The sequence below is a fragment of the Geotrypetes seraphini genome, chromosome 4, assembly GCF_902459505.1.
Source record: "Geotrypetes seraphini chromosome 4, aGeoSer1.1, whole genome shotgun sequence".
Classification (NCBI taxonomy): domain Eukaryota; kingdom Metazoa; phylum Chordata; class Amphibia; order Gymnophiona; family Dermophiidae; genus Geotrypetes; species Geotrypetes seraphini.
This window is the reverse complement of record NC_047087.1, coordinates 269,187,274-269,259,362: the sequence shown is the minus strand read 5'-3', so window position 1 is coordinate 269,259,362 and position 72,089 is coordinate 269,187,274.

Here is a 72,089-nt window from a genome sequence, read left to right as displayed (position 1 = left end):
TCGATGCTCCCAGCATTATACAGAACAATTTGCTACACTTGCAGGTCAGGGCTTTTTTTACAGAAAAACCGCAAATAACATACAAAAAGTTTTTCTAGGTTTTTCGGTATTCGCTGCCATGCTGTTCCCCTATCACCGCTAATGTGGAGGGTGAAGTGTATGTCGAGTTAGGATAAAAACTTGAATTGAAAAACCTTGCACTGTAACTATGGCAAATTGTAACCTGTTAACTGCATATTATGGCCCTCTTTTACAAAGGTGCGCTAAGCATTTTAGCGTGCGTTTAGCATGCGCTAAATCAATGTGTGCGCTAACTGCTAACGTGTACATAGGATAACATGCACGCATTAGCGTTTAGTGCGTGATTAGCGCACGCTAATATTTACCGCGCGCTAAAAAGCATAGCGGGGTTTGTATGTCAACCTGTAACCCATTCTGAGCCCTTTGGGAAAAATGGAATAGAAAAGGAATTAAATAAATAAATGGTATAGTATTAAATAAATAAAACAAACACTAAAGACACCCATAGGAATATAATGGGCATCTATAGCATTTAGCATGTTCTAATGTGGTTAGCGCACACTGATGTGGTAACGCCCATTGATAAGTTCCCCCCTAAATTGCATCCACCTAGACGGATAAATTGTATCTATTTGGCAACTTAAATGGAAAAATGTTTCAGGCTGTGATTTTTAGCATGAAGGACTTGTACAATCGATACCCATTGCTGACTGCGTATGACCTTGTGAAAATTGACCTCCCTATATCTGAAACCCAGGATTTGGAAATGACTCCTTTATACAATAAAACAGAGACTTTAGAAAATGCAGTCACATGAATGTGTCTTATTAATTTCCTAGAATATCTTTGTCTCTTAAATGCTGTGATTGAAGGTTAGAAAATGTCTTCTAACTCTATACTGCCTTTTTGGTTGTTGTTGTTTTTTTTTTTTTTTAAATCCCTAGCCGTCAGCTTTCAAAAAGAAAGAATTGGAGCAGAAGCAAACAGAGGTTGCCCAGAATATGGACTAATTCAATTTGGCTGCTGCTCTGACGTCTCTATTTTACCTGCCTCGGTGGTCTGTTTGAGCTTATTGCATATTTTATTTAAGCATCATGACATTCCTTGTCTTAATAAGAAAGACAGGATGTTTCCTGATGTTGACAAAAGTGCTGAAAAGAAGTGGTAAGTGTTTCTATTTTTGAATACAAGGGTTCTTCATTTTTGAGAGTTCCATGCAATTGTATAGTGAACTGTCATTCTTGCATTTACAGTGGTACCTTGGATTACGAGCATAATCCGTTCCAGGAGCATGCTCGTAATCCAAAATGCTCGTTTATCAAAGCGAGTTTCCCCATAGGAAATAATGGAAACTCGCTTTGATACGTTCCTCCCCCATGAGAACCAGCTTTGCTCCCCCCCCCCCCGAAGGCCCCCCTGCGATCCAGCACCTCCCCCCGCGATCCGGCACCCCCTCGATGCGATAAGGCACACACCCCCACGACACGATTGTGCACCCCCCCACCACGATTCAGAGCATGAACTCGCAGGCCTTGAGCATGCGCAGATGCTCAAGGCCCAGCAGAGGAGGAGAACGATCTTCGGGCACCGGCACCAAGCACAGGACATGCCGGTGCCTAGATGACTGTAAGAAGCGGCGGAGGGGTGCCCAATCACGTCGGGGGGGGGGGTGCCAGATCACGTCGGGGGGGGGCTGGATCACGGGAGGGGGTGTGCTCATAAATCGAGCCACGCTCAGTTTCCGAGGCGCCGATTTTGCAAATTTTTGCTCGTCTTGCAAAACACTTGCAAACCGGTGCACTCGTAAACCGAGGTACCACTGTAATCATCTCTGAGCTTTCCTAGCTAACCACTTTCCTAAGCAGGAAAAATATAGGACCAGATTTTATAAACGACACTGAACAGTACCTACATTTAGGGATCCTTTTACTAAGCTGCGTTAGGGCATTAATGCGTGGAGTAGCACGCGCTACAATGCAGTGCGCACTAGAGGCTAACACCAGCATTGAGCTGGCATTAGTTCTAGCCACGTAGTGCAGGGTTAGCGCACGCCAATCTGCTGCTTGCGCAAAAAATTCTAGCGCACCTTAGGGCTCCTTTTGCGAAGATGCGCTAGCGTTTTTAGTGCACGCTAGCCAAAAAACTACCACCTGCTCAAGAGGAGGCGGTAGCGGCTAGCGCGCGTGGCATTTTAGAGCACGCTATTCCGCACGTTACCAAAGTGGTAACAGCTCAGATGCTCATACGAATTTCATGAGCGTCAGAGCTGTTACCGTGGCGGCCTTCGGTAAAAATGCTAGTGCGGTTTTGTAAAGGAGGGGGGTAAAGCGATGCTAATTTTTACCATTCATGATAACTTTTTTAACTTCCCTATCTAATAATATTCTTTGTATTCTTTGAGCCAAATCAATTAGCAATTTAACATTCAATAATATAATTGAATATTTGGAGGGAAATTTTAAGAAAAAAGTAGCCCCAAAGGCTAAAAACCTTGGTTTTAACTGAAGAAATTGTCTATGTCCCTCTTTTACTAAGGTGCGCTAACCGATTATCACACGCTAAATGCTAACGCGTGCATGTTAGTCTATGGATGTGTTAGTGTTTAGCACGCGTTAATTTGTTAGCGCGCGCTAATCTGTTAGCACACCTTAGTAAAAGAGGGGATATGTGTCAATCATGTAATCCTAGACACATCTGGGAAAATCTGGATCTTCTTCCCACAAAAGAGGAAATCTTTCTTTCTAAAATAATTAAGAACTGTAAATTTGTTTAGCTCTGAAGATAAAGAGACCAAGAAAGTGCAACATCTTGATACTCGTATATCATCCTGAGAAGTTTCTAAAAAGGCAGTTAAATTTTGCATCTCATTCTCTCTCTCCAGAGGTTAATATATCTGGTGTCGAGTCCTACTAGCCCTTCTTCAGAACTTTCCCCCTCTTTTACGAATGCATAGCATGGGTTTTAGCGCCGGCAGCGGCGGTAACTGCTCTGACGCTCGTGGAAATTCTATGAGCATCGGAGCAGTTGCCACTAAAACCCATGCTATGTGTTCGCAAAAGAGGGGGGGTTTCTTTGGCATGTAGTAATAATTATAATATCTGTATGAAGTAAATATAAAACTTCTTTGAAAAATTTCCTCAATGATATGTCAGCAAACAATAGACCCACAGGAAAAATTAAGAATCTCAAATTAGCAGCCCCTAGATTGATTTTCCATCCTGTCCATCTCATACAGGCTGCCTTTAATCCCAGATGTTCCAGCCCATGTAGCACTCCTATTTGAGACTCAAATCTCTTAGGGCTCCTTTTACGAAGGTGTGCTACCGTTTTTAGCGCACGCACCGGGTTAGCGCACATTATACCGCGCGCTAGCTGAAAAACTACCGCCTGCTCAAGAGGAGGCAGTAGCAGCTAGCGCGCGTGGCATTTTAGCGCTCTATTCCGCGCGTTAAGGCCTTCGTAAAAGGAGCCCTTAGAGGTAACACCTATTTGTTGAATTCTAGAATCCATACTGTCCACCTTTGAATCAATTTGTTGAGAGAAAAACACAGAATTTATACTCTGGACCATTTAACATTATTTCAGTTCTTTTAACCACTTTCAGTGCATCAGATAAACTTGTGAAGCTTTCCTCCTAATTTCCTGCTACTGTATATTTAATAATGACCTCTTGTATCTAGGTTAATGACTCTTGTGCTACACATTGTTCCCTCTCCTGCTGTTCTTGTGTCATCTGTTTGTTTTTTTATTGTTATGTGTTTTTACCCACTCATAGATTAATTATAAACTACTGGGAGACCTCTTTCAATTAACGGTGTAACAAATGACCCAAATAAATACATAAAATGAAATAGCAAACGGAGACAACACCTGAGGCAAATTCAAAATTCTTAGGCTGAGGTACCCCCACATTACAGACTATGTTTTTGATTTTATTTTTATTTTTCTTTCCAGTTTATGAATTATTTTAATCTCATTTATTGTTTTGCCAATTGTTTTGTTTTATTTTTATCATTTGAATTTCCCCAGAATTCTATTGTTTAACAGTTCCTGCATCTTTTCCTGTCTCTCCTCTCTTCAACCTGTCAGAATGTTTATTTTCTTATCTTTTTCTCTATCTCTATCTTTCTCTTATTTATTACTCTCAAGGTGCTTTAGTTAGATTGTGAGCCTTCGGGACAGTAAGGGAATTTCTAAGTACCTAATTAACTTATAATTTTAATGCACACTAATGTATATTTTCTGTGAACCGCTTAGAACCTAACGGATTAGCGGTATATAAGAAATAAATTACATTACATTACATTACTCTCCATATTCTTCAATTTTCTATGCATCATCATCTTATCCATAACCCAAGATGACCAGATCTTTTTCTTGTTTCATTTCATTCTCAAGCTCATTAACCTTTTTAGATATTTAGCTCCTGTTTTGATTATCAATGAGTATGATGATCTCTCTGGCTGAATTAATGTGTCAATGATTGTAATATGCCTGAAATGGCCGGCATATCTGATTGTGAATCTGCGATAAACCAAAATGTTGATAACGGCAGCATAGACGTAACCATATTGTATTGTACCAGAAGTAAACTTCAGTCATTGAAATTTCAATCATTGAAAGAATCTGTGTTTAAAACTTTATTTAGTTTTCTGTACTATTCTCCCAAGGGAGCTCAGAATGGTTTACATGAATTTATTCAGGTTCTCAAGCATTTTTACTTGTCTGTCCTAAGAGGCTCACAATCTGTCTAATGTACCTGGGGCAAGGGGAGGGGATTAAGTGACTTGCCCAGGGTCACAAGGAGCAGTGTGCGTTTGAACCCAATGTGGGCGAAGCCACTGCTATCCCTGTGATTAGTAGCATGGAATGTTGCTACTATTTGGGGGTTTTTTTTGCCAGATACTTGTGATTCAGGGTGCTGAGGTTGTTGCTTTAACCACTGTTCCGCTCTAGAAATCAAAATATAGCAGAAGTGAGCCAAGTATAGAACAGTGAAGCCATTGTGACATCACTGATGAAGTTGGCTCTTAGGCATTGGTGGAATGAGGCATTGTGATGTCACAATACCAGCTCTGGTTATCAGAGGTTAAAACTTTTCACACTATTTATTTATTCTATTTTTTATACTTTTCTCCCAGTGGAGCTCAGAACAGTTTACATGAATTTATTCGGGTACTCAAGCATTTTTCCCTATCTGTCCTGTTGGGCTCACAATCTATCTAATGTACCTGGGGCAAAGGGGGAATTGAGTGAGTTGCCCAGGGTCACAAAGAGCAGCGTGGGTTTGAAACTACAACTTTAGGGTGTTAGACTGTAGCTCTAACCACTGTGCCACACTCTCCCTTGAGCAAAAAGTATACACCAGGTACATGGACTCCGCTGCCATTCGTAAAAGTTCTAGGGAGACCTCGGTAGGTCTAACCAGAGGAAAGATGACAATATCTCCAGCTGCTATCTCACCATCTCAAAATCTTCCTGTAGAACTTCTGTGTTATTATTTTCAGTCCTCTCTCTCATGGAATCCTCCCGGACTAGTGTCCCCTCCCTCTTCTGATATTGGTGCAGTGACTCCAATTTCTCAAGATGTCAAAAATTCTAAATTACCAGAGCACAGGGTAGATTTGGGCTAATGGGACTAAGCAATATTGTTTACTAGTAATCTAAAGCCTCCATTGGCCCCAAGGAAGCAAGTACATTCTGAATTTTACAGGGATGAATGATGCTTCATATAGAAAGTTGTGCAGAGTCAAGTGATGCAAATGGCCTGGATGGGGGAAATGGAGCCATGCCCTTCATTTTGGTATCATGAAGAACACAGATAAATGTTAAAAAGACAAAATTAAGCAGGAACAACTCCCAGCAGAGCTGCCTACTTCATGTACTAACACAAGCTTCTGTGAAAGGTTATGGCAGCCATTTTGAACAGGAGCTTCAAGAGGCAGGAGTGAGGGGGCTCTGCTCTTGCTTCCAGTAACTTCCACTGGACCACCAGGGAGAGAGGTAAGCCCAGGAGCCATACCTAGACATTGGAGGGGTGGGGGGGGGGGGGGGGGCAGGGGGTATTTTGAGGTGGGAAGCGGGAAAGTCTTGTGACCATGAGCAGAGGGAGGGCGAGAGAGAGAGATGCCATCAGAGGTTTGGGGGAGCTCAAATTAAAAAAAACAATTTATGTGGGTACTAGCCCTGATATTCAGATGATACCCACATAACTTTCACCAAAATTGCTGGCTTTCTCAAGGGTTCACAGAAGCTGCTGCATTCAGCAGCATTCAGTCTCTGAGCTTCATGCTGAGCAGTGGGATCTTTTTGTTTTTTGGGGGTTGTTCCAGTGGGTCTCGCTCACCATCTTTAGTGCATATCAATTTAACTAACTACTTCAGAGTGCTGAGGCAGCTGCTCTAACCATTATACCACTCTTTCATGAATTTACCATGACTTAAAATGGCTTATCATGGGATTCCATGATAAGTTCCAAAACTGTGGATACTAATTAGGGTGCTAGTAATTTTATTTATTTTTTTTTTTAATTTGTTGGAGGGGCATGTTAGGAGCAGAGATCTGCGAATCAGTTAATGTAGTTTTATTACTTCACATTAACTAGGTAATACGGGATTACTTCCTGAGTCCTGAGGTCCTGATTCTATAAAAGACACTTAGAGCCAAATTCTATAAGCAGCGTCCCGATTGTAGACAGCCAACTGCTGCCTAACCAGCCAATCATGATGCATGTGGTTTGTTTGTTTTTAAAAAAACCTCCCAAGGCAGGCCTACATTGGAGGCGCCTCCGGGAGCCTAGGGAGACGCATAAGTCCGCCTAAGCTCGTCCAAGGCTAGGTGCGGGCATGGCTTGGCCCATAAGTAGCCTTAGGCTGATCTAGGCGGCCATACATGCCTCCCTAGACTCACAGTAGACGCATACAATGTAGGCCAGCAAAATGTTGGCCTACATTATAAGCAGACGCGGCCGCTGAGCTTATCGCGATAAGTTTAGCAGTGGCCCGTCCCCCTGTACATTGCCTGCAGGAGGGATGCCCAGTCCCTCCTGCCAGAACCCCCTCCCCCATACATTGCCGGCAGGAGGGATGCCCAGTTCCTCCTGTCGGAACCTCCAACCCCCCAAACATAGCGGGCATCCCCCTCCCACCAAAGGCATGTATATGTGCTCACATCTAACTGTTGGCAGGTAGGTGCATAATTCCTATTATCTTATATGATGAATGTTATAAGATGAAGAATATTATAATGCCTCTGTACCACTCCATGGTGCGACTTCACTTTGAGTATTGTATGCAATTCTGGTCTCCATATATCAAAAAAGATATTGAGGAATTAGAAAAGGTTCAAAAAAAGGGGAATCAAAATAGAATACGTCTCATATGAAGAAAGACTAAAGAGATTAGGGTTCTTCAATTTGGAAAACTGATGGCTCAGTGGGGATAAGATAGAGATCTACGAAATCCTGAGTTGTGTAGAATGTTTTACCCTTTAAAAAATACATAGCCTAGGTGTCACTCATTGAAGTTACATGGTAATATTACTTTAGTCAATGAAGAGTTAAGCTCTGGAACTTATGCATATCTAGGTTTAAAAAAAGGTTTGTACAGGTTCCTGTAGGAAAAGTCCATAGTCTGTTATTGAGATTGATATGGGCAAAGTCACTGCTATCCCTGTGATTAGTAGCATGGAATGTTGTTACTATTTGGGATTTTTTTGCCAGGTACATGTAACTTGTATTGGCCACTATTGGAAAAAAGATACTGGGCTAAATGGACTATCGGTCTGACCCAGTATGACTATTCTTACTGTATGTTTTTATATTTTCCTAGTATTCTATAACCTGTGTGTATGACTCCTTGACCTTTCCCGACCCACCCAAGCACACACCCTAGATATTGCATGCAATGGAATCTCACCCACAACTTCTAGAATAGCAACTAAAAGCAGTTTCTCACACAAATGATAATCAATGCCAATTGCTCTTATTTTCAAATCTGGCACTAGGCACTCTTTGCTTCTTAATAATACAAAAAACACCAGCCTCATACTTCTTCAACAAGTGTGGATTTAAGGTCACAGCCACAAATGACATTACAACACATTTTTTCAAGAAACAATTACAAAACATCTTTCCATTCATTAACTATGTACTATCACACATCAATGATAACAATTAATTCCTCCAAAACTGCTCACCTAATCTATATCAACTGGGCCTCCTGAGGTTACACAGCAGATCTGGCCTCACTATCATTCCTATCTTTAGGGGTGCCATCTAAGCTACCCCTTGCCATTAATCCAAGATTATTTCTTGACTAGCTTTTGTCCATCCCATTTAAGGATGGCCCAATTCAATTTTAGTTAATCTGGCAATGTCAAAGGTCTCCCCGCTATCCAAGCAGGGAGACGTGCCTCTTTCACTGTATTTATTTATTAAATTTTCTATACCGTTCTCCCAAGGGAGTTCAGAACGGTTTACATTAATTTATTCAGGTACTCAAGCATTTTTCATGTCTGTCCTGGTGGGCTCACAATCTAGCCAATGTACCTAGGGCAATGGGGGGATTAAGTGACTTGCCCAGGGTCACAAGGAGCAGTGTGGGTTTGAACCCACAATCTCAGGGGGCTGAAGCTGTAACTTTAACCACTGCACCACACATTCCTCTTATCACTTGCTTATGCAATGTCATAAGTTATAACTTTTCTGTTAGCAGCAGTATGACTCATTTCTGGCCAGATGAGGTGTACTGCCCCACTGTGATTCCCACCACTGCCCGTGATAGAGACACCTTGCTTATCATGGGTTCTTCCTGATGGCTTATAGCTGTGGCCCTACACACAATATAACTGCTTCTATGAAATCCTGTAATGTACTGTTGAATATATCTAAACTGATGTCATACAGGTAGGTACCATCTGAGTGGTTAAAACTCAATATATTTTTAGCTAGTCTCAGTTGTCCAGTCAAATTATCCCATAGCCTCACTCCTGCAAAAGAAATAGCCATAGTTCTAGTATTAGAATATTTCACTCTATGAAACTCATCTGTGGATAGTCATTTTATAACCTCTGATCTCAAAGGCCTATGTGGCGGATATCATGCAATAATATTAGAGAGATACCATGGTGTCCTTTGTTGAATCACATGAACGATGAATAGAACTCAAAATTTAATAGGTAACCAATGCAAGGGGTCACATGTTCAAACTTGCTTGTGCCAAAAATCAGCGGCCGTGTCTGCTTATAATGTAGGCCAACATTTTGCTGGCCTACATTGTATGCGTCTACTGTGGGCCTAGGGAGGCATGTATGGCCGCCTATGTATTTAGTAATATTATGACAATTTTTATGTAATCCGCCTTGAACCGCAAGGTAATGGCGGAATAGAAATCACAAATGTAATGTAATGTAATGTAATGTACTTATGTCATTTGGAAAGTGTCATGATCACTCACTGCTTCATTTATTTATCCTTAAAACAGTTTGATACAGAAGGGAAAAGGCTGATGGTCAAAAGGGGTTTTCTTTTTCTCTCTCACCAACAGTCCCTTTGGTTAGAACCTATTATATTGTTGAAACAGTTTAATATCTAAAGCAACCTGCACTATGAGCTAATACAAATGAAATTACTCTCTCCTGTTTAGTCTTAAGTAATTAATGACTTGACACCTACCTAGTCTCCTACTCAGTCATATGTTATGCAAAGCAGAGAAGTAAATTTGATGGATTCTGGGAAGACCATACAATGCTGGTTTAAGCCAGACCATCCTTCACTTTTTTTTCCCCTGCCGGAGAAAAATGTGTGTGGCATTAAAAAGCATTTTCAAGTGACTGATAATGAAGATATACGACTGTTCTGCATATAATGTTAGCCTTGTTATGGAAGATGTTCTCATAAAGCACAGGCAAGTTTGTGGTTATATATCTTAGCTACTTTTTTGAGATCCTTGAATTATAATGACTATGCAAATGTTTCTGTATGGATAAAAATATATTTGAATACCACTTAGACTTTCAAATACAATTAGCTACAGAATATAAGAGCTAATAAATAAAATAGAAGCACTTGTATATCTATATCCTATATCTATGTTAAAGTAGAGATAGATAGAAAGATGTACATATACTTAGAATTTAATTTAAATTTAACATTTATTAAGGTGGTTTGAAAGTTTGGTAAAAAAAAGCAAGTCAAACAATGTAGTCTGTCCATTGAGGGCTGTACACTTTGGCCCATATTCTATAAACAGTGCCTTAACTTGGGCATTGAAATCCAAAATAAATACACCAGTGCACACAGTTCTCATGCAAGACTTATAGTAAGGTTTTCTTCTGTGCTCAGAGATCCTTTTGTGAGTGAGATCGTTGAGAGAGCATGTGTCTCACTAACAAAAGGATCTCTGAGCACAAAAGAAAAACTTATTATATGTCTTGCATGAGAACTGTGTGCACTGGTGTATTAATTTTGGATTTCTATGTAGAAGACTCGCACTCCAGAGATTAATATTAGCGTCTTATTTATTAGGTGCCAGTAAATTTAAACCCAAAATGCCATTTAAAAACAGACTTAAGATAAATTACAAGGCGCCTACCAGTACCTAAAAATACCTTGTCAGCAACACAGCTAATGCCACTGTATGCATGGCTAATGCCAAAAGTGATGCATAGGGTGCATAGGGAGAGGTATGGCCAGTAGGAAAAAGACTCTGTATAAGACTCTGGTGAGACCTCATTTAGAATATTGTGTGCAATTCTAGAGACTACACTTTCAAAAAGTTATAAAAAGGATGGAATCAATCCAGAGGAAGGCTACTAAAATGGTGCATGGTCTTCGTCATAAGGTGTATGGGGACAGACTTAAAGATCTCAATATGTATACTTTGGAGGAAATATAGGAGAGGGAAGATACGATAGAAATATTTAAATCCCTACCTGATGTAAATGTGCATGAGTTGAGTCTTTCATTTCAAAGGACGCTCTGAAATGAGAGGGCATAGGATGAAGTTAAGAGGTGATAGGCTCAGGAGTAATCTAAGTAAGAGTTTTCTACAGAAAGGGTGGTAGATACGTGGAACAGTCTCCAAGAAGAGATGGTGGAGACTGTGTCTGAATTCAAGAAAGCGTGGGATAGGCACGTGGGATATCTTAGAGAGAGGAAGAGATAATGGTTACTGCAGATGGGCAGACTGGATGGGCCATTTGTCCTTTATCGGTCATCGTGTTTCTATGATTCTATGTTTAAGTTTGCAAAGGTTTTGAGCTGTTTACAATAAGAGATCTTTAAATGGTTTTTATGTTTCACAGAGAGAAGTTTAACCAACCTGTAGTGAGTGTGTAGAGGTTGTGTGTAGGTAATTATATGTATGTTGGGATACATTTTGCTATTTTCAAGAAGAATGAATATCTTAATATTTCAATATAAATTAGCTTTGATTAAAGTGAATGACCGTGTTACAGACCTTTACAAAGTTATATTACATTAATCCAAAACGTGTTATTGATGATTGTAAGGAGACACACCAGACTAATATGGTGTGCTAATAACATTAGCTGAGCTGAGCAGCTGCAGGTGTGATTTGTGTGAATGGTTTGGAGGTGGGGGAGGGATATAGGGAGGTTAGGTGGGCAGTGAAGGCTATGCAGAAAATGTATATGGAAGAGATATGATAAATGCCAGCAATTACATGTGCAGGTTGCAAAATCTATCACCTACATGTGAAGTGTCAACATTTATATGCACAGAGCCTCAAGTCATGCAACTCTTCAGTTTGCCTTTTGCTGTATGTGCTGCCAAATACATATTCTATCAAAGACTCCGTATTTAACGAGCCTTTTGCAAAATAGATAACAAATTGTAAATGCTTGACTTAGATGCCTTTATCTAGCCTAGATGACCTATGAAAAACAGGACTTCACATCTCACCTATAGCAAGATCATTGTAATTCGAGAACCATGCTAGATTAGATATGAAAAATAATAATTAAAAAAAAGAGTTAAAGCTACTCTGTAAATATGGTTCTGTGATGAATCTTGTTCAGAGGTGTTTTGTGCTGGAGAGGCTGATTTTTCCCTTCACACTTTCTTTTCAAAGAAGCCCTTTCTAACATTTAGCCATTTTAAGGGAAGGTGATTTGTAGTCAGCCAATCTGAACATGTAAATCACAATTTCCTTTCTGCAAATTGCTTGAAAATTGTTCTCGTCAAGTGATTTTGAATGCGGTGCTCCTGGTGTTTGTAAATGTGCAGTAAATTCCTATTAATAGTCTTTAGTCCTTCTCGATAATCAATTCAGTGCTGAATGTCCAGTTTAATAATATGCATTTTAGTTTGAATTTAACAGATCGTGAAGTTTAATAAATAATTTCCATTTCTTAAACATATTAGCATCTGGATTGCTTTTGAACAAATGAATAGGAAATGATTTGATATTTGTATATTAAAGAAGTGCTAACTGGAGCTGAAAAGATAGAGAGCAGTTTGAATAATTTTGTTAAAAGAAAGATAAAGTTGGGCATTTTGAGGTGAATTCTATAAGGAAGGGCCTAAATTTAGGTTCTAGGAATGTACCTATTAGAGGCATTTTCTATGCTATGCCATATTTTGTATTGTAATCTGAATTTTTATTTACTGCTGTAATTACCTATTTCATATGTTTGACATTCTTGATATACTCCATCTTGAGTCGACGCCTTATAAAAGGCAGTAAATAAATCCTAATAAATAAAGGCCCTGTTTTACTAAGCTGCGGTAGAGGTTTCTATCGCTGCCTGGGATGCTAAATGCTCTGGCGCTACTCTGATGCTCATAGGAATTCTACGAGTGTCAGAGCGGCATTGGTTTTCCCTCTGATATCACTTCCTGGCCCCTTGACCAGGAAGTGACTTCAGCGGGGATCCAAGCTAGCACGAGCAACAGACCGGAGAAGTTGCTCGCGCTGGCGAAGATTTAAAGAGGTATGGAGGGAAGAGAGGGCGTGAGTGTGGTGTAGGATGATTGATTATGGTATAAATGTGTCTGTATTGAAAACCATCTCAAAAAAAACGCTAACTCTGTATTGTAACACCTTTACAGAAGCTCATGTAAACCGCTGTGAATTTGATTCCCTTCATTAGTAGTGATATAGAAGCTTTCGATAAACATAAATATTGGGGAGGGGTGGGGCAGAGAAGTGCCAGTGGATCCATCAAGATGGCACACATGGCGGTGTGCCCCTCCCTATCCCCCCTTATTATGCCATGGCATGTAGGTACATACTTAAGAGAATATCACTTAACCAGAAACTGCTCATTTGCTTGCAAATATATTCAATTAATGCACACAAATGACTGGAATGTAATTATCTCCTTTATATCAATGTTTTTATTTTATATTATTAGTATTATGTTAAGCACAAGGAAATTTAACAATAATAGGCAACTCTATAACTAGTAGCCTCCATTTAGACGCCCTGAAGAGGTATAGCAGGAGCCTATTCTATAATGGTACCTGGGCATTCAATGTTCTGTTACAGAATGTTAACATAACCTATTATCAGCGTGCTTAACACTTATATGATTGCAGTTATACCAGCCCTAGACCCAGTGTAACTATGGATGCCTACATTCAGCAGGGACATGCATAACTTATCCTCTAAGTTATGCAAATAAATGGGAGCCCCACACATATTCTACCCATGTGTATGTCCAGCTTGCATTTATAGAATAGTGCTTAGATGCTTTGCTGTCACCTTTATGGATAAGTGTGCACTTATTTTTATTTTTTTAAAATTCTTTATTGATTTTTAAATAATAACAGTGCACTACAATAAATTATCACAATCAAATCAGAAAAAGCACTTTAAACATATAAATATTTTAAAACATATCACTTTCTCCCCCCTTTCCTTTAACTGGTAATAATTAAAAATAAATATTTATAAATATAATTCAAAAAATACAATAACCACTAATATTATTATTATCTCCCCTTCCTCCCACCCTGGATGTGCAAGGAATGAATCTAATAAGAAAAAGTACATTTCGGTTAATATGACCCTATATATGTAGTCAATGGACTCCACACCTTCTTGAATGTATTACTAAACCCCCAAAATTCCACATTTATTCTCTCATACTTATAAATGGAACATATATTTGCCCACCAAAATGTGTAATTAAGTCTGTCATAATTTTTCCAGTTACGTGTAATCATGTGGATGGCAATTCTCATCATAATCACTTATGACCATAACTGGTACAATTCTATACATTTACATTTGTAAGGGTCAGGCAAATATGGGTGACTAGATTATAGAATTGCCCTTCATATGTTAAACAAGAGCACACAAAAATCTATATGGGAAATATAATAAGAGAAAAAATATATAACCTCATAAACAAATTGATCAAATTGATGTCAGTGTTCAATGGATTTAGGGCTCCTTTTACTAAACCACGTTTAATGTGAGCAAGTGCAAAGTGATGCATGTGGGAAAGAGGAACCCAAACTATAGCCATGTGATGTTGGGTTCTAGATTAGGAGTCACTGCCCAGGAAAAGGATCTAGCTGTCACTGTTGAGGATATGTTGAAACCCTCAGCTCAATGTGCAGTAGTGGCTATGAAAGTAAATAGAACATTAGGAATTATTTAATTTTAATTTAATTTAATTTAATACCCCCTGTCTTTAAATACTGCAAAGTCTTGTATGTCCAAACATTTAAACCTATTGTACATCTTATTTGTCTAATTACTTCCATTGTTTGTGTATGTTTACTTGTAGACCGTTCTGAGCTACTGGGAGGACGGGATATAAATCTAAATAAATAAATAAATAAATAAATAATTTAATTCTTATATACCGCTAATAACCGTGAGGTTTCTAAGCGGTTTACAAAAATGATGCATTAAAGATACAATAAATAAAAACTAAATAAATAAGATAGGTACTTGGAAATTCCCAAACTGTCCCAAAGGCTCACAATCTAACTAAAGTACCTGAAGAAACAGTATGAAAAATAAAAATAAAAAGACAGAGGTAGAGATAGAGATAGAAATGAAATATTCCAATAAGTAATGAATAAATAATTTAAAGATAGAATTAAAATAATAAGTAAAGTAAACAAAATAGAGATAAAAATAAGCATAGAGAGAAAGAGAAACAAACTCCAAAAAAGCATCAAGATCTTTGACTTGTAATTATTATGATCATTTAACACCAGATCTTAAATGCCTTTCCGGAATACATCATATCCCTATCCCTCTCCATACCCACTTCCATCTCCACCCCAATTCACTTCAACCACCATTCCCATTCTATTCTTTAACTGCCGTCAACCCCAGTTCCGATGGCTATCATCTGGGTCCCGAGTTTCTTCCAAGAACAGGTGACATCTCTGGCAAGGTAATCTCCACCGCTGCCGCACAGGATGCGAGATCCTCAGAGGTAGACCCTTCGGAATGGGGGAGAAAGTGAAGATAGTGTCGGGTACCCTGCTGGAACGGGCTCCCGAACCGACCGTTGGTCTGAGCGTCGGACTGCAGCTCTCCTCTGTCGGCTCTCCCCTGCTGGAATGGGGGAGGAGTGAAGATGGTGTCGGGTGCCCTGCTGGAACGGGCTCCTGATCTGGCCACTAGTGAAACTGGCAGTTGTTGCCGAGCACCGTCAGCGCTGTTCCTCCTGTAGTTCTCTCCCCTGTTGGAACGGGGGAGGGGTGTAAATGATGCTAGGTGCCCTGCTGGAAAGGGCTCCCGATCTGGCCACTAGTGAAACTGGCAGTTGGTGCCGAGCACCGTCAGCGCTGCTCCTCCTGTAGTTCTCTCGCCTGCTGGAACGGGGGAGGGGTGTAGATGATGCTAGGTGCCCTGCTGGAAAGGGCTCCCGATCTGGCCACCGTCAGCGCTGCTCCTCCTGTAGTAAATTATCAGGAAAGGACTGGAAAATAAATATGAAAATGTTATAATGCCTTTGTATCGCTCTATGGCATGGCTTCACCTTGAACACTGTGCACAATTCTGGTCACCATATCTTAAAAAAGATATAGCGGAATTAGAAAAGGTACATAAAAACGGAATTGGATGACTTTCCTATGAGGAAAGGCTAAAGCAGTTAGGGCTCTTCAGGGGTGATAAAATACTGGTCTATAAAATACTGAGTGAAGTGGAAAGGGTAGCTGGTAATCGCTTGTTTACACTTTCCAAAAATTCTAGGACTAGGGGGGCATGTGATGAAACTACTAAGTAGTAGATTTAAAACAAATCAGCGAAAATATTTCTTCACACAATATGTAATCAAACTCTGGAAAAGAGAATGAAATGGGGACAAATTTTTCCCCGTTCCCGCAGGAACTCAATTTCCCTGTCCTGTCTCCGTGAGGTTTGTTGCTGTTCCTGTCCTTGTCCTATTCCTGTAAGCTCTGCCTTAACCGCACAAGTCTTGGACACTTATGATTTTAAAGTGCTTGAGGCTTGTGCAGATGAAGACACAGCTTGCAGGAATGGGGCAGGCACAGGAAAAAACATGCCGGGATGGGAAAATGAGTTCCTGCGGGGATAGAGAAAAATTTGCCCCTGTGTCATTCTCTACTCTGGAATTTGTTGCAAGAGAATGTGGTGAAATCAGTTAGCTTAGCAGGGTTTAAAATAGGTTTGGATAATTTCTTAAAAGAGGTCCATGAGCCATTATTGAGATGGCTTCAGGATAAGCAGCATAAAATCTTTTTTTCTACTTGGGATCTAGCTAGGTTCTTGGGACCTGGGTTGTCTACTGTTGGATACTGGGCTTGATGGACCTTTGGTCTGTCCCAGTATGGCAATTTGTTTGTTCTTTTGAGTAGTCAGGAAAGCAATGATGGAAATATAAAAAAATAGCCAACATGGTAAAAAGGAGGGGGGGGGAAGGCATTTTACAGATATACATTATTAGTGATAAGAAGAAGAGCAAAAGTGGTATTGTGAGATTCAAAGATAAAGAGGAGAAATATGTAGAAGTTGATAAAGATAAGGCTGAATTGCGCAACAAATATTTCTGTTCTGTGCTCATAGCTGAAGATCCAGGAGTGGGACTGCAGAAGAAAGATGGAAATAGGAATGGAGCTGGTAGACCCTAAAAGATTTTCAGAGGATTGTGTACATGATGAGCTAGCTAAATTAAAGATGGACAAAGCAATGGGGCTGGATGGTGTACATCTGAGGTACCAAAGGAACTTAGAGAAGTTACAGCGGCTCTGCTAGCTGAACTCTTCAATGTTTTCTAGAGTCGGGAGTGGTACAGTAGGATTGGAGAAGGGCAGAGGAAGGCTACTAAAATGGTTGATGGTCTTCATCATAAGGCATATAAGGACAGACTTAAAGATCTCAATATATATATAGTTTGGAGGAAAGGTGGGAGAGGGGAGATATGATAGAGAAGTTTAAATATCTACATGGCTTAAATGCGCATGAGGCGAGTCTTTCAGGTCATAGGGTGAAGTTAAAAGGTGAAAGGCTCAGGAGTAATCTAAGGAAATGCTTTTTTTTTTTTTTAAGAAATGGTGGTAGAAGTGTGGAATAGTCTCCTGATAGAGCTGGTGTCAACAAAAACTGTGTTGAATTCAAGAAGTGTTGGACAGGCATGTGGAATCTCCTAGGGATAGTAGGCGATAGTGGATGCTGCGAATGGGCCATGTTTCAATGTTTCTCTGTTTCTAGTAGGACTTGTATAGCAAGACTGAGTAGGCAAAAAAATATTATGGCACTGATAAAGCATCTTGTTGAGGTTTTACTAAATACATTAGCCCCTTTTACAAAGCAGCTGTAGCGATTCCCTTGTAGCAAACACACTGAAGCCCATAGGAACTGAATGAGCTTCGGTGCATTTGCCACAGGGGAATCAATACAGCAGCATTGTAAAGGGAACCCATAATGGTGTAATATCTAAGTGGCCATCCATAAATTCTCCACTCGACCTTTAAAATCTAATAATTTGTTTATAAAATCTGAGGAATATCTAATGTAAGAGAAAGCTTTCTTAACCATGGATCAAAAAAAAACAATTCACATAGACTGACAATGTTTCTATCAAGGAGCCTGTACTTGAGAAAATCAGGTTACTAGGTGGATTATTTAAAGTTTTATGTACTTTGGGGAGCATACGAGTAACACTGGGGGTTACTGGATGTGATACATTCAAAAGTCCTAGTCTTTCTTGTTATATATGCAGATATCATCTCTTTCTTAATTTGAACACACTGTTCCTTTTATTTGCAGCATGAAGTCTATTGATAATTCTGTGTAATCTCCTTCTTGTAATAATTGACTGTAAACTTCATTATCATAGGCACTTCGATCTTTTACAACAGTAACGCATCCCTTATCCACTCTCTTTATGACAATCTCCACATTCTTATTCAATTGCCGTAACAACTCCCATTCTTGATTAGTGCAATTAAATTACCTTTTCATAATGATGTTCCAGCTTTCCTAAATTCTTGAAAACCAATTTCTTAAAAGCCAATAAAGCTGAATCCAATGGCCCTAGTGGTTGCCATTTTGATTTATTACAAAGCAGAGAACTATCTCCTTCTAGTGATTCCCACACACACACAAAAAAAATCTTAATTTGCAGCAATCCCAAACTTCATGCAAAATCTATCTGACATTGAAAGGGATAACGGAATTGCATAGGTATACTACTAATAATAATTTCTATAGCATTAGTAAACGTATACAGTATTGTACACATTATGGCTCAGATTCTTTAAACGTGCCATAAGTTTACCATCAGTAGGCGCTGCACCACCGCTTAACATAATTGCTCTAATTGGTTTAAATCGGTATGGTAATAAAAATCAATTAAAAAGACATTTTAAAAAATGTAGGTGCTGGTATTGCATCTAACAAAAAATAACTCCAAAAAGCCTATTAACTATCAAAGAAACTTAACAAGATACCAACAAGGAGGCAGTAAAGATCATATGGTTCTCGGAGAGATTGTTTGCTGACCAAACTTTTGTAAGCACATAAATAATAAGAAATCAAGCTGTAATTAATATAATTTAATAGTGGAGTACCCTCAGTGTGATAAAGCAGCGAAGGGAGCAATACTCCTACGCTTCACATATGAGACAAGGACCAACCAGTCCCTGCCCCCTCACCATCATGGGGTACTACCGTGGTGTGTGAAATAAATCAAAACGTGAAAAGTGCAAAATAAAGCACAAAGCAATAACACAAGTGAGGTCAATCAAGCAGTCTCTCAGAGAACCTCCCCCAGAGAACTCCCAATAGAATCAAAAAGCCGACTTAGCTGAAGCTGAAAACAGATGATAAGGCGGTCTCCCGAAGACAGGGAGATCCGCAGGACACCAGGTCCAACCAAGCCTGGTTTCGGGAAAAATCCCTTCTTCAGGAACCCAAATTATGGAACACAAGAACCATCGAGCCGGCTGGGGGAGGGCCATGCATCTAAGCATGGCGCCTAGCATCAAAGTGGGCATGGCTAGGGGCAGAGATGACCTTAGGTGCCACTATGGGCTCCTTTTACTAAGCTGAAGTAGCGTTTTTAGCGCGCGCTGAAGATTAACACGCGCTAACCCCCTACACTACGTGGAAAAACTAACACCAGCGCTATGGAGGCATTAGCGTCTAGCGTGTGCTAAAACCGCTAGCGCAGCTTAGTAAAAGGAGCCCTATGCGTGATTCTCCATTAAATGTAGTCACTGGTAATGTACGTCTTTGAAACCCTGGCGCCTAAGTTTTTCGGTAGCGGTAATTCTATTAACAGTGCCTATGCAAGACTGACATGTGGCCCGTACTGTTTTTGAAGGCTCCAGCCGATGTAGGTGCTGTTTACAGAACCCAGGTATTTTCTCTGTCCCTAGTAGGCAGCTTAGCAATTTTCCTAAACCTTTTGAAAATTCAGCTCTCTTAAAAGCGAATGTCAATCCAAAATATTGCATTACATTAGTGATTTCTATTCCGCCGTTACCTTGCGGTTCAAGGCGGATTACATAAAGGATCTATCTGGCCATTTCCAGAGGAATTATAGAATAGACTAGTCTTTAAGCCCATTACATTAACGGGTGCTAGAGTAGATGTCTGTCTGTCTGGGTATTTTTTTTCTTTGTCTCTCTCTCCTTGCATGCTGCCTGTCTGTCATTTTTTCTGTCTGTGAATCTCCCTGTGCCTCCTTCCTATGTCCATAGTGCCCCTTTCTATGTCCTTAGTGCCCCCAGTGCCTCCTTCCTCTCCCCCCTCCGATGCCAGCCTGCCTTCCATTGAAAACCCCCCACCCCCTCCGTTGCCTCCCGCGTCCCTGATGGCAGAGGAAATTAGGCCAGTAGAAGACTCGAAGCAGCGTTTAGTGTGCCTGCGACGCTGCTGCTCCTGCCGGGTTTGTCAGCCTTGTAGCGGTGGGAAGGTCAACAGGGGGTCCAGCTCCGATGCGTCGCTAGCAGCGGCTTGAAAAAAGGAGACTGAGAGTCAACGGGGGTCCAGCTCTGGCGCGTCGCTAGCAGCGGCTTGAAAAAAAGGAGACTATGACGTTAAGCATGTATGCGCACTCGTGCCGTCACGACGGAACAGGGAACACGACTTTCGAATGCGCATGCGCGCTTAACATTTTATTATTGTTGATAGGTTGGTTTGTAGATATGAGATGGTTCTTGTGGCGTTAGGTTGTTTTAGAGAGTAATTGGAAGAACCATGATAGAATAATTTACACTTTTTGGTGGGTGAATGTGTGCACTTCATATAGATATGAATGAATTAACGCAGAGTGTAGGGGACTTAGTGAGGTATTCAATAAAATTTGGAGCCCATTGACTAAATTTGTAAAAACATAATAATGTATTTTTATCATCATATCCTTCTTTTGGTTTATTTATCTTTACACATCCAGGGAGGGTTGGAGGGAGGGGAGTAAATATTGATAGTGATATTTGGGTAACTTTATTCTTCTTTTGTATTATATATTAGGTAATATTCTGATATTATTAGATGCAAGAATCTGAAATTAATGAATGATATTTAATGTTACCTGAACAAGAATTAGTGTAAAGTATGTAATACCTACTGTTCTTTTATTTGTATGACACTGTTTTTGATTAAAAATCAATAAAGAATTAAAAAAAAAAAGAGAGAGTAGAGAGGCTTTAGGTTGGTTTCGATTGTTGGGTATCAGGGTTTTTTAAAATAGTATGGTTGAAATGTTGAAACCAACGCAATGACTTTTTGCTGCGCAGGGGTACAATTGTGGAACTCACTTGTAAGGAAATATGGAAATGTGGTAATAGAAGTACATTTAGGAAACTACTTAAAACGCAATTGTTTGTAAATGCCTTTTTTTAGACATTAATTTTTCCTGATTGCTGATTTTCTGAGGATTTGATTATTTATGTTTATTTGTCTTTCATTTTGTTTTAAACCGATCTATGTAATATTTTGTAAACCGTTTAGGCTTTAGGCAGTATAGAAATTTTTAAAATAAATAAAAAATAAATAAACTTTTAGGAGTACAATGCAGGTGTTATCTTGTGTTGAACCTTATCAGTACCCTATGGAAACATTGCATCAGCCTGATATAAACTTAAACATGTCATGAATAGAGAAGAATGGAATAGAGAAAAAGATTTAGCGCTCCTTTTACTAAGGTGCGCTAGCATTTTTAGCGCAAGCTACACATTAGCATGCGCTGCCCACACGCTACACATAAAAACTAACACCAGCTCAATGGTGGCGTTAGCGTCTTGGGCGCGCGGCAATGCAGCGCGCGCTAAAACCGTTAGCGCAGCTTAGGGCTCCTTTTATCAAGCCACGCTAGCGGGGTTAACGCGCGCGACGTTTCATCATGGCTAGCGCGGCCGGCGGTTTAACGCATTGTGTTACGCACGTTAAACCGCTAGCTCGGCTTGATAAAAGAAGCCCTTAGGAAAAGGAGCCCTTAATTTAAAACAAAAACAGAGTTATGATTAAATCAAAACCATACACTGTGAAGGATGCTCTGCAGAGGAACCCAGAAGGGCATGTGTACAAGTCCTGTATCCCATCGTTGAGGGAGGTGATACGACGCTCCCCATCTGACTGGGCTGCGGAACCCACCGATGTATCATGCGGCCGGGTGGTGCTGACATTGAGGAACTTTCCATTGCCTGCCTCTTCAGGTTGCCAATGATTCTTGTGCTCCTCCTTAGCCTCTGGCCCTCTCCTGCCTCGGCGACTGCCTGTCTCTCTCACTCACTCCCCATGGGGGGTCCTGTTTTAACATGCAGGGGGAGGTTGCTCTCTGTCATCTGCTGCTTTGTGACGTAGCCAACAATCCCTTCTGCTAGCGATCAGGGCAACACCAAGTCCTATTACTTCTCCGTAAAAGTCGTCTCCCTCATCTGGTGGAGACCCAGTGGCCACTTGGGCTGAAAAGTCTGTGTGGAGACTGACTGGCATCGTGCTTTCTAGTGCTGGTTGCTCCTTGGATTCCACCTATCCCCCCGCTCTGCCAGAAATGAGATCGAAACAAAGCTTGGACATGAACTTATTTTATTTCATTTATAACATTTCCTGAGTTTGCTTAATTTCTCCTTTTTTTTCTGTTATATTTTCTTTAATTTTCAGTTTTTCTCCTTGGCCCGCTTGGGACACTGAGGGAAGTTAATGTGCCTAAGGTTTTAGTTTTGCAAACTGCTTAATACTTATGTACAAGCGGTATAGCAAATACAATACAGTATAATAATCATATCTAGGCTTAGGCCTTCTTTTACAAAGGTGCACTAAGCGTTTTAGCGTGCGTTTAGTGTACGCTAAATCACGTGCGCTAACCGCTAACGCATCCATAGAATAACATGTTAGCGTTTAGCGTGTGATTAGCGCGCGCTAATATTTACTGCGTGCTAAAAAGGCATATTGTACCTTTGTAAAAGAGGGGGTTAGCTTAATGTATTTTTTTGCTATTGTTTTAAGATAAATGTTATGTTTGCACTAGTGAGCTGAGAAAGAATAATTCCCTTTTTTTCTAGTTTCTCTCTTTTCAGCATCACTAAGTCTCCATCCACATCCCAATGAAGCAAAAGTTTTCACAGTAACAGGAACATTCTCCATCATTGTTTGACTTGATTTTCATTTCACATCTGCTTAATAAGTAGTTAAAAAAAAAAAAAAAAAAGGAATCAGCAAGCCATATGCTTGTTTATGCAAATATATGTGGGAGATCTGCTTATTATGTCATTGTACATCTGTTACTATTCCTTTGGTTCCTTATATATTTTAAAGTTGTGATCAACTGATAGAATAGTGAAGTTGGGTTACTAATCGCAGGAAAGAAGGGATAAAAGATGGATTAGAATATACTCTTAAATACCTACAAGGCAATTCTACTGTACACTTTCCCCTCCATATTCAAGTATTTCATGTTTATTAAAATTTTGATAAAACACTAATCATGAATTCTAACGTTTTACAATTTATATTTAAAAAAGGGGGAAACAATTAAACAGATAAGTACCAACTAAACAATACTTGACAAACATAAAAACAATAGGAAAGTGGGGAGAACTATGATATAATATGGAAGCTAGGGAATTAAGATTATTAAACAACCCTGGCAGTCACCAAGTCTATTCAGCAATCATATGCATCTTGGAAGAGTTAGCATTTTAGATTTCCCTTAAATTTATCTAAGTTTTGTTCAGCCCTGATATGAAGTGGCAAGGAATTCTATACTGTAGGGGCCGAAATTGCAAATGAAGAGGCCCGACGCATGCTAATGATTTTCAAAGACGGTATATGAAGAAGATGTTGCGAGGAAGATCTTAAGACTCTTAAAGGTTTCAGTTATTCGTGGTTTTTTCATTCGGAGGCTCCGCCCCCTAAATTGCACAGAGAAAATCGCTGCATTTTCTTCACAGGAACAGGTCAGGTTATTCGCGGTTTTGTGTCTTTTCTAGGTGTTTTGTTTTTTTTTTTACAGAAAAACCGCGAATAACATACAGAAAATTAGTTGCGTTTTTTTCTGTATTTGCTACCATGCTGTTCCCCTATCACCACGAATATGGAGGGGGAAGTGTATTAGCTGGTGCCTAGAGGTACGTACCACTTATGTCAAAGGTACCATTAATTGACAGTTGGGTGCCTCTGGGGTCCTTTAACTAAGCTACAGTAAATAGTGGCCTTAGCACATCCTATCTTTCCCGCATTCAAAAGCCATTTTTAACATAGCCCTAAATATGGCCTCTTAGCATTTTTTTCTTAATGCAGCTTAATAAAAGGGCCTCTATGTGCACTAGGTGTTATTCTCTAATGAAGTGCCTAAGCATCATAGCAGCTAACTTCAAGCAGGGATGCATAAGTGGGTGGAACGTGCTTTTCCCCCAATTAAACACATAGGGCCATATTCTATGCTTAAAAAATAGGCGACAAAAAGGATGATGCTGTAGTGTGACTCTATAAAATGCCTTCAAAGCTAGGGACTGTTTATAGAGTCACGCATAGCGACACTTGATGGTTTGTTTTGCACTGTTCCTATTTGATTCCCCTTTGGTTGTACGTTCCCTTTTGTAATTGCTAATAAATATAATTGAAAAAGAAAAAAAAGTATCCATCCGAATGACTGACATTTAACGACAACTGTTTATGCCAATTAAAACTAGGCCTAAATACCTGCACCTAAGTTGGGTACGGCATTTCAGGCGTATCCTATAACAGTGCACCTAATTTTTCGGAATGCTCACGGCCCACCCATGCTCCTCCCCTGGCCACATCCTCTAGAATTTATGCATACCACTTTATAGAATAGGCTCAGAAAGCTGTGTATGCAAATTTGAATTAGTGACAATTAGTATCAATTATTACTTATTAATTGCAAATGATCAGCACTGATTGGCTTGTTAAGCAATCAATTTGTGCATCCAAATTGGCAATGCACAGATTTGCATGTACAACTTTAGTTACGCTATACATTATCTGGCTAATAGTATATATAATACTATAAATTACATTCATTAACTTTCACTTCCTATTGACATAGCAGTGATTCTTAACCTTTTTTGAGTCACGGACCCCTTTAAGAATCTGATAAAAACTATGGACCCTCTTCACCAGAAATATTCACATAAACACAACTTTGCGTGCAATGAATATAAAGTACGGTATTTGTCAAGATTTGATTGTCTCGTACATACACTTCTCCCTCCATATTCGCTGTGATAGGGGATTAACAGAACCGCAAATACAGAAAAACCGTGAATAACTTTTTCATATGTTATTCGCTGTTTTCTATTAAAAACCATCGTGAATATGGTGAAACCACGAATAACATAATGGGAGACCTGGCCTGTTCCTGAAGGAGAGGCAAAACATGGTGAAGAAAGTGCTGGGAATCAGCGATTTTCTCTGTAAACACTTGGAATCAGCAATTTCTCTATGCAAGCTGATGTAATTTGGGGGAGGAGCCAGCAAGCTAAAAACCATGAATAATTGAAACCACAAATGCTGAAACCGTGAATACAGAGGGAGAAGTGTATATGATGTACATAAAGTATTATTAAACTTTAAAATAAACAATCTAAAAAAAACACTCCTTTTTATGCAAAAAGTAATGACCACTCATAAGTATGATATACAATCCGCTTGTGCAAATTAACACCCACCCCTCCACCCCTTTTTGCAAAACTGAAGTGCGGTTTTTAGCACCGGCTATGGCAGTAACAGCTCCAACATTCATAGGATGCAAACAAACCGGGATATAATCTTTTTAGGAAGGACAGTGATGGTCAAAAAGGTGAAGAAGTAGCTCTCTATGTAAAGATCAATATCCAAGTGACCGAAATGCAAGAGAAGTTCTGGCGCATCCTATTAAAGACTTGTTCAACAAATCTCTGGAGACAGGAGTGGTTCCTGGGAATTGGAGGAGAGCGGATGTGGTCCCTATTCACAAAAGTGGTCAAAGAGATGAATCGGGAAACTACAGGCCAGTAAGCCTCACTTCAGTTGTTGTAAAAATAATGGAAGTGGTGCTGAAAGAAAGGATAGTGTACTTCCTTGAATCTAATGGGTTACAGGATCCGAGGTAACATGCCTTTACAAAAGGTAAATTGTGCCAAACGAACCTTGATTGGGTGACTGGCGAGCTGGATCGAGGACACATGCTACATGTAATTTACTTAGATTTCAGCAAAGCCTTTGACAGGTTCCTCATAGGAGACTCTTTAACAAACTTGAAGGGCTGAAGTTAGGACCCAAAGTGGTGAACTGGGTTAGAAACTGGCTGTCAGACAGACGCTAGAGGGTGGTGGTTAATGGAAGTTTCTCGGAGGAAGGAAAGGTGAGTAGTGGAGTCCGTCAGGGTTCGGTGTTGGGCCGATCTTGTTCAATATGTTTGTGAGTGACATTGCTGAAGGGTTAGAAGGTGATGCCAAGATTTGTAACAGAGTAGACACCGAAGAGGGAGTGGAAAATATGAAAAAGGATCTGCAAAAGTTAGAGGAATGGTCTAATGCCTGGCAACTAAAATTAAATGCAGAGGAATGCATTTGGGGATTAATAATCGGAAGGAACCATATATGCTGGGAGGTGAGGAGCTGATATGCATGGATGGGGAGAGGGACCTTGGGGTGATAGTGTCCGAAGATCTAAAGGCGAAAAAACAGTGTGACAAGGCAGTGGCTGCTGCCAGAAGAATGCTGGGCTGGATAAAGAGATGTGTAGCCAGTAGAAGGAAGGAAGGTGTTGATGCCCCAGTACAGGTCGTTGGTGAGGCCCCACTTGGAGTATTGTGTTCAGTTTTGGAGACCGTATCTGGGAAAGGACATAAGAAGACTTGAAGCGGTCCAGAGGAGGGTGACGAAAATGATAGGAGGTTTGCACCAGAAGACATATGAGGAGAGACTGAAAGCCTTGAATATGTATACCTTAGAGCAGGGCTGCTCAAGTCTGGTCCTCGAGATCTACTGGCAGGCCAGGTTTTCAGGATATTCGCAATGAATATGCATGAGAGAGATTTGCCTGCACTGCCTTCTTGGTATACAAATCTCTCTCATGCATGTTCATTGTGGATATCCTGAAAACCTGGCCTGCCAGTAGATCTCGAGGCAGCCCTGCCTTAGAGGAAAGGAGGGACAGGGGAGATATGATTCAGACGTTCAAATACTTGAAGGGTATTAACGTAGAACAAAATCTTTTCCAGAGAAAAGAAAATGGTAAAACCAGAGGACATAATTTGAGGTTAAGGGGTGATAGATTCAAGATCAATGTTAGGAAATTCTACTTCATGGAGAGGGTGGTGGATGCCTGGAATGTGCTCCCAAGAGAGGTGGTGGAGAAGAAAACTGTGTCGGAGTTCAAAGAAGCGTGGGATGAACACAGAGGATCTAGAATCAAAAAAATAATAATAAATATTGAACTAAGGCCAGTACTGGGCAGACTTGTATGCTATGTGTCTGTATATGGCCTTTTGATTGAGGATGGGCTGGGGAGGGCTTCAAATGGCTTGGAGGGTGTAGATCAGTGGTCTCAATGGCAATATAGTCGTTAGTATGGTATAACACAATAATGTTCCTAATGAGGCCTAAGCGGAATAGAGATATCATGTACAAGGTTGAAAAATACATATAGGACACATGATAACAATTACCACAATATAGCGGTAATAGTAAAGAAATCCTGTAAATTTAACTACACCTGTGAGGGACCCATATATAAAAGAAACCACCATCCTAGTCAGGATGAGGCAATGCGAAATCAAGCTGGAGTATCTGGGTAGTACAATAGCTAGATAGTGGCTCCCATATGCAAAGGAACTTGTGATACCTGTTTGACGTTTTGGCAGTAATACCCTCGCATTGCATAATTGTACAGAATGAATTCCACCAAGTTGCATATGAAAGATTAGTGGGATGTTTCCAGTTAGTCAGTTTGGATTTGATAGTAATCATAGTTAAGGAACTTAACAATGATGGTTGGTCCATCGTAAGTATATCGCCCAACGCCAAGTTACCGAAGAGAATAATGGTCAATGACAGATTACGCTTCAGATGTAGGATGGGATAGTTCAAAGGTGTGGAGGAGCTCTGCGAAGTCTGGGTCTGAGAGGTAGTGTCAAACTCTCCGTAGCTGGCGTAGATAATAAAATAAGGTAGAGAAGATCTGTGATAAGTGGCAGGTGATAGAAAAAGCTGATGGAAATGGTCTTACACAAGTGAATAGTAATTTTAGAAATGCAGCAATTTGCATATGCATACCCAGGGCCGGCTCAAGGAGTTATGATACCCCGAGCCAACTTTTCCTTTTATACCCCTATCTAGAGGGGGCCAGTCTTCTGGTATTAACTATGCAGATGTCAGCATTCACCCTGTGAGAATGGCCCCACACTTTGAAAAAGGGCATAATTTTATGGAGGACTTGTTTGCATAAACCCTGTTTAATGCATATAAAAGGCCTCTCATAAGATTATCTCACAGTAAAATGCATAACAGTATACACAGTGACAAGAATATTAATACATTTATATAACTCGGGTATAGGCATGTTCAAGCATGGAGTTTGGGAAGGGCATGGGCAGAATTATGATTTATGTGAATGATTTATAAAATACTATAAAAAGTTTTCTCAGAGGATGGGAGTAACAATTGATGAAGAGGAGAAGTTGAATATTTTATTGTACAGCTCAGAATATAATTAAAAAGATTGTATCCCAAATGCTTCCTAGACTTCCACATTGATAGGGCTCAAACTCTGGTGCAAGTCTTATGAGACTTATACTGAATGATCTGCAGTTGCAGCTTAAACCTAATGAAAGCTGTAATGGATACAAGTTAGATGAAGCCTGCCTTTCTTCAGCAGCAGTGGCAGCAACAGCGGCATGAAATCTTGGGTGACAGGATTCTATTTTTAGGTACTGTGTCAACTGCCCACCAACCCAGCCAGCAGATTAACCTTTCCCCTTAACTGTATCCGTGACATCCTGTTTGTCTGTCTGTCTGTCTTGGCTGTTTAGATTGTAAGCTGATTTCTTCTTTGTGACTCTGTACAGTGCTGCATACATCTGGTAACACAATATAAATAATAGTAGTAGTAATGTGAAGAGTTTCAGTCTTTGGGAAGCAGATTGTGATGTCTTAATGCCTCATTCCACCAATGCTTAAGAGCCAACCTCATCAGTGATATCACAATGACTTGATTGTCCTGTACTCCCCTCTGCTTTCCAACCCAGCCTGCTGATTAACCGTTCCCCTTCACTGTATCCATGACATCCTGTTTCTCTTTGGGAAGCAGAGCTGAGATTGTGATGTCATAATGCCTCCTTCCACCAATAAGAGACAATAAGAGGCTTCATTGTCCTGTACTCCCCTCTGCCTTCCAACCCAGCCTGCTGATTAACCGTTCCCCTTAACTGTATCCATGACATCCTGTTTCTCTGTCTTGTCTGTTTAGATTGTAAGCTCTTTCAAGCAGGGACTGTCTTCCATGTGACTCTGTACAGTGTTGCGTACGTCTGGTAGCGCTAAAGAAATAATTAATAATAGAAGTATTCAAATTTTGGTGTCTCATCAGTGATAGCAACACAAACTCTCTTCTGGCCACAGACGGTGTGCTAAATAACATAACATAAAGCCTCACTTTTATACCACAATACTGTTAAGTTCTATGCGGTTTACAACATAAAAAAGTGGATACAATAGATGGGAATATGTCAGTTACCAAAGGATCTAATGAACAGATATGTTTTTAGATGTCACTTAAATTGTTGATAAGTATTAGAGGTCATGATTAAATGATTCAAATCCTTGTCCCAGGTTGCCACTTGATAGGATAAAAGACGTTGATGATATCTTTTAAATTTCTCACCTGCTCTTGGATTAGGCCCTATCTATCGACAGGTTTTTCTAACTAGTGAATCCTGGTACAATGTGAGAAAGTGTAATGGTTGAATTTTTTTATTTCATTGTTTGCTCATTTCACCACATCTACCTGTCCAGGTAAACAAGCTGGCCCTCCACAGGACAATCTCACCTTGCAAATGTAAATGAGTCCATGAGATAATTAGGTACAAGACCTACTAGCACCTTAAAACAAAAACACAATAACACAGAATTTTACTATGCCATACTCAAACTAGCCAGGAACAAACAAAAAAAGAACTGCAGATGTGTACAAGATGCAGGCAAAATTAATTGTGACAAATATAAATATATAAAAACCTTTTTACCGAACAATGGACCCGACACGGTCCGTGTTTCGGACAAACCTTCGTCGGGGGTCCAAGATGAAAACAGGTTTTGAAAAATAGGCCACAAAAAAATTGTAGAAATAAAAATGTCATAAACCAAAAGGTCCGATGCGCCGAGAATCACCAACTGACATTTTTATTTCTACAATTTTTTGTGGCCTATTTTTCAAAACCTTTTTTCATCTTGGACCCCCGACGAAGGTTTGTCCGAAACATGGACCGTGTCGGGTCCATTGTTCGGTAAAAAGGTTTTTATATATTTATATTTGTCACAATAAATTTCGCCTGCATCTTGTACACATCTGCAGTTCTTTTTTTGTTTGTTCCTGGTTGGGTTTTTTTCTGCAGACAAAATTGGACCTTTCCTCCCTTTTTGTTGCTCTATACTCAAACTAGCACCGAAACTCAAACTGCACCGATCCTACCTATAAAAAGTCAGCATTCCCAAAGTTCTAGAATACTAGCAAACTACAGGTTTGGAAAAGAGATCATGCTGGATTATTTTGTCAGTCCTCCCATTGCTCATCTTTGCTTCATTCTTCCCCGGCCTCCTATTTCCTCTTTCACCTAATTTCTACTCCTCCATTTTCATGCCCTTCTCCAGCTTACTCTGCCTTCCTCTTACCAGTTTCAGCCTCTTCTGGCTCATAAGAACCTAAGAATAGCCATACTGGGTCAGACTAATGGTCTATCTAGCCCAGCATCCCATTTCCACAGTGGCCAAATCAAGGCACAAGTATTGACAAAAACCCAAATAAAAGCAACATTCCATGCTTCCGATACCACTTGTATTTCAACCCTTCCCAATACAGGTTCCTATTCTTTCTGTTGTCTTCTCCATTTCTACCTTCTCACACTTCTTTCAAAGACCTGTCTCCTTCCTTCATCCCATATCTTCTCAATATCCTACTATCTCTTTCAAATGTCTCCCAATCTTACCATATTTTATAGGTCCTTCAAACATAGAGTTTCCAAATGGATTCAAATTCATAGTATAGGGTCCATCCAGTCCTGTGTTTACCACATGGCATGCTGGGGCTTGTAGTCCTGCTTTTCTTAGGAAAAATACTAGAAAACATGAAGATCATAAATATAAAGATATAAAATTAAAAAAAAATAATTTTATTGCTGCAAACTGTAGGAGAATCAGAAAAAAGAAGCTAAACAAAGTGGCCATGTACAGGCTGTGCCTGCTGGGGCATGCTGTGAAATAGATAACAGAATCACTAGGGAGCCAGGCTGCAGAAGGAGTGAGAAGAGACCACATGAGAAAGGCACAGTAAAACCAGTATATGACAAGGTCACATGATGTTAACAGTGGTCCTCATTGAACCAGCTTATCCATGGACTGTGAGAGAGTCAGAGCCAGGTGTTCTGTGGCTGCAGAAGAGACCACTGGAGACGGGCACAGTAACACTAGCCTAGGACAAGAGTCCCTGATGTCAGCTGTGATCCTCATTGAACTAGTTTATCCATGGGCTGTGCCTGTGGCATGCAGCTGTAGATGCATAGCCTTAAGGGACATGGCCGAAGGGGCACACCCCTCTGGAGCTCTTCTGCATCCCTTAGGACAGGGGTAGGCAATTCTGGTCCTCGAGAGCCGGAGCCAGGTCAGGTTTTCAGGATATCCACAATAAATATGCATGAGATAGATTTGCATCTCAAGGAGGCAGTGCATGCAAATCCATCTCATACATATTCATTGTGGATATCCTGAAAACCTGACCTGGCTCCGGCTCTCGAGAACCGGAATTGCCTACCCCTGCCTTAGGAAGTCAGGGAAGCTGTAGAACATGGACAATGAACCGACAAATTGTTTCCTTCTTTTCAGTTTGTGAATACTTTTTCCTTTATATTATGGGAAAGAAAATGAAAAACAAGGAAGGTTCTGTACCTTCAGCCTCTAAAGCAGTGGTTCTTAACCTGGGTTCGACCGAACCCCAGGGGTTCGGTGAGTCAGTCTCGCGGGTTCGGCGGAGGTCAAAACACACCTCCGACTCATATAGCGCTTCGGTCACGTTCTTCATCTATCAGTTATTCAGTGATTTTGATCAAGACTGATCATGTACTCGGTTTCTTGATCTATCAATCTGTAATTAACGCCTTATATACATCAATCAATTCCTGATCAAAATTTGTGATTTAACTGATAGATGATTGAACGTGACCGAAGCGCTTATGATTCGTGATGATACGCCCCGCTTGTCCATAATTGGCTGCAGGTGATCACGCAACATCACTTGGCCTATCTGTGCTGCAGGGGATTTGATGCGCACAGTAGTCGAATTGTAACTGTTGTGATGGTACGTCGTGTGATACCTATCTTAATATTTTAATCCCTTACTAACTATGTCGAGCAAAATACGAAAGTGGTCGGACGAATATATACAATATGGATTCACATGTATAACGGAACGTGATGGGAGTCAGCGTCCTAATTGCATGGTTTGCAATGCCAAGTTGAGTAATTCTAGTCTAGCTCCGGCAAAACTAGGGTACTTGCCAAGGTAAAGCCGCACATTTCTGAACTGGTCTCTGAGAGGCAACAGCAGAAGTCACACTGATTTGCAGTAAATTTCATTATTATGTTATTATTCAAAATATAGGAGAACTTTTTTGTTTTCAAAATTGATATTATTTTTTCCCTCACTGTATACCTATGTTTTGAATTTGTAAAAATCATATTTTATTTTTCCAATAAAGAAGGGTTCGGTGAACACGCATATGAAACTGGTGGGATTCAGTACCTCCAACAAGGTTAAGAACCACTGCTCTAAAGTAAATGTTTGTCCTGTAATCAGGCATATTCAACCTGCAGTTGCCACACAAAGCTCTGAGTTTCTAGTGCTGATACCCAAATCCAACTTGGGTGTATTCCTGAACCTTGGGGCCTCTAACTGTTACCTATGACATTTGTATGCCCCAAGGGTGGGTTTCCTAGTATGGTTCCTGGACCTTTGGGAGCTGGAGTCAATTCAGTTATGCTTCCTCTAATTTCTGGAGCTAGATCTTAGATACCAATTCCGGTGGATGAACTGGAGAGTGTTGGACAGGTTCCAAAAGATTTATCTTTGGAAAGATTCAGGAAATCGGTTTCTAGAGCTGATTCCATGCTGAATAACTCTTTCTCTACTGTGTGATTATACAAAGCAGGTTTCACAGACATTACAAACCCTTGAACTGAGAGCTATTGATTGTGACAAAAGGCTGGGTTCTTATGAGCTTAAAGTTATTACATTGCAGACTACAGGTATATCTGCTATTAGGGACATGTTATCTCTACATTATAAATATGAACATTTATAAAACTATCACAGGTCTAAGAATTTAAGGTTTTTAAACTTTCCAGTGACTAGATTGTTATCACCTGAAATACTGCTTCAGAAATATTTGAAGGAAGTTTTGTTAATTGCCAATTTGATTCTGTGGTATTATTTACGTCACAAGAAAGATGTGGAAATCTGAAGAAGGAGGGATGAATTTATTGAAAAAATTGATTTAACAAAATTTCTTGAGACCTCTCAAGATGTTTAACTATTGCTCACACTTATGGTTTCTTTTTTTTTTTTTTTTTTTCTGACAGCAATAAGCTTTCTAGATTTCTCGTCTTATTTTAAAAATAAGGAGAAATTGTATTGTGGACAGAAGCTTAGAATCTTCCCTGAAACCCATGTCCCTGACTTCAAGAAAATATGGGACAGGCATATGGGATCTCTTAGTGAGAGAAGGAGATAGCAGATGCTGAGGATTGGCAGACTGGATGGGCCATTTGGCCTTTATTTGCCGTCAAGTTTCTGTTTCCCAGATGCAGTGAGATCTTACTGTAGAGATGTTAAGAAATTTCCTGATTTGAAACTGTGCTTGCTAACAATGGGAGCTACATTGTTTTTGAAGTTCCCTTGCAAATGCTTGATTATATTTCACAAGGTTAATTAAGTGTTTATAGTTTTACTTCTTCTGGGACAATTTATTATGGAAAAAGAGTCCTCAGGCAATAAACCTTAGGTTAGAGCTACTTAAACTAGAGTTGGAATGAAGCAGTGTTGTTTATCCTGTAACTATGACATTTTTAACCTGTTTGCTATATATTCTGTATATTAGTATAAGATCCCTAATATGTGTCAAGTTAGGATAAAAACATGTGTCGAAATAGCTTGCACTGTAACTAATGGCAAATTGTAACTTAACTGTATATTATGTATGTTAACCTATAACCCGTTCTGAGTACTCTTGGGAGAACGGGATAGAAAATGAAATAAATAGGCACTCAAGCCCTGATTCTGTATAGGACGCCCAGGAGAGGTTTCCTATACAGAATTGGTCCTACACTAAACCCCGATTCTGTAACTGGCGTCCATGGTACAGACGCCGGTTAGAGAATCGGGTTAAATTAGACACAGTCGCTACACTTATCGCTGCAAGGGATCTCTCCCTGCTGCAATAAGTATAGCGGCCGCGGCCTCCTGTCCCATCGCCGGCAGGAGGATGCCCAACTCCTCCTGTCGGAACCCCAAACCCCCCCTCCCCCCAACTCGTAATCGCCGGCAGGAGAATGCCCAACTCCTCCTGCCGGAAAGCCCGATGACCTCCAACCCCCCCCCCCCCAACTAATCTCCTTCACCCAACTAGCCTTTAAATGTTGGTCGGCTGGACGGGTCTTGCTGCAGTCCAGCCGACAGGCCCGCCTCGTGGAAATGAGACGGGCCCGCCCCTTCCCGGCCCATCCCCGCTAAATCTAAGGCCTGATTGGCCCAGGCTCTAGAAGCCTGGACCAATCAGGCCTTAGGCATAGCTGGTCCGCCCATCCCCACTAATCCTAAGGCCTGAGTTGGGCATCCTCCTGTCGGCGATTACCAGTTTGGGGGGGAGGGGGGGTCCGGGGTTCGGGTCCGGGGTTCCGGCAAGAGGAGTTGGGCATCCTCCTGCCGGTGATGGGACAGGCGGCCCTAGCTGCTATACTTATTGCAGCAGGGAGATTCTTTGCCGCGATCAGTATAGCGGCCGCGTCTACTTACAATGTAGACCAGTATTTTGCTGGCCTACATTTTAAGCGTCTCTTCCTCTACTAGGGAGACACGTAGGGCCGCCTAGGTTCGCCTAAGGCCCTTAGGCGAGCTTAGGCGTCTTGCGGTCCTCCCTAGGCTCCCGGAGGCGCTTTCAATATAGGCGGCCTGCCTGGGCAGCATTTTTTTTAAAAACGTGCATCCCGATTGGCTGATTAGAAAGCCGTAGGACGCCTACAGCTGCCTAAAATCGGGACGCACTTTGTAGAATCAGGGCCTCAGGCTCTGATTCTATAAATGACACCTAATTCCTAGTCATCATTGAGCACAATTCTCAATCATACACTAGATGCCTTTTATAGAATTATCCTGACAGCAATAGCTATTCAAATGACCACGAGAAACTGGAAATGTCATAACAGATTTAATTTCACATTCTGGTGGACAAGTGTGTGTAACACATACAAATATGAAAGAATGAACGCGGAGTGCTTGGGTTTTAGTAATGCATTTAATAAAATATGGAGCCCGTTGACTGCATTTCTTAATACGCAATAATAGTTATGTATTTTTCTTTCTTAGATTTCCTTACATATCCAGGGGGGGGGGGGGAGGGAAGAATATTTTGAGGAGTTAATTGAGTATAATGCTATATAAATAATATGATTTAATGTATTCATAATTGAGAAGGGGTGGGGGAAATGGTTGTTTTTGCTATTCTATTTGTGTATTGTGATGCATTTTATGTAATCTTCTAATGTTACTAGTCTTTAAGCCCGTTACATTAACGGGTGCTAGAGACTCCTCTTCCTGTATAAAGTTGTTTTTTGTTTTTCATTTTAGGCTTCCTCCTCCTCCCTTTCCCCTTCCCGTCCCACCTTTCACTTTTTCAACCCCCTTGCATTTCCCTTTGCACGGTCTCTCTTGTGCTGTGATCTTGCTTCATCCGCTCCTTCTCCTGCACGGGCCCCCAGGACGGGGCAGAGGGGGCTGCTGGCCGGGGCCGGCAGAGAGGAGCTAGGCGGCTGGAGGAGTAGCAGCAGCCGCTGCCGATCGCAGCCTCCGTCCCACCTTCACCTACCTATAGTTTTCTTGCTTCATCCGCTCCTTCTCCTGCGCGGGCCACCGGAGCAGAGAGGACGGGGCAGAGGGGGCTGCCGGCCGGGGCCGGCAGAGAGGAGCTAGGTGACTGGAGGAGTAGCAGCAGCCGCTGCCGATCGTAGCCTCTGTCCCGTCTTCACCTACCTGGATTTGCTTTTTTTTTTCTTATAGTTTTCTTCACCGTTTCTTGCATTGCATCGGGAAGGTGGAGTGCAGCCTGCAAGGTTCGCTACAGTGGCTGGCGAACCTCAGCAGGCCGCTTTGAAGAGGACCGGCAGCGGGAGAGAGGAGTCGCTGGCACACGCGCCTCCAGCTAGCGCAAGCACCGTGAGGACTGGCACAGAAGCACACCTCACGCCACCAGGACTCATGGACTTTCGACAGCGCATGCGTGCTCTAGGGTTTTATTATTATAGATATTATTTCTAATGCACTGTTAAAGTTTGAAAAACAATAAAGAATTTATTAAGAAAAAAAAAAAAAGAATTGCGCCTACTGGTACCTAAGTAATCTTAGGTGCTGGTAGGTGTTGAATACGTAGGCGTACTGCCAATTAAGCCAAGATTTTCTTGTAAATGAGTGCTATCTAAGGTAGGTGCCTAGTGGCACCTAAGTCAAACCATGCCCCAAATCTGCTTTGAACCATGCCTGCTTGCCGGTAAGCACCTCCATTTAGACGGCTACCTCAAAGCTACTGAGTTAAGCACCTACCAGCTAATTAATTTTATCATTTTTTTTAAATGGTGCTTTCAATTATTAGTGTCAATTAAACCAATTAATAAAATTAAGTTAGGTGCCTAGATCAGCTAGGCAAGCCGATCCAGGCGCCTAACTTTAGGTGGTATTTAATAAAATCAGTGCCCCTTCTCAAGAAAGTTGGATCTTCATTGCAGGATGCACAGGCTGATAGATCACAACCTTTGGACTTAAACAACTTAACTGATATTTTGGAAAACTCCCAGAGCACTTTGATAATATCTTTTGTTTTTGAACAAGACATTAATGCCATATTGAGAATTCTTCCGACACGTTCTGAGCTTATTTATGGGTCAGAGAATATGGATATTCCCTGAAGTGACAAAGTCTACTCAAGATCGGAGGAAATTGTTCTTAGCAATGCGAGAAAAAGTCAAAACCCTGAGAGCTACATTTGTACTTAGTTATCCTTGTAAATGTTTAATAAGATACACTGGAATCAAATATGTATTTTTCTTCCCGAGCACCTTCGTACCTTCTTGGACACTAAGAAAATGCTGTAGGGTAGCAGAAAATTATAGCCGTGAAAAAGCACGTTAAGCCATCTCTTATGGTAATTGTGATTTTCTTTAATATTGAGACCTGCCTGTCTTTTTCTGAATTGCTTCTCCACCTTGTTTGAGGGCTACCTAAGAATTTAAGATTATGATTAACTGTTATACATAATTGTGAAGAATTCCTAATTTAAGTGATCATGTTCAGTTTCTTTATTAACTTTGGGAATTTTTCTTTCCTTTTATTGTATACTCTGGTTTACTGTAACAACTGGTTTCTTGTGAGTTCATTTGAAAATGATAAACAGATAAAATCAAATCAGGGCCTTACTGAATTTTGCAGTAATATTTTCCTGTGCAATAAATATGTTTTAGGACTTAAAACCCTTTAGTAAAAGGGCCCCTAAGTTTGGCTGAAAATAAGGAACCAAGTTAGGATCCTAACTAAAGAGTTATAGTAGGGAGTAGGAGCAAGCTCCAGCCACTCCACTTATATCAAGGGCATTGATTCAAAATGGCACCTTTCAACCTCTAGTGGTAATCTAACAGTACACACATTGCCAGAGGTTGTGGTAAGAGTGGATAGCGTAGCTGGTTTAAAGAAAAGTTTGGACAATTTCCTGGAGGAAAAGTCCATAGTCTGTTATTAAGAAAGACATGGGGGAAGCCACTGCTTACTCTTGATCGGTAGCATGGAATATTGCTACTCCTTGAGTTTTGGCCAGCTACTAGTGACCTGGTCAGCTACTAGTGACCTGGCTACTAGTGACCTAGCTACTAGTGACCTGGCCAGCCACTCGTGACCTGGCTTCTAGTGACCATGGTGGATTGGCCATAAGAACAGGCTACTGGGCTTGATGGACCATTGGTCTGACCCAGTAAGGCTATTCTTATGTCTTTCTCAATAACAGACTATGAACTTTTCCTCCAGGAAATTGTCCAAACTTTTCTTAAAACCTGCTACGCTATCCGCTCTTACCACAACATCTGGCAATGCATTCCAGAGCTTAACTATTCTCTGAGTAAAAAAAAAAACCCTCCTATTGGCTCTAAAAATATTTCCCTGTAACTTCATTGAGTGTCCCCTAGTCTTTGTAATTTCTACTGTATTATACTTACATATTTGCGGTACATGGAGCTCTTATTTGAAAGGGTTCCCAAAACCTTTCCAACAAAATATTTAAACCTTTAGCTGGGAAGGTCTTACTACCAATCTTGGTACATAATTGGTATGAAAATTGATTTTCTTAAATGCATGAGTATAAAAGTATATTTATAATAATGGGAAAGGGGGATATATAGTTATATTATTGGTTTTAATCAATATTTTTGATTATAACACATGTATGATATGCTTGATTTACAATATTTGTGGAAAGGGAGGGTGGGGGAAGGGCTTAATTTATGTATTTAAGATGATAATAGAAAAGAATTTCAAGTGATGTGTATGATTCAATTGATGTAATATTGTACACTTGATGTAAGATGAAAAAATGAATAAAGAATTGGAAAAAAAAATGCACGAGTATCATGCCTAAAATTATTTTAAAATTATTTCTAAAGGAAATGTTGTAATCAGAACTCATTTCTATCTTGAAATATTTTCTTTTGGCAAAACTTCAGGATGAAGCCGATTCAGGAGAAACCGGGATCCCAGTTGGGTTATATACAGTAGCACAGTGGTGAAGATTTATTAAGGATTCACTGGAGTTTAAGCACCAGAGAAAAACATTGTGGTTTTTTGAAGAGAAGTGGGAAAAGTAAATTGAAACAGGTAAGTGCACTTTATCTCCTTCCCTTGTTAATCGTCTGGAACTAAACCTTTACAATGTATATGCTCCGGATAAATGTGATGATTGAAAATGGTGCTATCTTACTTTTTGTAGTGAAATGAGCACTACTTGGTAGTCATTTTCTGAGCACTACACCATAACAGCATTGAAAACTTTGTTTTTGTGTATAAGATTAAGGGCCTGTTTTACAAATCGGGTCGCAAAGGGGTCACAAACCGATCGGTACATCCGCGCTAGCGGCTGCTGTGCGGTAACGGCCCTGAAGCCCATAGAGATTTAACGGGCTTTGGGACTGTTGCCACACGGCAGCCGCTAGCGCGGCTTTGTAAAACAGGCTGTAAATAAATGAAAATTTGTATTTGCTGGAAAATAATATGAAACAAGGACTTTGGGCTAGATTCACAAAGCAAACCGATCATGTATCGATTGGTTTGTGACCCCTTTGCGACCCGATTTCCCTCTGACCCGATTCACTAACCTCTCCTTTGATCCGCTTCCAATCCGTGCATGCAAAGTAAGCAGGGACGCGATTCACCAAACAAATATGGGACACCGACTGGGCTGGCTGATCAAGAGAAAAAGCGACTGCTGGGGACCAGTCGCACATGTCTCTGCCGACTCTCCTGCTCCGTTGCCGCCCTGCACTCTGCCCCAATCTTCCAGCCATGCCTGATCTTAGCTGTCAGTCTCGGAACATAAAAGAGGGTTGTTGTTTTTTTTCTGCCCCCCATAGAGGGTGCAAGCAACAAACAGATATGAACAAGGAAGCCTGTCCAGTCCCGATCTTCCAGCCCTGCTTTCTCCCCCTTGTCCTCTCTGGTCCAAGCTCTGGATCTCTGCTGCCTTCCCTGCAGTGCGAGGGCATGACCGTCTGACAGGAGAAAGCAACAAGCCAATGTCGGCGAAAGGGAAGAGGCTGCTACCGCCAGGGATAGCCCTTCCCTGGGAGAGCAGGAGAGTCGGGGCCCTAAAAAAAACCCAAAAACTAACAACCGGACACAAAACGCATGTGCAGACCATCTGCATGGAAAGCAGATGGCCTGCGCATGCATCAGGATCGCATACTAGCGATCCGTGTGGTCGGAGGGGGGCGTTCCTCCAATCACCCTCATTTCAATATTTTGCTGTTGTGAATTGGTCGGGCCTGCTGGAATGGGCCCGGATAGGCCCCAGAATCAGGTCAGTGAATCTATCCCTTTGTTCTGGGACTGAGAGATTGTTTAAAGCTTCAGGATGACCATGAATTGATCTTAGTTGTGGTGGTGCAATTGCAGTGGTATTGCCCTACTGAAATGAATCTATGTTTATAACTTTTAATGTGAAAATAGGAAGCTTGAAAATATCAGTATGTTGCCACTTGTAAACTGTAGCAGATGTCTTCCTTGATCATTATTTGAAGCACATTCAAACCATCTATTGTGGGCTTTGAATTCACAGTTGCATTTTGTTTGATGTTAGTATTCAAGTTGGATGACTCTCACTAGCCAAGTAAAATAATTGTTGATTTTGCAAAGCAGATGGAGATTATTATGCTGTTCACTAGTTCTTAGTCAGTCAAGCATCTTACCCATTTTCTTTGTACTTCATGACCCCTACTCATTGTAGAAAAGTAGAAAGTACAAGTTAAATGATGTATATCCTATTCCATATTACAACTATTTAAAGGGCAAACAGAGATCAAGTTGGAAAACTGTGTGCCTCCTTTCTATGCAAATTTTCTGCCTCCCAATCTTTTTATATATCCATATGAAGTAATTACCTATCGTTTTATATATTTGGTTCTTTTACATGTAATATTCATATTCTAATTAACATATTCATAGATATATAAAGATACACAGTCAAAGAACACATGATATTTTTACATCTTAGCCTCACAAGTGTGGGGCAGAAATCCAATTGCCCAGAACTCAAGACTTTCTTCTTCTTCTTCTTTTTTTTTTTTTTTTTATAGTTTATTCAGTTATTACAACAAATAACAACTTCAGGTAATACGGAATAAAAACAACAACTTTAAAAGTATATATCAAGTCCACATTATTAGAACTAATTATCTCCTGAAGGAGTCCCACAATTGAAAAAAAAATAAGTAAATCATAAATATCATAAACTTCTCATGTCAGGCAAAAAAATATATTTTAAATGACTCACTCATTCTCAACCTCTGCATTAGTTACAGGCAATATATCTAATTTAGGTTTATCTTGAAGAAATATTTCTAATTGAGCTGGATCAACAAAAAACATACTTATTATTCTGATAGGTCACCAAACATTTACATGGAAACTTCAGAAAAAAATAAAGCTCCCACGGCCAAGACGCAAATCTTAAGTTGTAAGAACTGTTTCCTCCTGTTCTGTGTCTGTTTTGAGTCAGCTGGAAATATATATAGCTGTTGCCCACAAAACAGTGCATTTTTATTAGCAAAATATAGTTTAAGAATAGCTTGTTTTTCTATTTCAGTACTAAACTTAACCAACAATGTTGCCCTTTTGGCTATATAGTCTTTAAAAATTGCCGTACTGGGACAGACCGAAGGTCCATCAAGCCCAGTATCCTGTTTCCAGCAGTGGTCAATCCAAGTCCCAAGCCTACTTTTCTTTTTTTTTTTTTTTAAGTTCAATATTTTTTATTGAGTTTTTTGAAAAAATATAAGAAACAGTTCAAGTACAGGGTATCAAAAAATAAAACAAAACATTTAGTATAACAAATATTCAGTTATATTGTGCAATGTAGAATTGAATCGTTTTAAAAGATCTAAAGTACTAGGACTGTTCATGAAAATATGTTCATTTTAGATATGTTTAGATCTTGAGTTTGAATCGGATCTTTATGTATTAACACTCCCAAGTATTTTACAGCTCCGTGTGACCACGTGAAGGGAAATTGGGCGAGATCTGAGGGGTAAATGAGATCATTAAGAGGGAAAATTTCTGATTTTTCCCAGTTAACTGAGTATCCAGAAAGCTTGGAGTAATGAGAGACAATATTAACGAGTGAGGGAAGGGAAGCAACAGGATCTCGGATAAAGAGAAGGACATCATCAGCGTATGCTGCTAATTTGATATGACAATAAGTGGTTTCAATTCCTGTTATTGTTGGGCATTGTCGGATAGCAGAGAGGAGAGGTTCCAACGCTAAATTAAATAGCAGCGGCGACAGAGGGCAGCCCTGGCGAGTGCCTCTATGTAGGGAGAATTTGTTGGAGAGAGAATTATTAATTAAACTTTTCTTAATTTAATTGACTCAAAGTATTCAATTATACTATTTGACCTGAGGGCTGACCACCTAATTCTTGTATTTGAAAAATTTTGGTAGTTACTTATACATATTACTTAGGGCTCCTTTTACTAAGGTGCACTAGCGTTTTTAGCGCACGCAAGATTTTAGCACGCACTAAACCTGCACTATGCTTCTAAAACTAACGCCAGCTCAATGCTGGTATTAAGGTCTAGTGCACGCGGCAATTTAGCATGCGCAATTCTGCGCGTTAAGGAGCCCTTAATGCATAGAATCCACCCATATAGCTTATACCTATACAAGTTGTACATATATGGGAAGACGTAGTTGGTGTGATCCATAGGAGGTGCTGGCATTTATCCATTTAGTGACAAATGTCAACATAATGTGATGAACTGAAATGGTAAGTTGTGGCCACTGTTCCCTCTAAACCAGTGTATCGCAAAATAAGACAAACCAGAAACAGCTATCTTTTCGCATACTCAAGCATAACCAATTGTAAATATAAAACCTTCCTGGACCAAGCAAACAAACAACAACATTGGCTAGACAGTTACATTAATAAAGCTGAACTGACCTACAATGCTTTTAGAAAACTCATAAAAACTACCTTATTCGACAGATACATCACCTAAACAGAACCTCTCCAAACACTCTGGTTCTTTTCAAAATGCCCTCTGAAATCCTAAACAAGCAGCATCTGTAATTTCAGGACCTTTCTTCTAATATGTCCCCCCCTAACCTCTAAACAAACTGTATAATGTAATTTTCGCTGTTTTTTTGAATCTCTAAACAAACTGTATATTGTAATTTTCATTTTTTTCTGAAAGCTGCGACTTTTCTTACAGGTTGGCTCTGAAATTCTTAGCAAACAGTATATTTTGTAATTTCGATTTCTCAAGTCCCTGTACTCTGTACTCCCTCTAAATATTGTAAATTGCTGAATGTCCAGCTTTCTTGAATGTAAACCGCCTAGAAGTCGCAAGATTGTGGCGGTATAGAAGAATAAAGTTATTATTATATTATTATTATATATTATTATTATTAAAATATGTGCCGCATGAGATTTCAGGTGTGCCATGAGATGCCGTGGAGGAGGAGAGGCGCCAGTGCTGACTGACTGCTTACAGAACAGAACGTGCCTCTCATGGCAGGAGGCACATCCTGTAGGCAGTCAACCGCCGCCAGTGCCTCTCCTCCTTCCTGGCGTCTCTCCTCCCCTCTGCACCTCTTCTTTTTCAGCACCCCCCTACTGGCGGCTCAGGGCCTGGTCTGGAGGGCCTCTGGACTTGCGTGGACATCGACACGATGACATCACACATGCACGTGACTTCATCACATCGACGTCCATGCATTTACAGGTGCCCTCGAGCCGCAGCCACCAGTTTAGTGTGCTGCGGCTCGCAAAGTTTTTGAGACTCTGCTCTAGGCTGAGCAGGAGTCCTCCACCTACAGTCCTGTCAGTAGCGAGTGCTGGTTCACCATCGCATTTTCAGGCGAATGAGTGCGGGAATTGATGGTGGGTTATAAGTGGCAGGGAGCCAAGTACATAAGTGTATGAGAATTTATGAGTAATTGGTGAAAATGAGTCAGTAGATTAATTCAGGGCTTGGTGTATTATTAGCAGTAGATAAACTTAAGGGATGGATAGCTAAAGAATACAAGAGGGTCTGAGTGAATAAATAGGGGAAGCTTTTGAGTGCATAGGAAAATGAAGAGCAGTTCCAAGAACTGAGTCAATAAAGGGGGAAGGAGTGGTTTAAGCCTGTATCAGGTATCCCTCCCACCCCTCCCCTATCCTCCCTTTTTTGTGTAACTGAGGTTATTTAGCATGTAATATGCTTTCTAGCACCTTTCATGACTCCAACAGATGGGCCTCTGGCTCCTCACCCACTATGATCCTTTTCTATGGCTTTTCTTGGTTGAACCCTGGATCACCCCCCCCCCCTGCTACAGTAACACCCTCTTTCATGACTAGAGAAGGACACGGGGACAAATTTTTCTCCTGCGGGAACTTTTTCCCGCCCCGTCCCCATGAGTTCTTTTCCTGTCCCTGCCCCATCCCTGTAAGCTCTGTCCTCATCTGCACAAGCCCCAAACACTTTAAAATCATAAGTGTTCGAGGCTTGTGTGGTTAAGGCAGAGCTTATAGGAATGGGGCAGGGACAGTGACAAAACTCATGGGGATAGGGCAGGGAAATTGAAATATCCATCTTGATTAGAGTGAAACTTGGTCTAGGGCACACCTAGATTGACCCAACTAGGATCCCAGTTTTGGCATCCGCAGATGCCTTCATCAGGGGATAAATGGACACTGCTGTGAACGGGGGACAGCATAAACCAGCAGGAAAAATATCAACAAACCGAGCACAGAAAAGCGTCTGTAGGGGCAAAAACGTGCCAAATAGTCAGATGCCGAAACTGGGATCCTAGTTGGGTCAATCTAGGTGTGCCCTAGACAAAGGGCTCCTTTTATCAAGCCGCGCTAGTGGTTTAACGCACGTAATAGCACACGTTAAACTGCCAGCTGCTCCCGCCTCCTCTTGAGCAGGCGGTAGTGTATGGCCAGCGTGGGGGTTGGCGCGTGATAAAACCCCCCTAGCGCGGCTTGATAAAAGGAGCCCCAAGTTTCACTCTTATCACGATGGATATTATTTTATAGACTCTTATCTATTTTTAGTGACATTTTTTATAATTGACTCAATAAAGTATCTCCGTTGACATTTTGACATCTTATTTCTCCTGTTGCTGTGTGTCTGTGCTATTCTCTCCTCATCTTGTTTTTATATTATTTCTCAGTCATTTAAAATTGTAATATTAACTGATACTATATTTCAATGATGTCTTTCTGTTTTGTTTTTTTTTCAAATTATAATGTTCATTTCAATATTTTAACTCATTTGTAAGTGTTCTAATATTTGCAACTCATTTTGTTTCCTTTGTTATTATATTGCATTGACACATGGAATGAGATTTCCTGAAACAATATGATTCTGTGAAAATGTTTTACAGTTCAGGAAATTGCTTAAAACATACTTCTTTGTCCAGGCTTTTAATTGATTAGAGTAACCTATGCCTAGAAGTGAGATGGTGGAACCTGATCTAGAAGAAAGGTTGATGCAGAAATCTGATTTCTTTGTAGCAGGGCTAGAATTTTAAGTGTGGCTTTGTAAAGACTGATGAATGGGGTTTGTCTGATATTATGAATGTGATATTGTGAGCTGCTTAGTTTATTAAACAAATTGTAAGTATTTTAAATAAATAAAATATTTATTTCAGAATATTTTTTTTTCAAACACCTAAAGGAAACGAGGGGTAGGGAAATATATGATTAGGGGGATAGGATACAGATGTTCAAATACTTAAAACAGGGGTGTCAAAGTCCCTCCTCGAGGGCCGAAATCCAGTCGGGTTTTCTGGATTTCCCCAATGAATATGCATTGAAAGCAGTGCATGCAAATAGATCTCATGCAGATTCATTGGGGAAATCCTGAAAACCCGACTGGATTCTGGCCCTCGAGGACCGACTTTGACACCTGTGACTTAAAAGTTATTAATTTGCAAACTAATCTTTTTTCAGACTTGGGGAAGCAGTAGAACTAAAGGCCATGTATTGAGGTTGAAGGGTGGTAGACTAAGAAGCAATATCAGGAAATACTTTTTCATATAGAGGATGGTGGATTCCTGCACTGGGGTGGGTTGGGGGTGTGAACAGCAAGCGTGTTCTGCACTAATCACTTAGCACAAATACATTGCTGCACACTAAGAACCCGATTCTCTAACCGACATCCATGTTACAGATGCTGGTTATAGAATCAGGTTGCCGCTGAGCTTATCGCAGCAAGGAATCTCTCTGCATTGATAAGTTTAGCAGCAACCTGTCCCCTCACCCCCCCCCCCCCATAGATCGCCAGTAGGTAGAATGCCCAATCCCTCCTGCTGGAACCCCCACCCCACATAGATCATCCAGACCACCCCGAGACCCTCACTCGTACCCCTGTACCTCCACTAGAATCCCTCCTAACCCCACCCAAATCCCCCAGACCATTCCCAGACCACCATCTAACCTTTTTTGTTGGCCGGACAAACAGTCCTACCTCTGGCCGACAGACCCGCCTCCATCTGAATGGCAAGCCTGCCCCTTCCCGGTGCATTGTGGGATGCACCGTTGAGGGGCCTAAGGCCTGATAGGTCTAGGCGCCTAATGTCCCACCCATAGGAAGGGCCTTAGGCACCTGGGCCAATCGGAATCTTAGGTATTGATGTGGGTGGCCTAAGAAGAAAAAAAGAGAGGAATCTGTGTTGCTCAGGATATTCTTGAACAACAGGAAGAACACTCTTCTCAATTTTTTTTTTCTTAATAATTTATATTCCGAATATCCTATAATTCTATATGGATAACAAATTATTCAGGTACTCAAGCATTTTTCCCTTATTGTCCCGGCGAGCTCCCACTCTAACTAAGGTACCTGGGGATTAAGAGATGTTTGTATCCTGGTTATAAAGAGAAGATGCTTGGAATTTGGACTGAGAGGTTAGAGTGAGGATAATTCCATTGTTGACAGATGACCAGAGAAAGGAGTGTATGATATAGGCAAAGAATAGTCCAGCTGGAGCAAGAAGGAATGGGAGAAAGCTTTATTTAACAAAGAAAACACTTTTCACATCCTTGAAAATCATGGAGAACATTTGGGGAAAAATTTCCCAGAGGAATAAAAATCAGAGTGTCTGAATCTCATGGTTAAGAATTGGACAAAAGTAGTAGTCTAGGGATGCATGGCATCATCCAGCAGAGTTCACAGACTTGTTATTGATGGGATGGTCAAATACATTCACATTTTCACCAAGAGCATGCTAACCATTAGCTCAGCAGTTGTTTCCTGGAGATTACTGAATATGGCTCTGTGTAGATCAGTGGTTCCCAACCCTGTCCTGGAGGACCACTAGGCCAGTCGGGTTTTCAGGTTAGCCCTAATGAATATGCATAAGAGAGATTTGCATATAATAGAGGTGACAGGCATGCAAATCTGCTCCATGCATATTCATTAGGGCTATCCTGAAAACCCGATTGGCCTGGTGGTCCTCCAGGACAGGGTTGGGAACCACTGGTGTAGATAGTGCAGGAGAGTAGCACGAGTAGAGATGGATTATGTCTTGCCTATGTTGAAATTGCTTTACTGGTTACCAGTGGATTATAGAATAAGATTAAAGATGCCTATATATATGATAAAGCTATTCATGTTTCTACAGGAGATATCTTCAGGAAAAGATGACAGGTTGTGTGCCAGTAGGGCATTACATTCTGTTGATCGGGGTTGCTTAATGATTTTAAGGAGGAGATATGCTGCTACATGTTATTTAAAAGATCATGTGTTTTCCATAGTTGTATCTATGAATTGGAACATTTTGCCTTATAAAATGCATATGTGTGGAAGTTCTTCCTGTTTTTAGGTTACTGGGCATACAACGGTGATGGTGGGGGAAACGATGGGATGGGAGAGGGATAGGAGTTATTATACATTATGATGTGTTTAATTTGTGGAGTGGAGGAGTGACCTAGTGGTCAGGGCTGCAGCCTCGGCACCCTGAGGTTGTAGGTTCAATCCCACTACTGCTCCTCGTGACCCTGGGCATGTCATTTAACACTCTATTGCCCCAAGTACATTAGACAAGATTGTGAGGCCAACAGAACATTAAGGGAAAAATACTGAGTACCAGAATGTAAATCCCTTAGGCCTTAAGTGGTCTATAAATAAATAAATGTATGGGAAGTACTGGAAGTGTTTAATTTGTTATGTTTGTAAGCCAGGTTGGATATTTTATGTTGGAGGTATTTGATAAATAATGTGACAGAGGACCATTTTAAAATACATGACATGACATTAGTTTCTTTTATTCCGCCAATACCTTGCAGTTATAGGCGGATTACAAAAGGAAGAGATTCTGGTCGTTTCCAGAAGATTACAGGGAAGTTATTGGTTGGAACATTCGGAGTCTGGTGATGGAGTGAGGTCATTGGTTGTATCAGGACTTTGTCTTGACATATTTCTTGAAAAGCCCGGTTTTCATTTCCATCCTGAAGGTTCTATAGTTTGGTGCTGAAATCAGTAGATTGGAGATGTGGCTGACTAGATGCTACCTTAATATTCATACAGTATACTTAATACAATTTCTAATTGAAAGTAAGTATCCTCAGTTCTCACTTCTCGTATTTCTAAGAATGCCATCAACAAATATATAGAGCTTTGAGCTTTCCTAATTACCCCCCCCCCCTCTTTTTCAAATGCATAACGCGCAGGTTTTAGCGCTGGCAGCGGTGGTAACTGCTCCGACGTGCATAGAATTCTTATGAGCATCGGAGCAGTTGCCGCCTCTGCCGGCGCTAAAACCCACACTAAGCATTTGTAAAAGAGGGGGTAAGTTAGGTGTTTTGTTTCCCCCTCCCCAGTTGTGAGAAACTGGGAAACATTTTATTGAAACCTCAGATGATATTCCAGGATTCTCTTACAGCAAATCTTGTCAATAATTGCATTTTAAATTACAGTATTCCCCCAAAATTCACGGGGGTTCCATTTCAGGAGCATCCGTGAATTAAAAAAAAAAAAAAAGTGAATGTGGTTTAGGAGCGGATTGGAGGCAGAAGAGGGCTGCAGGGGTGGCGGCAGGTGCTGAAAATTGGGGTGGGATCATTCTTAGTATTTTCTGACCGCCTCTTCCGGGAACTAGTCAGGCTACACCAATCAGGAGCTGCTTTGACAGGCTATCTGGCACATAAAAGCAGCTCCTGATTGGTGTAGCCTGACTTTAGTTCCCAGAAGAGGTGGTCAGAAAATACCGTGAAAGACTGAGTCTGCAATTCGCAACCGCAAATTTGCGGGGGTTTATTGTATATCACTAATAATTTGCAATTCCTTCTTTTTATTTTCTGGATTCTGTTGAAAGTTTAAATCATCCCTATCAAAGCTCTGTTACACTTGGTAAAATCACACTACAAATCAAATATTTTTTTCCTTTATTCCCAACACTCACCAGCTGTGCCAATACATTTCTAATCCCTACTAGATAGGTTATGAATGGAATGCCTAATGATGCCTGTGTATGTTGTAGAAATATTCTACAGTCTTTAGTTGAAGAAACAGCATGTAAGCACATTTTTAAAAATACATTTTTAGAGGATGCATCAAATGATGTCTCACTTATTCGTGTCTCCAAGATAGAAGCACATATTTATTTTATATAATAATCCAGTTAACATTTTCTCCAATCTTATTCAATAATATAGTGCATACTACTGTGTTTCCCCGAAAATAAAACCTACCCCCAAAATAAGCCCTAGCATTATTTTTAAAGGTGCTCCTAATATGAGCCCTACCCCCAAAATAAGCCCTAGTTAGATCGACCCCCAAAGCCCCTCCCAAATGTCCCCAACACTCCCCAACTCCATCCCTAACAATAGTGCTGCCTGATTCGTTGGTGGCAGTGCTTCCCCCCCTGCATGTGCAGCATCTTTCCTCCCCTCTCACCCATCCCTTGTGCAGCATCTTTCCATCCATCCCTCCCATCCCTGCCGACTCTCCCACCCATTCCCCTGTGCAGTATCTTTCCATCCCTCCCTCCCATCCCCCCATGCAGCAGAACTCCGCCGAACCTCCCACTGCAAGACCGGCATACCTCTGCTCCAGTCAGCAGCAGTGGCATCAGTACTCTGAACAGCCTTCCCTATCGGGGCCTTCCCTCTGCCACATCACTGATGATGTCATCAGTGACGTGGCACAGGGAAGGTCCTGGCATGACCTTTGCAATAGGTTTTTCTCTCTTGATTTCTTAGGTTCACTCACAGATGGGAAGATTCCCTTGCATTAATAAAAGAAAATAAGTACTTTAGGAATTATATCAAGGGTCACTAAAGACCTTTAACATGGACTTTTGCATTACAGGTTTCTATAGGGAGCATCACACAGTGTCCAAAAGAGTAAACATCAGAGAACAGGGAACTGGCCATAGGAAAACCTTCCTTATAACCTCTTAGAGCCATATATCTGAACTTAGCCTTGAACTAAAACCTTTTTTCTATACTCTTTGAAACATAAAAAAAAAGACACCAACATATAAATCAAGAACTGCTTTATGGAACAACTGGTTCAGAATCCAACAAGAGGTGAAGCAATCCTAGATCTAGTTCTTAGTGAAGCACATGGATTGGTGAGGGAGGTAATGGTGCTGGGGCTGCTTGATAACAGGTTTACACAGGAAATCCAATACAATAGCACTTAACTTTAAAAAAGGAGTCTATGATGACATGAGGAGAATGGTTTGAAAAGAAACTTAAAAGTGCAGCTGAAAAGATCAAAAATATATATCAGGCGGGGATTTTATTTAAAAATACCATCCTGGAAGCCTAGACTAGATATCTTCCATTTATAAAAAAAGAAGGAAGGAAGACCAAATGACAGCCAGCAATGGTTAACGGGTGAGGTGAATGAAGCTATTAGACCTAAAAGAGAATCCTTCAGAAAGTGGAAGAAGGATCTGACTGATAATAATTTTAAACAGCACAAGGAATGTCAAGTCAAATGCAAGGCATTAATAAGGAAGGCGAAGAGAGACCTTGAAAAGAAGATTGTACTGAAAGCAAAAACACACAGTAAAATCTTTTTTAGGTATATTAACAGCAAGAAGCCGGGAAGAGAATCAGTTGGACCATTGAATGACCAAAGCGTAAAAGGCAGACAAGGCCACAGCAGAGAAATTAAATTAATTATTTGCCTCGGTCTTCACCGAGGAAGATGGGGGGGAGGGGCAGTTTATCATTACTAGAAATGGCATTCGATTCTAATGAATCAGAGAAACACAAATCTCTGTAACACTGGATGATGTAATGGGTCAATTTGACAAACTTAACAGTAGCAAATCACCTGGACCAGATGGTATATATCCCAGAGTGCTGATAGAACTGAAAAATGAACTTGCAGAGCTATTAGTACCAGCATAGTACCAGAAGATTGGAAGGTGGCTGTGACACCAATTTTGAAAAAGGATTCCAGAGGTGATCCGGGAAATCATAGACCGCTGAATCTGATGTCAGTGAATGGGCAAAATGGTAGAGACTACTATAAGGAACAAAATAATAGAACATACAGTATATGTAAGCATGAATTAATGAGAGAAAGCCAACATGATTTAAGTCAAGGGAAATCTTTCCTCACCAATCTGTAATACAATATTGCATTTTAGAACAGCTCATCGATCACATATACCAGTAATTTGAAAGTTTATGCTAAAAGGTGATTGTGCTGCTTTTTCTACCTGTGAATTTTTATATTTTGTTTGTTTTTGTCTAACATATTATAATTATTATGAACAGATGAGGTTGTGTTAATCATCCTGATAATTTCTGTTATGTCTGCAGACAATTTACTGCACAAGATCAGCAAAAGAATCTGTCCAGCAGACTTCAAAGTGCATACAAGCATTATTATGGCTGTTAAGTTGGCGACCAAGATAAATCATGGGCACTTCTTTTGTACTGCACTGTCTGCTATTCTGGATTAACAGCATTTGTGCTGGTTGTTCAGAACTTTCTTGGTAATCAGAGATCAGAGAATTATGCTGAGCTTGTGGAGAACATGCTGACAGCATATCGGCTAATTTTCATCTTGACTTCTTCCCACCTAGTCTTGGTGATATCAGCAATGAGCATGGGGAAAAATTTCATCATGATATCAAGGTGATGAAAAGCAGATAGAGTAAATGGGAGACTATTGTTGGTTATTGCAAAGAGAGACAAATGTACAGTACAAGCATAAAATCAAGTATCTCAAACATTTCTGAACCTGCTGACATCACTTTTGTGTGAGTTAAGAGAGGCGTAAATATATGCTGTAACATGTCTCCTTATTGTCTTTGTGTTTGTTTTCAGAGTAAACTCCTTAACGCAAGTTTGGTGGGACACAGTTCATACTCGCAATATTGTGCCGATATGGCAAACTGTCTAAAAAAATCAGTAACGTGTATCTCAGAAAACTGACGTGCTAGCTGAATTTCAATTACAGATCTGAAATCTGCGTAATTAAATTAACAAAGAAAGGACTACAGGGTGAAACTGAAAGAAGCCAAGAGAGAGATACGTTTAGCGAAGGCACAGGCGGAAGAACAAATGGCTAAAAATGTAAAAAAGGGAGATAAAAATTTTTTCAGATATATTAGTGAAAGGAGGAAGATAAAAAATGGAATTGCTAGGCTAAAAGATGCTGGGAACAAATATGTGGAGAGTGATGAGGAGAAAGCAAATGTGCTAAACAAATACTTCTGTTCTGTGTTCACAGAAGAAAATCCTGGAGAAGGACCGAGATTGTCCGGCAAAGTTACACGAGAAAATGGAGTAGATTCTGCGCCGTTCACGGAGGAGGGTGTTTATGAGCAACTTGAAAAACTGAAGGTGGACAAAGCGATGGGACCAGACGGGATCCATCCCAGGATACTAAGGGAACTCAGAGAGGTTCTGGCGAGTCCTATTAAAGACTTGTTCAACAAATCTCTGGAGACGGGAGTGATTCCTGGGGATTGGAGGAGAGCGGATGTGGTCCCTATTCATAAAAGTGGTCACAGGGATGAAGCAGGAAACTACAGGCCGGTGAGCCTCACTTCAGTTGTTGGAAAAATAATGGAAGTGTTGCTGAAAGAAAGGATAGTGTATTTCCTTGAATCTAATGGGTTACAGGATCCGAGGCAACATGGCTTTACAAAAGGTAAATCGTGCCAAACGAACCTGATTGAATTTTTTGATTGGGTGACCAGAGAGCTGGATCAAGGACATATGCTAGATGTAATTTACTTGGATTTCAGCAAAGCCTTTGATACAGTTCCTCATAGGAGGCTGTTGAACAAACTTGAAGGGCTGAAGTTAGGACCCAAAGTGGTGAACTGGGTCAGAAACTGGCTATCGGACAGACGCCAGAGGGTGGTGGTTAATGGAAGTCGCTCGAAGGAAGGAAAGGTGACTAGTGGAGTCCCTCAGGGTTCGGTGCTGGGGCCAATCCTGTTCAATATGTATGTAAGTGACATTGCTGAAGGGCTAGAAGGAAAAGTGTGCCTTTTTGCAGATGATACCAAGATTTGTAACAGAGTAGACACCGAAGAGGGAGTGGAAAATATGAAAAAGGATCTGCAAAAGTTAGAGGAATGGTCTAATGCCTGGCAACTAAAATTCAATGCAAAGAAATGCAGAGTAGTGCATTTGGGGATTAATAATAGGAAGGAACCGTATATGCTGGGAGGAGAGCAGCTGATATGCACGGACGGAGAGAGGGACCTTGGGGTGATAGTGTCCGAAGATCTAAAGGCGAAAAAACAGTGTGATAAGGCAGTGGCTGCTGCCAGAAGGATTCTGGGCTGTATAAAGAGAGGCGTAGTCAGTAGAAGGAAGAAGGTGTTGATGCCCCTGTACAGGTCATTGGTGAGGCCCCACTTGGAGTATTGTGTTCAGTTTTGGAGACCGTATCTGGCGAAAGACATAAGAAGACTTGAGGCGGTCCAGAGGAGGGCGACGAAAATGATAGGAGGCTTGCGCCAGAAGACGTATGAGGAGAGACTGGAAGACCTGAATATGTATACCCTAGAGGAAAGGAGAGACAGGGGAGATATGATTCAGACGTTCAAATACTTAAAGGGTATTAACGTAGAACAAAATCTTTTCCAGAGAAAGGAAAATGGTAAAACCAGAGGACATAATTTGAGGTTGAGGGGTGGTAGATTCAGGGGCAATGTTAGGAAATTCTACTTTACGGAGAGGGTGGTGGATGCCTGGAATGCGCTCCCGAGAGAGGTGGTGGAGAGTAAAACTGTGACTGAGTTCAAAGAAGCGTGGGATGAACACAGAAGATTTAGAATCAGAAAATAATATTAAATATTGAACTAGGCCAGTTACTGGGCAGACTTGCACGGTCTGTGTCTGTATATGGCCGTTTGGTGGAGGATGGGCTGGGGAGGGCTTCAATGGCTGGGAGGGTGTAGATGGGCTGGAGTAAGTCTTAACAGAGATTTTGGCAGTTGGAACTCAAGCACAGTACCGGGTAAAGCTTTGGATTCTCGCCCAGAAATAGCTAAGAAGAAAAAAAATAAAAATAAAAAATTTAAATTGAATCAGGTTGGGCAGACTGGATGGACCATTCGGGTCTTTATCTGCCGTCATCTACTATGTTAAGTTCTCAGTAGCAAAAGTTCTCAATAGCAAAGAAAAACTTTTTTTTGTTGACCAGTGTTATATATGTCCAATCTGCAAGCTTCTTTATTTGAACTTATTACAAGCATCTGGTTATACAGTAAAGTGAACTGTGTCACAATCCTATCCCTGAAATGCAGCTTTCGCCAGGGCAGGCTAATGTTAAACCTGGCCCTGTGATTCGGAGGGCAAATCATGGGGATAGGATTGTGACCAAGCCTAGGGAAAAACCCAGGTTTCCCTTTGTAACAGACAGGTCTGATCTCCAGGGAGGAAAAGAGGAGAGTTGGGACAGCCCACAACAGCCCCAGAGAAACCTTTCTTTCCCTGGGGATCATCAGCTGCAGGAAATGATTAGGCTCCCAAAGCCAGCCAGGAAAATAGGCAGAAAACTCCTCCCCCTCAAAGGGCAGGGCAGTTTCCCTGGAGTACTTTTGAGGCTGCTTTGAGAGGGAGAAAGGCAGTCTGTCCTGAACCAGCTCAGGGAAGGCTCTTCCCTCCTGAAGGCACCCCAGAGGCTGGGGATTGGGAAATGCAGGAGCCTGACACAGACCCTTTGGACAACCAGCTACCCGGGATAGAACCTATGGAGTTTGGTGAAAGCTCCAGTCTGCCTGAAGAAGTCCTTATGGAAATCAGTTAAGTGGCAGGGCTGGAGAATGTGTGGTTTATTTCCCTACTGGGGCTGGGGTTTGCACTGCTTTGGAGCAAAGGGGGTTTGTTAAGGGAAAACCCTTTGCTGGACTTGTGCTGACAGTTCCAGCACTGCTTGAATTAAGCAAGAAAAAAAAAACGTTTTTTTTTTTTTAATGTGATTCAGTCAGCTGGAGTTAAGCTGACTGTATTTTGACAGGGTTTGAGGGAAAGCCTGAGGGGAGTAAAGTAGGGGAGAATTCACTATCCATCCAGGTTGGGATAGTGGGGCCATTAGTGGCAAGTCTGTTTCACAGATTACTTAATTGGTGAATTCACTTGCTCCCCTCCCCCCTGCCAGCTCTTGTATAGTTGGCTGGGGAAGAAGCCAGAATACCTGAAGGCTTGAAGCACCTGAACTATTTAGCTGTGCTGTGACAATGAACTTTGTTTGCTAGTGAGGAGAACTGTTGGTTTTTGGTTCTCCTGATTTCCTGAGAATAGTTTTTGTTTTTTGTTTATGTTCCTTACCTGAACAAAGGGCTGAGGTGGTCCCTTTTGCTTTTTGGAGACCGCCTCATCGTGAGTGCCTGATTGAAGTATTTGCTTTATGACTTTTGTTTGAGAACAAACTATTGGACAGAACATATCACACTTTTCTCTGAATAAAGTGTATTACTGAGGATTAATGAAGAATTGACTTTTTTCTGTCTTTGTGCTTTATTGATAAGCCAGTGAATAGTAACCAGCAGGACCTCTCTCAGTTGGGGAGGCACGTCAGAGCGGAGTAACTGTGAGCGCGGGCCGGACCTCCTTGATCCTCAGGTACCGGCTCCGCTACAAATGGTGTCAGAAGTGGGATAGTGCGCCTCCTGCTGGACATTCAGTGAACTTTGGGAAAAAAATTTTTTTGAAAAAAAAAAAAAAAAAGTTTGGAGTTCTGAATGATTTATTTCTTTAGCTTGTTTTTTTAGTTTGTTGTGTTGGTTCCTGTCTGCGAGGAGCTGAGTTCCAGACGTCTTCGACCGGGTGTGCGGAGGAAGCACGGGACCAGAGTGATCCGGTCTGCACTGACGGGGATCCAGAGTCGGAGGAAACTTCAAGAGATCTGGACGTTATAATAAGAGGACAGAAATGCAGTAAGCGACTGGGGGCCAAGGAGGCCTACAAACCAAAGGCGGAGACTCACCTTGCTCTCTGGTAAGCTACTAAACCAGGGGGGGTGAGGGGATTGGCTACCCAGTTATTTTGGTACCGCACTTGGGTTGGTCTCTCTGTTTGTGTCTTTTCCCAGGTGTCGGGCCAAGATGGACCAGCCACAGCCGTGGATGTCGTTCCTGAGCGACGACAGGCAAAGCCAGTCCAAGGACCTACAGGCCGCCCTGAAAGCAAGCCAGGACGAATGGACTCATAAGCAAGAAGGGCAAATACGACAGCATGAGGAGTTGATGAGGGTGATGAACACCCAGGCCGAGGCCCTGAGACAGTTATTACGACCACCGTGGGCCGAACCTCACACTATGTCAACAGTGGACCAGTACAGCTCCTCAGCGGTAGGACAGAGTTTTTTTTCTTTGCTGGACATAACTGAAGGAAGGGATGGTCCTGAGCCCAACCAAGGGTTAGGGAGGCCCAGGGGGGGCGCTGCTCAAAGGACCGAACCCCAGGGGAAAAGGGCTAGAGACTATGTAGAAGGTGACTGGTTGGACAGTCTGTGGCCCTCTCCCGAGGTTGAAGTGAATTCCGCTCCTTGCTCAAGGCAGCCTAAGGAGGGGGTGAGAGACACCAGCGTTAGGAAGACCCTTAAGAGAAGCCCGCTGCGGTGTTGGAGCTGTGGGGAAAAGGGGCATGTCCAACGAAGTTGTGGGACCAGGAAAGACTCAGTAGCCGAATGGGGGCCAGATAAATATAACCCTAGGGAATACCAGCTTCCTGTTTCAATTGCTGGAAAACAGGTTATGGCTCTAATAGATACTGGTGCAGATCAATCTATGTTGGCGGCTGATCAGTATCACTGCCTGTTCCCGGGGGAAAAGATAAGTGGGAAAGAAAGAACGGTGGTCATTAGGTGTGTGCATGGAGATAGCCTCAGATATGTTCTCCGGCCAACAACTATGTTGTATGGAGATAAGGTCTATAGGGTAGATCTAGCAATCGTGCCCAAAGCTCCCTATGCCCTGATATTAGGTAGAGATTGGGAAGGTTTGGGGGAGTGCCTAAGGGCCAGGCAAGGCTTGGTGGGGACACGCTCCCAGGGTCCTGTGAAGACTAAGGAAGAGGAAGGACTAGACCATATTTTTCCCTTTAGAGGAGAGGTGGTGGGAAGCCCTTCAGCGAGACAGTCTCGACTAACCTCAGCTCAGAAAAAACTACAAAAACATCAGAGGAGTCAGGCTTTAAGGAAGGTTACCAGTTTAAAGGAAATACCCTGGCTTCCCCAGGATATCAGGGATGCTTTTCCCACATTTCAGGCCGAACAAAAGGCCGACGCCTCGCTTCAGGAAGCTTGGCAGCAAGTCTCTGTACCTATCCCGGGGAAGATTCGGTTTCGGATAAGGCAGGGGCTGTTATATAGGCTGAAGGGAGGGCCGCCCTCGAAAGAGACCCAGGAACAACTAATGGTACCTCAAGGGTTTCGCAAGTTGATATTGCAATCCGCGCACGACCATCCTCTAGCGGGTCATAAAGGGGCAGAGGCCACCGAAATTCAGGTTTTGAGGAGGTTCTTTTGGCCGAGCATATCCCAGGAGGTGGCACGCTTTTGTCAGTCTTGCCCCATCTGCCAAAAACTATCCCTCAAGAAACCCCCACGGGTCCCGTTAGTGTCGGTCCCTAGGGTAGAGGAACCGTTAGCAAGGTTAGCCATGGATATGGTGGGACCGCTAGAGAGGACTCCTCGGGGGCATAACTTTATTCTAGTCGTCATGGATGTGGCCACTAGGCATCCATGGGCCTTCCCGCTGAGGAAATCTTCCTCGGCGGCTATTATGAAAGAACTGGTAGGGCTGTTTTGCACTGTAGGATTCCCCAAGGAGGTACTAACTGACCAGGGGAGTAATTTCCTGTCAAGAGAAATGGAAAAGTTCTGGACAGGGTTCGGAATTAGACACATAAAAACTTCAGCCTACCACCCACAAGCCAATGGGTTGGTTGAACGATTCAACCAGACACTTAAACAGATGTTAAAAAAAGTGACAGGCCCTGATAGGAAAGACTGGGACCTGTTCATCCCGTTAGTATTGTTTGCGGCCAGAGAAAAAGTGCAAGACTCCCTTGGGGTCAGTCCCTTCGAGATGCTGTATGGGAGAACCCCCCGCGGAGTTCTGGACATTATTAGAGATCAGTGGGGGTCCCAGGAGCAGGAGGAGACTAATGTTATATCCTACCTGACTCAGTTAAGGAAGAGACTAGCACAAGTGGCGCGGATAGGGAATGATAATTTGGAGTGGAGTAGAGATAGGCAAAAGTTTTATTATGACCGGACTGCTAAGTCCCGTCAACTTAAAATAGGAGATAGGGTATTGGTCCTCATACCCTCGGACCCCCACAAATTCCTCGCCGAATGGAAAGGGCCCGTCACGATTGTGGAAAAGCTCAATGAGGTAGACTATAGAGTCAGGGATGCGAAGAATAGGGTACAAACTTACCATGTTAACCTTCTGAAGCCCTGGCGGGAAAGAGAGGTGTTGGCAGTAATAGCTGAACAAAAGCAAGACGAGGACTTAGGGCCTCAAATAGCTGATTTAATGCAGTCCGAAGAGGTCAAATTAGGCCCCTCATCGATAAGGTTGAATGTGTGAGAAACTTTCCGTGCCCCACATCAAAGAAACAGCTCCGAGGGTTCCTGGGCCTTGTCGGGTACTACAGGCGATTTGTACCCAATGTCGCCACCCGTGCTTCAGCCCTCACTGATATGTTGAGGAAAGATAGGCCGGACACACTGAGATGGGAGGTGGCGGGCCGAGAGGCACTAGAGGACCTCAAGAAGGCTTTGTGTACAAACCCGGTCCTGAGGTCCATTGATCTAGCCAAACCTCTGATACTGCAAACAGACGCCTCGGGCACTGGATTAGGGGCGATCTTGAGTCAGGAGGCACAAGGGGTAGAGCACCCGGTATTGTATTTAAGCCGGAAGCTACACCCCAATGAGCGTAATTACGCGACGGTAGAATTGGAGTGTCTTGCTGCGAAATGGGCGATGCAGACCCTGGAACATTATTTACAAGAACGGGAGTTTACTTTGATAACCGATCATGCTGCGCTGAAGTGGCTAAATACCATGAGGAATAACAACTCCCGGCTCACTCGGTGGTATTTAGCCCTTCAGACGTTTCGGTTCCGGGTACTGCATCGGCCAGGACGGTTGAGTACGAATGTAGACAGTCTATCGAGAATGCAAACTGTGATTGAAAGGGATTTAGGATCCCAGGATGGGCAGCCCTTAAAGGTGAGGGTATGTCACAATCCTATCCCTGAAATGCAGCTTTCGCCAGGGCAGGCTAATGTTAAACCTGGCCCTGTGATTCGGAGGGCAAATCATGGGGATAGGATTGTGACCAAGCCTAGGGAAAAACCCAGGTTTCCCTTTGTAACAGACAGGTCTGATCTCCAGGGAGGAGAAGAGGAGAGTTGGGACAGCCCACAACAGCCCCAGAGAAACCTTTCTTTCCCTGGGGATCATCAGCTGCAGGAAATGATTAGGCTCCCAAAGCCAGCCAGGAAAATAGGCAGAAAACTCCTCCCCCTCAAAGGGCAGGGCAGTTTCCCTGGAGTACTTTTGAGGCTGCTTTGAGAGGGAGAAAGGCAGTCTGTCCTGAACCAGCTCAGGGAAGGCTCTTCCCTCCTGAAGGCACCCCAGAGGCTGGGGATTGGGAAATGCAGGAGCCTGACACAGACCCTTTGGACAACCAGCTACCCGGGATAGAACCTATGGAGTTTGGTGAAAGCTTCAGTCTGCCTGAAGAAGTCCTTATGGAAATCAGTTAAGTGGCAGGGCTGGAGAATGTGTGGTTTATTTCCCTACTGGGGCTGGGGTTTGCACTGCTTTGGAGCAAAGGGGGTTTGTTAAGGGAAAACCCTTTGCTGGACTTGTGCTGACAGTTCCAGCACTGCTTGAATTAAGCAAGAAAAAAAAAACGTGTTTTTTTTTTGAATGTGATTCAGTCAGCTGGAGTTAAGCTGACTGTATTTTGACAGGGTTTGAGGGAAAGCCTGAGGGGAGTAAAGTAGGGGAGAATTCACTATCCATCCAGGTTGGGATAGTGGGGCCATTAGTGGCAAGTCTGTTTCACAGATTACTTAATTGGTGAATTCACTTGCTCCCCTCCCCCCTGCCAGCTCTTGTATAGTTGGCTGGGGAAGAAGCCAGAATACCTTTCTTGGTGGGGTAGACTCGACTACCTGAAAATTACGATTGTTCAAAAAAAATTATATTTCTAATCTAATCTCACCAGACCAGCAAATATTGGAATCAACGATCAAGCACTAAGTTGGCGCTCATCATTCCTGAGCCATAGGACCCAAAGCGTCCTACTAAAATCTAATCTATCACAACCTAAACTGATAAAATATGGAGTACCGGAGTGCTCCCTCTTGTCCCCTCTGCTTTTCAACCTCTATATAAGACTGGTGATAGACATCGCCTTAAAATAAAAAAATATATATATCCACTCATTTGCTGATGGCATGCAACTGTACCTACCACTAGGCTCTAAGCGAAATGCTCAAATCTCCAAACTACACAACTTCCTCGGAAATAAAAATCTAGATGATCGAGGGGGCGGGGCTTGTCCGACATGGCGACCAGACGCGCTAACTGAGTGCTCTCCGAGGCGGCAGGCTACTTACAGTGACAACATTCCTCTCAGTGATCTAAATCATTGCAATCTAATTTCGGAGTGTCTTCTCACTTTTACAACTTTACCATGTCACTCTCCAAAAGCAGCAAAGGAGAGCAATCGCCGACTGCAACCCCCAGTGGCAAAAGGCCTAAACATGAGGCTCCTTCGCCTAAAAAACAACCGTCGAAAACAGTGGATTCACAACTAGAATTACTCCTTACTGAGATGCGTGCCTTTAAAAATATCATGACAAAACAGGTGGAAGAATCACAATTAATTTGGGTGGAAATTGAAGCCCTAAACTCGCAATTCACCGACGCTAGGCACAGATTAGATGCGCTGGAATCTTTTCAAGCAGCACATGTTCAAAATGTCTCCCTTATCCCTAAGCACGACCGGGATATTACAGCTTTAAAAGCGGATCTGGAAGACCTCTCAAACCGGAGCCGTCGGAACAATGTAAGAATCTTGGGAATTCCGGAATCAGCCGAGGGAACGGATGCACGGGCATTTCTAATATCTTTGCTTCCTTCCTTGCTGGATCTAAAATTTGACATACCATTAGAACTGGAGAGGGCGCATCGTGTTCCATCGCATATAAATCCTGCTCAAAAACTGCCTCTTCCCATCGTAGCGAAAGTACTGAGATACCAACATGCGCTACAGATTCTCTTAGCTGGCAAAGAGAAGAAGCAGATTCTTTACCAGGGAAAAAAAATTCTCCTTGGTACCAGATTTGGCGAAATCCACAGCGGCCCGAAGAAATGCTTTTCTGCAGCAGAGACAGGATCTGAAGGACATTGGTGCCCGATTTGGCCTACTTTATCCGACCAAAATGCTGGTCACACATCATAATAAAACTTCCACCTATTTAGATCCGGTTGAGTTATTTTGGTGATTATTGTTCACCTGTATGCTTTTGCTGTGATATGAATGTTTTCTTGATATCATTATGTTTTACTTCCATGTTTCCTGCCGCTCTTGGAGAGCTTGGTTGGGGGCGCTGTTCGACCTCTATAGGTTTCCAGCCCACCCGGTTTCACTTTAACTGGTTTCAAATGTCATCTCTCTGGCACTGTTTGCCTTGTTTTGAGATGACATTTTGGTTATTATATCAGTTCCAAAGGTCAATATGTTTCTCAATTCTTTTAGCATATCTGTGCTTCTATAATGATAATTTGTTTTTTCTACTTGATCTACTGTATGTTGTTTCCCTGATGTTCCATGACTAACTTACATATTCTCTCCTTTAACGTCAATGGTTTGAATCATTGCATCAAACGTAAAAAGGTGACCAATTATCTGCGTTCACTCAAGCCAGATATTATTATGTTCCAGGAAACACATCTCTCACATGCTGATTGCGCAAAAACTATGATTCCTGGTTATTCTACACCCTTTTTTTCTCCTGCATTGAGGAAAAAAAACGGGGTCTCGTTATACTTTAAATCATCTCTCCAGTACTCCATTATTGCTACTGAATCTGATTCAGAAGGTAGATGGTGTTTAGTTTATATGACTCTACATAATAGACCTATATTATTCTTAAATATATATGCCCCTGTGTCTGACATTCCTGATTTCTACCGCTCCTTGCAAAACATTCTGTTGAAATATCTGAATGCTCCAATTGTTATAGGGGGAGATCATAATCAACCTCTTGATCTTCTTTTAGATAGAACATCTAAATGCAGACCGGCCAAGTCCAAGACTCTAGTAGAAATTAAAACCCTTATTAAAAATTTTAACCTTATTGATCCCTGGAGAACCTTACATCCAAAAGAACGTGAATATACACACTTTTCCGCCCCTCACAATACTTATGCCAGATTAGATTATTTTTTAATATCCTCTTCTTTCTCAACAAACATCTCCAAAGCTATTAACCATTCTATAATAATTTCCGATCATGCTCCAATTTCGCTTTTTCTCTCAATCTCCTTGTTTCCATGTATCAAGCGTAACTGGAGACTTAACAATAGTGTTTTATCTGATGATTCAATTGTTACTAAATTAGAAGAATTCACTAATAACTTCTTTATCACCAATTCGGATCCTTCCATGTCACAAGCCACTATTTGGGAATCTTACAACGCCACAGTACGGGGTGAACTCATTAGTCTTATGGCTTGGAAATGTAAACAATCCAATATCCAATTGAATTCCCTCGAATCTGATATATCAAGTCTTGAATCCCAATTTTTTTCTGATCCTTCTGACATGATTTTGCATGCCCAACTAATGAAAAAGAAATATGAATATAATAACATAGTGTCTGCCTTAGCAAACAACAATATTTTCATTTTAAAATCTGGGCATTATATTGGAGGCAACAAGATGGGTAAGGCCCTAGCTCGTTATTTGAAAAAGAAAAATGAGACTCATCACATCTCCTCTATCACTAATTCCCACAATCAATCAATTACTGATTCACTGGGTATTAGTACGGAGTTTGAAAAATTTTACTCCGAATTATTCCAATCAGAATCGGAATCTTTACATGAAGAAATAACAAATTACTTAAATACAATTGCTCATCCAATTTTGCCATCCCATCTCAAAGAGGAACTAGAGAGTCAGATAACCGTGCAGGAAATCCAATCCACTATCCGTACGCTTCCATCTAATAAATCTCCAGGCCCGGATGGCATTACTAGTGAATTTTACAAAGTCTTATCCACACAACTCAGCCCCCACTTACTGAAATATTTCAATTATATACATTCACATCCCGATTTACAACGTAACTTCACGGAAGCCAACATAATAATATTCCCTAAACCAGACAGAGATCCCACTATAGTGGGCAATTATAGACCAATATCTTTACTTAATTCGGATTATAAAATACTTGCAAAAATTTTGGCTAACAGAATAAATAAAGTAATACATCTACTCATAGCTCCTGACCAAGTAGGCTTTATCAAACAACGCTATATAGGAGACAATCTACGCATTTTTCACAATATCTCTGGGTGTGCAAAAGTATTAGCTGAACCTGTGGTAGGACTTGCAATAGACGCTGAAAAGGCATTCGATAGGATCGAATGGCAGTTCCTACTACAGGTTCTTAAGTGGTTTCATTTTGATGAAGATTTTGTGGCTTGGATACGCGCATTATACTGGAAACCACATTCTAGAATTTTAATCAATAACTCACTCTCTAATCCAATTCCTTTACATAGGTGAACAAGGCAAGGCTGCCCTCTTTCACCTCTCCTTTTTAATCTTTCGTTGGAACCCTTGATATCCACAATTAGACAATCCCCTTCCATACAAGGAATACTTTCAACACCCCAAGACGTTAAAATAGCAGCATATGCTGATGACATTATGCTTTTTCTTAAAAATCCTCAAGATTCTCTGTCTGCACTCATCCCCCTGACGGAAATATACTCGTCTTTCTCAGGATATAAAGTAAATTGGAGCAAATCAGTCATCTTTCCGCTTAATGACCACGCTTCATACTCTGACATACAAAACTTTTCATTCTCATGGTCCACTTCGCCTATAAAATATCTTGGTGTATATGTTCATAAAGACCCTGAAGTTGTTATGGACTTCAATATCGCTAAATTGAAAGAAATGATAAATAATACCTTATCACAATGGTCTCCACTTTATATTACTTGGTGGGGTTGTATTTCCGCAATCAAAATGACTCTATCCCCTCAAATTCTATTTAAACTCATCATGCTTCCAAGCTTATGTAAACCACAATTGTACAAATGGATAGACAGTCAATTAACTTTTTTTATATGGCAGCATAAAAGACCTAAAATAGCGCTAAGCAAATTGAGAGCAGCAAAATCCCTAGGGGGGATAAATTTTCCTGATTTTTATAAATATCATTTAGCCTCCTTAGCCAAATATGGTTCCTACTGGATAACATATAGAGCATCAGATGATCCTTTTGTAATCCCTTCTTGGTTAAACTTGGAAGTTTCCATTAGTAAACCAATTCCTATATATGCTCTTCCTACTATGACTATGCCTAAATGTCTCAAGAATTTCCCTCTCTTCCCAGCGACTCATACTGCACTTCGAGCATTTGATAAGGTAGCAGTACATTCCATCTTTTCCCACATGGATATGACCCTCTGGAACAATATGTCATTGAAACTAAACAAACGATGTTTGAACTGGAAGAAATGGAAAGATGCAGGTGTGTGGCAAGTTCGGTCCCTTTATAATGGATCTGAGTTATTGCCCTTTTCCAAATTCTGTGAATCCTTTCCATCTCTCTCAACTAAGAAATATCAATGGTCAACTCTATCCTCTCTTCTATCCAATATACACTTATCTGATACCTCGTCCATCTATATATGGAGTACTACGACTATAGATATAGGAAAAGCTATGTCATTTTATTATAAGATCTTAAGAGATTTCTATTATAAATCATCCCCAGCCATTGTTGACAAATGGTCCAAAGATTTAGATGGAGAGTTGACTGATACGGAATGGTGTAGATTATGGTCAAAAATTAACAAACCCTTATTATCAACTAGTATGTCTCAATCACTTCTATTTGTAATGTGGAGAGCGATATGGACTCCTTATAAAAAGAAGAAAGCAAACCTCTCTACTGATGATAATTGCTGGCATTGCTTACAATCACAAGGATCGCTTAGTCACATGTTATTCTCATGTCCTCTTATTAAACCTTTTTGGATGCAGATTTGGTCCTTTGTATGTCATATTACTAAATGTACAGCTGATCTCTCCTTTGATATTATTGTTAAGCACTCTCTTCATCCCTGCTTTAAAACCAGTCTTTGCGAAGACAAGCTGATTGACATTATGATTTCAATAGGCATTCAACACGTCCTTCAAAATTGGAAGTCAGTGTCTCGTCTGAATTTCACCTTCTGGTGGAATTCCTTATGCCTATATAAAAGATTTGAACAATATGCAGCTGAAAAAATGCCACAATGACAGAAACTATCGACCCAATCTCTTTGGGCTCCCATTGATGTTTATATTCAATCCTTATGATATTTTCAATATGTATATTATATTTTGCTTGTGAATATCTGATTTGTTTGCTATATTGTACCTCAGTTTCACCATGACTTTTGTGAACTGTACAAGTTGATGTATGTTTTCTATATCTGTATGATTTTATAATAAACAGATTGGAACTAAAAAAAACAAAACCCCAATGATCAGAAACAAGCTACAATTAAACGTGGTGAAAACCAAACTCCTCTGAATATGGAGAGGTGATCTTGAACCCACCCACCTATTGATCTCATGGAATCAATCACCTTATGGCCAAAGACAAAGTACACAGCCTAGGGGTGATCCTTGATGGCAACCTTTTGCTCTCTGACCATATCTCCCAAGTAGTTTCCACCTCTTTCTACTACCTCCGCCAACTACTGAAAATCAGATGATAGTTCTCAGAACCGCCTCAGAACCGCTCTATGCCTTTGTCCTCTCCTGTATGGACTACTGCAATGTACTTCTAAATGGCCTCACTACAAAAAAAATCCTCCATTAACTATGAGTACAAATGCCCCATCTTACTCCTGAAGAACTTCTGCATACGAGACATGATCACCACGGGCGTTGCATGCTGCTCACTGGTTGATGATTGGCAAACAATGTACATTCAAAGGCCTATAATGGCATATAAACTCTTCCATGACATCGTACCACCCTAAGGCACAACAAAGGAGTCATGAGGATGAGATGTCAGTAATTCAGCCATGGGTGTAAAGTTCAAAGTTCACTTTATTGATAGTAGCACTGCGAGGACTCGAAGACTCGACACTGACAGTGTTTCGGTATCTATGCCTTTGTCAGGAGTCTCAGTGGTTGGTAGCTCTATCACATAAATATCTGGTGTCCAAAGTGAAGATATTTTCTTGCTTGCTTCTAAATTTGACCTGTATTGAATGCTCTATTTATGTGAGATTTTTGACAAAGGCATAGATGTCAAAACACTCTCAGTGTTGAGTCTTCGAGTCTTCGCAGTGCTACTATAAATAAAGAGAACTTTGAACTTTACACCCATGGCTGAATTACTGACATCTCATCCTCATGACTTCTTTGTTGTGCCTTGATTGTCTCATTGTTGAGGCCTCCTTGGGCTCCCTTTTTGGTGTCTTCATGCCACTGCCTGTTTTCAAAGAAGAAAAGCTACTACACGCTCCCTCGGGACACACCTTCTGACTTGAGAATGCCAAAAAAGATCTTGCACTACCTATTGTGCCTCTGGAACAAACTATCTACTCAAATATGATTGTTAGAAGATCTACTGAACTTCAGGAGGCAATAAAACTCAACTTTTCCCCTGACCCTCTAAGAGAGTGTGCCAACCCAAGTTCCCCAGACCCTCTATGAGAGTATGTCAATCCAAATTCCCCAGACCTTTTGGCAAAGACCTCAACTATCCACTGTCTTGAGTCTCAAACTCTGATGTGCTTCAACCAATGTTTGATCATGACATATTTTATCATCAAATGTTCTACCAGACTCTGTCACACTGTTCGTCATCCTTGTCCTACTATACTTTACTATACACTATCATACTATGTCTGTCTTACTATGTTGGCCCTGCTATGTTCTCTCATACTATGTTTTATACACAATGTTTACTGTTTCATGCCTTCCATGCTATGTTTCATCATGCATGCTTGCCTAACCATTTTTGCTACTCATATGTTATCCCTTGGTACGCCACTGGGGATAGTAGATATGACTTTGGGATAGTAGAGCCAAACATGAACATTGGGCAAAAAAAGATTAGCTTCCGAGATAATATATGGTTGTTGGAGGACAAAATGTAATCAATGAACCTTTGGTAGCATGAGATATAATCATACTATCACATAAAGCTAGGCCTGATGAAAGAATTTGTAAAGGCTTTGAATAAAGACGGATATGTGCATTGAATACTTGGAATGCACATATGATAGCAGCCTATTGTTGGAATCTTATGTGGGATTGTCCCACTTTCGGAAGTCTTACTAAAGGAGCTTCTTGTGTGTCGAATGACTGAAAATTTTGTATCATAAACTTGTGCTTTTGGTATAAAATAGATAGATTTTCATGTTGTACACTTTTCTTTTAATTTTTAATAGGTTTCCTTCATGCTTAAAAGATATTAATTTAAACACTACATTAAGGGCTCCTTTTACAAAGGCGCGCTAGCGGTTTTAGCACGCGCTAGCCGCTACCTCCTCCTTTTAAGCAGGCGGTAGTTTTTCAGCTAGCGCGCGCTATAGCATGTACTAATCTTGTGCATGCGCTAAAAACATTACCTCACCTTAGTAAAAGGAGCCCTAAAATATCCTGATTTTTTAATGGGCGAGCAGAGTGAAGAGTAGTATATGGCACATGTTCTGTATCTCAAAAACTAGAGCTGATAGGAGATAGCTGGTGCCATTTTTGGGAATCAACAGGTCAGATATACCCAGAAAGAGGTCTAACATTTAAGGCACCAAAATGAGTGTCAGCCCTGTCCTCAGACACACCTAGAACATCAGGTTTTTAGGAAATCAACAGTGAATATTTATGATATAAATATGCTTTCTCTGTTTGATTGTGAAGGCACATCTTGATTTGAATATTGACAAAATAGTTATAAGATAAAATCTCCCACTCACACAATTTACCACACTGAAAGTTATGTTAAATTGTCTTGACAGTCAATGCATGTTATCATGTCTACTGCTACAATACATCTCATTCGAGAACATATGACTTTATACTGGGAAGTAGATTTGTATCACACCACTTATGCTAATATTTCATATTTGATAAACCATTTTTTCACAGTACAGTTTTAAATCTCTACTACAGTTCAAGAGAAGCAAACATTTCACCTCAATGTGTACTTGTGACCTACCTTACTTTTGCTGACACACACATATCTAATATCTTTTTCAAATTTATGTTTTAATTATATATACCACATTTTCTTTAAACTTCAATCTAGAACATATTATCTCATTTTGTTTTATGCTATTCAATTGGCTCAAGAACAAAGACATTTTTCTTAAATACTGAGCATTTGTGCACCCTTTTAATTAAACCTTAAATGTATTTAATTAAAACTATAAATCAGAGACAGTAGTTTCTATCTAAATTGTCTTTGGGTCACTGCATATTTTTCTCCTTTATTCTTATTGACCACTAAGGTAATGAACACGTGAAATGAATTCTACATTTTTTAATTGATATAAATATGATTGCTTTCTGTTTTGTGTCATGAGCCGCCTTGTCTAAAAAAATCAGTAAAAAATAATTCATTGTGAGCTATTCTTAATGTGTGGCAATAACATTAGTGTTTGCCTTTATCTATTTCTTGATATTTGTGACTGGACTGTTCCCTTCTTTATGATTCTTTCTGTATGCTGAAGTTTTTAATTACCCAGCATCCTTTGTTTAAAAATGCTACTTTTGAGGTGGTGATAGAGGCAACAGTCCATCAAAACCTAAGGGGCTCATAATCAAAACTTAAACACATCTAAAAACACGTCCAAGCCAGCACTTGGACAACCTAACAGTCAGGTCACCCAAGTGCCAATAAAATCAAACCTATTTTTTGGACATATCCAAGGACTTTTTAGGCCTCTGAATGTCACTGTGCATCCAGAGCTAAAAGGGGAGTATCTGGAGGAGTGGTTAAGGTAGAATGTGGGCAGGATGGGGGTCGACCTAGACTTAGTCATCCTGCAGGGATAATCGAATGTTTCACATGACTTCCTGGACGGAACATATATGTTGTGTCTTATACAATGTAAAAACAGGTCTAAGTGCCCAAAAGGTATTGAAAGTGACCAGATAACCACTGCAGAGACAAAGTAAAGACCCACACACACTCCCCCTGTGTTCATTGATCCCGTTGAATAAAAACGTACATACCTGCCTCTGGAACATCAACACCTGGCATAGGAAAGCCTAGTAGAGCTGCACAGAGGTGGCTAAAGTAGTCTGGGGGATGGGCTAGTGAACCATGGAGAAGAGGACCCAGACCCATAAGACACTCTAACCATTACATTCATGGTAAAAAATGTGAGCCCACCAAAAAACAAACAAACAAACTCTACTGTACTGCCATATAGGTGCTACCTGCAGCCTTAAGGGCTATTGGGGTTGTAGACAGGTAGGTATAGTGGATTTTGGGGGGCTCACCATAACCTTTAAGGGAGTTCTGGTGAGATGTTTGTGTGGCACCCTTTTTGTGAAGTTCACAGTAGTGTCCTGTAAGGTGCCCCTCTGCTCTATTGCCATGACTGGATGGCCAGTCCATCACAGTGCTGGCCCCTTCCAAAGGTCTTGTTCTGGTTGTTTGAGACTTGGATGAAATTTTGGTCGAGAATGCGGTCTGGACGAAAACTGCCGACTTTGTTTGTGTAGTGCCATTCGTCCAAATCGAACTTGGATGTTTCTTTTGATTATGCCCCTTCACGTATCTAGAAAAGGTGACAGGTCGCTGTAATCCCCACCTAAAAGGAAGCTCCTATGGCTCAGTGGTTAAAGTCATTTCTTCCATTTTCTACAGGTCCTAGATTCAAATCAACACAATCCCCCCCCCCCCCCCCATTACCTTAGCAGCTTCTTTTTGGACTCATAAGAGAGTACGCATTGTAGACAGGTATCAAGAGGATTTTGCCATTTACATTTGCACTCTGTCATTTCCAGGTCCAAAAGGAAACTTATTTCTTCCCTGAGATGGCTATGATCTCCTAAAGTATCATCTCACATGGCAGGAACCCCTGCCTAAAAGGAAGCCCCTGTGGCTCAGTAGTTAAAGGTACTTCTTCAATCTTCCCAGGGTGTGGTGGGCTCAAATACCTAGTATGGTCAGGTACCCCAGCACATGTTCATTTTTTTGTGTGTGACAATCTGCCATCTAGGTGCATATTGATGATGTCACAGTGATGTAAAAAATTGTGCATCAAATATGTCCACTTGTTCTGAACCACAGCCATTGTGAGTAAGATTTCTCTTATTGTCTTAAACTTTGGGAATTAGGTTTAGCATGCAATATAGATTTTTTTCATGTGCTTTGATTGAGTAATACATTATTAAACAACTTTTTCTATTATTATCAAAGAGAAGTCCTCTTTACACCAAAAAAAAACAGAAGATTTAGAATGCTTTGATTGAGGAACACAGAGGCCAAAATAGTTGTGTGTTTTTTTTTTGGGGGGGGGGGTTTGTTGTTTTTTTTAAAAAAAAAAAACAGCAGAGGAACTGGACAAGTGTTGAAGGTACATTTAATTATTTTATTTATTTTTTAAATTTATATACCATTTTATTCCAAAAACGGTTTACAATAAAGTTACATACATAAAATATTGAAAAAGGTCAGACAAAAGCAGAAAGATTCAATCCTTACAACAGGCCAAATGCTTAAAGAAATGCATCAACAAATAATTGCGTTTTCAACAGTTTCCTGAATGAACTCCTATCACCACATTTCTGAATTTGGCCAACAAGGCCATTCCACAGTTTTACTCCTGCACATTTTTTGGACACTTTTTTCCTTTGGAAAATGAGCCTTATTTAGAGTCCCCATCTGGTTCTACCATCATTAAGAATGTAGCATATAATCTAAAGCAGTGTTTCTCAACTCGGTTGTGGAGTATCCCCTTGTCAGTCAGGTTTTCAGGATATCCTCAATGAATATGCATAAACTTGATTTGCATACACTGTCTCCATTATATGCAAATTTCTTTCATACATATTCATTGTGGATATCCTGAAAACCTGACTGGCAAGGGGGTACGCCACAACCGAGTTGAGAAACACTGCTCTAAAGCAGTTTTTCTCAAGCATGCAGATAGATCTTATGCATG